Genomic DNA, 60948 nt, shown 5'->3' with positions numbered 1-60948 from the left:
TAACAACAGAGATGCAGTCTGTAGAGTTAATCAGCAGCTCTAGTCAGGGTGTGCTAAACTGAAGTAGTGAGTCTTCAGCCTGAGAGTGAAGGGGCATCTCTTATAGTAGCAGGCAGACCATTCCACAGTTTAGGGGCCCTGTAACTAAAAGCTCGACCTCATACTGTTATTTTATTAATCCTTGGAATCCTAAGCAGACCGGCATCTTGAGATCTTAATGTGCGCTCTGGTTTGTAAGTCATGATAAGTTCAGACAAGTAAGCCGGACCTTGGCCATTTAATGCTTTATATGTTAAAAGGAGGATTTTGAAATCTGGCCTAAACTTAACCGGGAGCCAGTGTAAAGATTTAAGAACTGGAGTTATGTGTTCATATTTTCTTGTTCTTGTGATAATTCTTGCAGCAGCATTTTGGATTAACTGGAGGCTGTATAGAGAACAGTTTGAACAGCCAGTGAACACCGCATTGCAGTAGTCAATCCTACTAGAGATAAATGCATGAATTAATTTCTCAGTGTCCTGTCTATTTAGAAAAACTCTTAATTTTCTGACATTTTTAGAATAGTTTTGTAATTTGTGTTTTAAATGAAACGCTAGAGTCAAAGATAACACTGAAATTGCAGGGTTTTGTTTTAGTAAAACTAATGGGGACTTCAACTGAGAGATATTATTGCAATCAGGATCATCCTCTCCAATAATTAACATCTCTGTTTTGTCAGTGCTGTGAAAGAAAAATGAACTGCTTGCAAGATACAAAGGGTTAAAAGCTGACAGTAATGAAAACAGTAATGGTCCCAGTACTGAGGCCTGCGGGACTCCATATTCACCTTCAGAGTATAAGGATGTTGTTCTGTCAAGCACATTTCTGAACGTACTGTAGTTGATTTGATAAATAAGAACTAAACTAGGGAAGGACAGTGTCTGTGAGCTCAACATCATTTCCCAGTCTGAGTAGTAAAATAAGAGTGGTCAATGGTATCAAATTCTGCACATAAATCTAACAAAATAATTACAATGGAATTTCCTTCATCAGAGGATATCAGAATGTCGTTTATAATATGTGTTAGTGCCGTTTCTCTACCATGATGGGTGCAGAAGCCACACTGGAATTTTTCAAATAAATTGTGATGTGTAAGGGACACTGTAGCTGACAGTCCACTACTTTTCCAATCATTTCACAGAGGATGGTGTGGTAGAAATCAGACATGTTTAATTAAAGAAAGAAACTTATCCTCTACTAATACAAGCTTGATAAAACCTTTTTGAATCAGTAATCAGGCGGGAGAAAACGTGTTTATCGTGTCTTTAATTACTCTCCGTCAAATGCTGAAGAGGAGTCTACTACAGAATGATCAGAATGGTCAAAATAAAAAAGGCAGAGGTCCATTTTTGTAAACAACTGAATTTGCATAACACTGCTGATCAATGCATACACATCACCTGACTTTGACTCGGATTGGTTATTTATTGTCGGTAATTGTTCTCTCAGAGAGGGTAAATTTGAAACGGGTCTGTATTAAAGACCAGTAATGGCGCACTGCACGAATACACTTGACTTATAGTTTTGATGCCCTTTCTCTGTACGCTTTCCATTTGTTTGCTCAGAGGTTGATGCGCTTGCTGCTTCCTGAGCAGCTCTTCTTTTCTCCACCCTAGCAGCCCGCTTCTTCTCTTCTTTCGTCGGCACTTTGTCACATTAAAACTGATTAAGTCTGTGTCGTTTTCCATAATTTTTCACTTAAACTGGCACTTAAGTCTTCAATCTACCTCAAGACCGATTTAAGATATGAAGCGGTAGGGGAAGTGACAGCAAAGGTGGTAGGAATGAGAACGGCGCCCGTACGCATGTGCTGCCCTGCTGCCGAGAGTTGATTCTACAATAAAATAAAAAGAGGAACAACCTTGGAGTTCAATCCATCACCCCGATAGCGGACAGTAGATGTCACGTAGTAAATGTGTTCAGGTCAATCGTTCAAACGGTTTGCAAGCTACAGGTGATTTAAAATCCTGGACAGACAAACGGACAGCCCCAGTAGCGTATTATAGAAGAAGACCTGTAGGTCTAAAGTCTAAGACCTTAGCCACAGGAAAGGCAACTGCCCACATTCCTGTTTTACCAGAGACAGTCATTCAGATGTGGATGTGTGCTGCCATTTCAGGCCTTTCACAGATATAATATATACACATATACATGTTTTTTCCAAGAAGTTGAATCAGCATTAAATCTCAACCCAAGTACTATTTTTCTGTTAACGATTGTGTGTTTTGTATTTCTGTCACCTACCTTAGGCCGTGTTTCTGCTCTGTGGAAGGAATAGGCCATTAGCAAACATTCCAACATAAAACATCCCACATTTCAGACTCACGTTTTCCTGCTGTACCTTTCTCCGTAAGCAATGGTACCCAATGGACTGCCCACTCTGAGCTTGGCCAGCTACACGCTGCAGGTATCTTTTTGCAGGTTTCCAGGTATATCGCACTCCAGTATCTCTTCTGGCATTGGGTGAGGAGAATCCCATGATCTCTTTGACAATCTGCTCTTCCTTTCTGTAGGTTCATCTGGCACTGGGGACTTTTACTGCTGCCGTACGTTGATTTGTCCATGCAGTTGGAGGTTCTTGAGATGTGTGATGATGAGGGTCCTGCTCCATGTTCCCTCTTCTAGATTTGGGAGCCCTTGAACCCCACACCGTCGATAACGTAACCGGATGAATTGGCAGATGGGGCCAAATCAAGCCAAGTAAGGGGATGGTGCAAAAAGTGAACAAGTGTTTCTATTAAAAAAAAAAAAACCAAAAACAGTGTCCAAAGTGCAGTGCATCAAAGTTCCATAAATAAATAATCCATTAAAACCCCAAGTGGAGGTTAAAATCCCATATAAATAAATCCATTAAACGTTGCTAAAAACAACAGGCTGGAAGCAGTTCCCTTTTTAAAAACCCAGTGCCTTCTTCCTTCTACTTGGTGGCTCCCCTGCTTCTTCCATCTGGATTTGCAACAGGGGAGTCGCCCTACCAGCAGCTAACCTTCACCTGGTCCGGTAGCCTTTCATCCCCTGGCTACGTATCGCTCCTGCTGGGTTCCCCAGTGACCACCCTGACTCCCGCGACGAGTCAACCACCTTCTGTGACACTCCAGGCTCCTGAGATCGCTCAGCTGAAGCAACCGCTTCCTGCTGCCCCCACGAGTGTCGGCCATACACTCCCAAGAGAGCCTGCTTTTGCTCACTCACTCCCACACTTTTTTTTCTTCCTGCTTTCCTCTTCTCTCCACTAACCTCCATTCTTTTATTTTTCTCCCGTCCGCACTCACGCTCCTCCTATTTATAATGGGGATGTGGCAATCAGCAGCTGCCTGCATCAATTATGGACACGGGCGACTCCTACACCTCTGCACTTCAGTGCGGAAATGGCCACACCCGCATCGTGCTCTGGAACCGCACCAGCCACATGACCACGACCCATCCTTAAGCCGTGAGTGTGGTGATTATTAAGAAACTGGCCTTTCCTTCTGAGCCGCGGACCCGCTATATCACAAGATGTCCTTGTCCTTCAGGACAGTGATGAACACTGATATAACCTATGCTGGTGGTGCCCTCGATTGTCTACGCTGCACATGAGTCAACTCAATGGCCTTTATCTACAGTTCCAACTTCAGGCTTACTCACAGTCGTCATCTGTACTCACGAAAGGAATAATGTCCTCGCTCTCTACCTCACTGCCTAATCGATCCCTCTGCTACCACCAAATGCGATACACCACGCGCAGGCTACCCTTTGGAAATCTTAGTAGTTAATGGACCAAACCTGATCAGATTGATAGACAAGACACTGACAATACATGCTGGGCAAACCAATGGTGCAGTTTATTTACAGAATATCGTTTTTTAAATAAACACAGTCTTTCACAACTGACACACACAATCAAAACTACAAAGGGCAAAGAAATAGTGAACATTTACATAATGAAGAAAAAAGATACACAAAACTAAAGCAGTCAGTCTTCCCCCTACACACACAGTTCAGGAAGATCCTTAAAGAATAAAGCAAAATAATGTGTGTATATGCAAATCTGCACCACCACCAAAAATATACACATACATCCAACTAAGAGACACATACAAAAAAAATATATAATAACTTACAATAAAAATTAAAATTCACAAGCCAATTCCTTAAGTTACCAAAAATTAGATGTGCTCTCCAAACCTCATTCCTGTGGTCAACTAACAAACCTGGATGGCCGGAAACTGGTTTTATAAGGCCGTCGAGACCTTCCATTCAGTCACTGACCGCTGTTCACATATCACGGCAGTTGCAGGCACATTCACGCCACACAGCAATGCAAGTCGAGGGGAACCAGATATTTAATTCAATATCCTGCTGCGGGTATGCGGGTGAATTTTACGAGCAATGAGCAACCATGTCGAGCTCAAGTATTCTGTCACCTTTCACAATGGTAAGCAACTTTCATACTTTTCATATGAGTAGGGGTTACCGCTTTACCATTAAGCTACACTCCTTAGAAGCTACAGAATCCCATTTACTTTAAGTAATTAAGTAGATTTTTTCTCTACTTATACAAATCAGCACCTCTTTCTAACAGTGATGGTTGGCTGCAAGGCACCAGCGCGTGGATCCAAGCAAAGTGGGAATTTATGCAGGCCTTCACTTGTCCGACTAGGCCTTGTAGTGGAATTCTATCAAAATGGTGGCATGCGGTTGTGGCAGCACTTCCATGCACGATAAACAAGCTAAAAAGGTTAAGTGTCTTGTTTTGATCTATATTTCCTTCTAATTAAACTTTAAAACACAAAGTTACCTTTCTTTGTAAATGACAATCCTTGTGGTATGCATTACCACAGGGTCTTGAGTTATTGCAGCATTATTTAATCCTTTACCATTCTTTGAAGGGATTTTAATCACTGTGGACGTATTTACTTTAATAATTCAAAAACAGAGATCTTCAGTTTGCAGTGGTTCTCTTACTCAATTTAGACGTATGGTGTACTTTTCTGGATTCCAACAATTTTGCAAGAATCCGCCACATCCATTTATTTGAAAATTCTGGATTTTTTGCAAAAAGGTGGCAGTACATGATCTTGTCTTTATCTTCCACTGACCACTGGACCATGTTCAGGTCTCTTCATTTCTTGCTTATCTTGCATGTTTGGGGCCTAATCGGTATCATTGTCTATCTGGACTGTCACAACATTTGAGATCTTCTACTCACCAGCAGATATTCTACTATCACTATTACTATCATTTACCCCTACCCAAGGGCTAAACAATAGAATGGGCACCTTTTTATCTAAAGATATGAGTGCCCAAAATTAATGACTTTTTTGGATCCTCTTTATACTTGATGAGATTGGGAATGGGGCCTTATACAATGAAGCCCACCACACAAAGGTACTTATCAAGATATGGGTAGTTGGGAGAGCTCCATTTTATTTCTTCTTCACCTGACAACTTACTCTTTTAAAGCTTCCTCCTTATCTCATGTGAATTGCAGAGTGTTTCTTAAAGCTGGTTATATGAGAAAATCGTTTGCCACATTCAGAACAGCAATATGGCTTCTCTCCAGTGTGGATTCTTTTGTGGCTTCGAAGAGTACTTCTGTCTGAGAATTGTTTTCCGCATTCAGGACAACAATAGGGCCTCTCTCCTGTGTGAGTTCTAAAGTGTATCTGAAGAAGACTCCTGCGACAGAATTGTTTGCCACATTCGTAACAGCAATACGGCTTTTCTCCAGTGTGAGTTCTAATGTGGGTCTGAAGACTACTCCTTAGCGAAAACTGTTTGCCACATTCATTACAGCAAAATGGCTTCAGTCCCGTGTGAATTCTTTTGTGGGTCTGCAGATGGGCATTTTGTGAAAACTGTTTGCCACACTCGAAACAACAATGTGGCTTCTCTCCCGTGTGAATTCTCTTATGAGTCTGAAGACTGCTCCTTAGTGAAAACCGTTTGCCACATTCCAAACAGCTGTATGGCTTCTCTCCGGTGTGAGTTCTGGTGTGTCTCTGAAGACTGCTCTTGTCAGAGAATTGTTTGCCACATTCACAAATGCAGAGATGTTTGCTTCCTGTGTAAAGTTTAAAAGAAAAAAAAAGAAAAGCTTATGTTTTTTTTTTAATCCATTGTCCTAATATTTACATTGCATTATAACAAACAAATGCTTCCAGAAATTACAAACAAACTTTGATACGTATAAGCAAGCATTAAACTTAAGATACACGTGGTGGAACATCCACCTTGTGAATTTTACCTTTCTGTGTTAATGTGAGAGAGTAAAGTGGTAATAGAGTTTATGCACATAAAGTGTTTTGGTATGCAGTGTACATTAAAAGAAATATATAGCATGTGTCTGAGAAACAGCCTGAAGAGACTGCTGAAATGGTTAGGTACAGAGACAAGAAAGTTCTAGGGGGTGGTTTACGAAAATGGCTGATGTCATGTACCCAGTAAGACTTGAAAGTTGTCATGTACACAGAAATTCCAAAAAAAGGGAAAGACCTGAACCTAAGAGAGATTGAGAAGGCCAAGTCTACTTGTGACTTTATGCTGCACAAAGATAATAAATCAAGGTAAATAACATTCAATCTGGCTTTTATATACAAAGTACAGTGATGACAAAAGTGTGACGTGCATTCTCTCTCTCTGATGTAGAACCCTCATCATCATCTAAGTTCACCTCGGTTATAGAAATTCTTTATGTGAAAACAGTAATGTCAGATCGGGGGGACCGTTTGGTGGGAGACGATTGAGGGAATAAAACTGAATTACAAGTACCATATATTTACACTGCCTGTTACAGACTTAAATCAAATGTATGTTTTTATTCTATAATAGTAAGAATAACAGCAGCTCACTACTCAAAACAGAGGTGTTCAGGATTGAACTGGCGACCTTTTGATTACCAGTCAGCAGTTCTTACTGCTGCGCCACCAAAGCAGTTGTAGTGAGGACATGTCAATGTCACACCCTGTTGTGATGCAAGATTTTGCATATAACTTGATACATATTTTGTATGTCTTTATTTGTAACTTAGGCAAAGCAGTGTAATTTAGTTTTACTTTAGTGAGAAGCATTCATGTTAACCCTCCCATTACGACTGAGTCTCTTTGAATTTTACGACAGAGTTGCGAGGATGTGCCTTAAACCAGTTTGGTGAGTGTTTCTCTGCTAAAGTCTTTCAACCACCATGAGAAAGCCAGGCCACATAACTGCCAAGCTTTATCTTAACATATGGTCTTGGGGGGTGGCAGGTGTTAAGATGTTCTATTCCCCCATTGGTCTGAAGTATGGCAGTTTGGAATTGGCTTGGATCAGAAGCTTTTAAGTACCATGACGTCCTATTGGCTCTAGGGGTTGGACAGAGAATCTATAAATTTACTTGTTTAACCTCACACTCTCTATCTTACTAACATTTGATGAAGACCATCACACCATGAACTAAAAAAGACAACACAATGAAGAGCAAAGCTTGGCAGCCAACTAATGTTTTAACTAGCTAACTTGTTAACTAACAAGTCTGTATGCCACCTGAAACTACACATCACCATTTAATCAGGTTGTATGGTTGCCAATATTCAAATGTACTTTGCATATTGTTATTATTTATGAATATTACCTATAATACATTGTTTAAATTGTAATTTAACCCCTGCTTGTCTTTTACTATACCTAATTGCCTGAGGTTATAGATGTAGAAGGAAAGGCAGGGAGAAGTTATATACTATAATACCTTATAAACAGTGGTAAGTCTGTGAGATCTGATGCATTCTGACAAAGGCTACATATTAATACAATTTGGGAAAGTAGAGCATAGTATATTACTCCACCAAGACAAAACACACCCTAATGCGTGTTCTTTTTCTGCAGTTATGTTCTTGAATAAAAGCGCACTTCTTTTGTTATACTTGTAACTTTAGTGAAAGGGTTTATTTCATATTTGAACTTCAGGCTTCACACATTATACACTTGATGTCTACATTTTGTCAATTTTTACTAAAACATGAAAAACATTTGTTTTGACAATGTGTTTGCATAGATTGTTGTAGGCACGGAACACACACGGAATGCATGTATTCCAAATCACGATCTATTATTTACACCCTACAACTCCCAGCCACTCACATGCAGGTAAACAGACATGAGCTGAGAGAACTTTCTGCCCTTTCTGTGTTGGTGGGGAGGATGGGATAGCAGGCTGCTTGATGATTGTGTTGATCGACACATTTACAATACACTAGCCGCTGACGGAGAGGTGCAAAGGAATTTAAGGTGGGCCAGGAGTTTTTTTGTAGGCTTTGGTGATTATAGTGTTAAATAATCAATTCATTGATATTTGAGGACGGCTTTGTTTCAATTCCTGCACTTCATTTTGAACTATGAGCAGGCCAAAGACTGCTGTGGAGATTAGGGTCAGACTGTTTGGGGTGAGGCCTACCTTTAGGAAGGCTACTGAAGGCCCTGGCATGGGTATGTGGGTTATTTTAAGGCTTTTCAACTCTTTTTGCCAAGTTTGTATTACCAGTTCACAATACAGTAGAGTCCCGCTAATCCGAAAATCCGCCTAATCTGAACAGGACTATGGAAAAAAATAATTTTTATAAAATTTCTGAACTGGGAAAAGTAAAGAAAACAAGTTTTTTCAAGTTATGTCGTACATTTAAGAAACTTGTAATTTTTCAATTTCGCTGTCTAACTAAAAATCCAAAATACAGCCTTAAAATTGAAACAAGTTCGAATTTACTCACACATGTAGAATCCATGTTCTGTACAGCATTTACACAAAACGTAAAAAGCAAACCATTATCTAAGAGATAAAGTCAGTGATCTTCTTCTGACGCAACGAACTAAAACGGCTTGAAGAAGCAATGTTTCGCCAACGCCACATAAACATAATATCTGTTGAGGTTGCATCGGCGTGTTGGTCAACGTAGCGCAAAGCAAGATCAAGGGCACTGGCTGCGGCAGTGTGTGGAACAACATCAGTCGGCACGTCCCCTTCCTCCTCACTGTCGTCTGCGTCGAGATCAGCTGACTCATCTGCGTTGTAAACTTGCTGGGGCGAGTAGGAAGAAATGATGCATTTGAACTCCTCAAGGTATTCAACCGCTGCTTCGTTGTCCGCTGACAATTTCTCCCCAGTTATTGTAAGCTGCCTGATTCCGTGTCTTTTCTTCCATCGGACTAAGATACCACAAATAGCCGTAAATGATACGTCACCGTCCATGAGCTTGTTCAATTGAAGCGCCTTTTCTTGAATCAGAGGGCCAGTGATAGGGATTCCTTTCTGTCTTTCTTGTGTAAACCATAAGAAAAGTGCTTTGTCCAATTTTTCGTAAGAAGACACTGTCGTCTTGCTACGTTTTTCAATCGTTTTTTCACTTGTGGTAGTGCAAAACTGCTCAATTTTACCTCTGTTCTTTTTCCAATTGGAAATTGTTGCTTTCCTGACACCAAATTCCTTCGATAACTGAGTGGCACTTTCACCTTTGTCAAGTCTTTTCAACACTTCCAGTTTTTCTTTTAATGTACACGAGTTATGTTTACGTTTGCTTGCCATGATGATTAACAGCAGGGACAAGTACAGAATGTAAAGAAACCACACTGCACACTACTCACAAAACACAGAGCAAGTGCGCGCACACGAACAATAACATTGCACAAAACACATCACTCAGCAGTAGCAGGTGGCACACTGACTCAGTGATTCATAGTTTGGGAATGGAAATCAAGAGGAATGCGTAGGTCTAGGCGGGGGGTCTAGGTCACTGCCCTTCCGCTACTACTCACGCACCGCCCGTCATATCGATTTTACCTCCGATTACAGTCACACTACAGTGCAGTTTAAATTGCAGTGTACTAGAATATGTAATTTCTTACCTTTAATTCTTGACACATCAGACGCTTAATACGCCTCATAAAATCAATATATGGCATTATATGACAAAACTCCGCCTAATCCGAAATTTCGCTAATCCGAACAGGGTTCAGTCCCAGTTAGTTCGGATTAGCGGGACTCTACTGTACTCTGGAGGTAAAATAGCACTACCAACACCTCATGGTAGATGAAGCATCATGGGTTGGAACAGTTTTGCTTCTTCACAGCCTGGACTGCTAGCTATTATTAAAGGAACATTTAATATAAAAATGCTATCAAGAAGTACAGCAGAGAAGATAAATAGAAATTGAGTCATTAAAACGGACAACAATGCAAATACTGTGGCCTGATCTGAAGACAGACAGATAGATGGATACTTTATTAATCGCAAGGGGAAATTCACATACTTCAGCAGCAGCTTACTGATAAAAAAACAATATTAAAGAGTGATAAAAATGCAGGTATAACATTATACAAAGTTATTGTCTGTTAACGTTTAAGGGGTGGAATTGAAGAGTGGTATAGTGTGGGGAAGGAACGATCTCCTTAGTCTGTCAGTGGAGCAGGACAGTGACAGCAGTCTGTCACTGAAGCTGCTCCTCTGACTGGAGATGATACTGTTTAGTGGATGCAGTGAATTCTCCACGATTGACAGGAGCCTGCTCAGTGCCCGTCGCCCTGCCACAGATGTCAAACTGTCCAGCTCCAGATGATATCATAGTCCAGATGATCAGGAAAAAAAAATCCCAGAGATAAAGGAATTTAAAAGGTTTGAGAGGAGGAATGGACTAAAATTCAAGGGTGATCAAAAACTGCAGGAAAGTTTTGGTGGAGGTCATTGGAGCTAAAGAAAGTTCAACACGATACTAACGACATAGGGTTACAGAGTGGATGGTGAATGTGTAAATAAAGTATTCAGAACTGACAAGAAGTCCAATGGTCTGTGAGTTATTAGCTTAAGACAACCGTGGTTATCTGTTTTTGGGGCTCAATTAATTGTTAGAAGGAAGTAATGTGGAAATCCAAGGATCTCCAAAGGGTTCCCAAACATTATCTTGTAATAATACTTTTGTGTAACACTCTCCATCAATAACAGACTTAGAGCATTTGTATAAAGGTACAAATATAAGAACAGCAAATTCTAAGCCTTCCATCTTCATAGATACACTGTCGAGCTATATTAAACACAACATAAATCACAGCAGTTTCACTCCATTTCTAACTTTCTCATAAGGAACATAAGACCACCCTTTCAGGCCCATCACCCCCTTAACTTTGAATCTTACACAGACTTGCACTTACTTTTTGTAGATTTACTTTTAGATGGTGGCTGATCTTCCAGTGTTCTCACCGTAAAATTCTCCTCTGTCCCGTTTGTTTCAAAATGTAAAGATTCAGACTTCACGCTGACAGAAGGCCCAGGAGAGTGACAGTGTGTGCTCAGAGAAGAGACCATCCCAGTCAAGGCTCCATCTTGACACACATATTGATGGTCCTCTTCCTTGACACTCTCCAGACTTGTATGGATACTCGTCTCAATACTGACAAACTTCTCTTCAGCCTCTTCTTTGACACACACTAACCCCAGCTCACAGTCCTCCTCTTTAATGCAGAGATGCTCCTGGTCAGGGTGGACAGAGTCCCAGTCACAGTCCTCCTCCTTAATACTTACGGTCCTTATCTCGATGATATTAATGTCAGCCTCACACATCTCCTCTTTCACATCCATCTAGACGTTACAGTGAGTGTAAGCTTTTTCCTTCTGTCGGTGGAAAGAACAGGGTTTTGTTAAACAGCACTGTCTAACACTCACAATTTAGCCTCTGACAGAATGCTTGAAATTAATTGCACTGATTAAGAACCTAAGACAGTTTTCCTAATTGTACTTGCTGAGCGTCTGAAATGCACTCTCACTTTCAGAACACACTTTGTTAGCCACATATCACATCCGTGACAAACGTCTTCTCAAGCAGTTGAAAATAAGAAATGAATGCAACATTAAGATAAATTAAAAATAAAACTGCTTGAGCTGTATTTGCATCCTGCTGCATTCTAAAGCTTTCCCGACTGTAAAATGAAATGAGAGTTGCAATGTACAGACCAATGACAAAAAATAATTGTCTTTCTCAAAGGGCAATATTTGAAAATAAATTGCTGGGACATACACCATATGGACAAAAGTATTTGGATCCACCTCGTAATTAGTGAATTCTCTTATTTCAATCAGACCCATTGCCACTAGTATATAAAATCAAGCACCTGGCCATGCAGTTTCCATTTAAAAACATTAATAAAACAAAACGGGTCATTCTGAAGACCTCAGTGACTTCAAGCTTGGTACTGTGATAGGACGCCATCTTCGCAATAAGACAGTTTCATGAAATTTCAGTCCTGATGGATACTCCGTGGTCAACTGTAAGTGGTATTATTGGAAAGTGGAAGCGTTTAGGAACAACAGCAACTCAGCCATCAAGCGGAAGACCGCGTAAAGTCCCAGTGTGGGGTCAACAGCTGCTAAGGTGCATGGTGTGTAAAAGTTGCCAACACTCTGCCGATTCCATAGCTGGAGAGTTCCAAACTTCCACTGGCATTAATGTAAGCACAAAAAACATGGGGCGGGAGCTTCGTGGAATGGGCTTATATGACTGAGCATCTGCATGCAAGCCTCACATCACCAAATCCAATGCCAAGCATCAGATTGAGCGGTGTGAAGTGCACTGCCACTGGACCGTGGAGCAGTGGAAATTACTTTGGTGGAGTGACAAATCACACTTCTCTGTTGAATGAGTCTGGGTTTGGCCAATTGAGTTTGTGCCAACTGTGAAGTTTGGTGGAGGAGGGATAATGGTGTGGGGCTGTTCTTCAGGGTTTGGGCTCGGACCCTTAATTCCAATGAAGGGCAATCTTAATGCTTCAGAGTACTAAGATGTTTTGGACAACGCTATGCTTCATACAGTTTGGGGAAGGCCCTCTTCTATTCCAGCATGACTGTGACCCAGTGTACAAAGCAAGGTCCATAATGACATGGCTGGATGAGTTCAGTGTGGAAGAACTTGACTGACCTGCACAGAGTCCTGACCTCAACCCCATTGAACACCTGTGGGATGAACTGGAATGCAGACTGCGAACTAGGCCTTCTCGTCCAACATCATAAATGCTCTACAGAATGAATAGGCACAAATGCCCACAGGAACACTCCACCATCTTGTTAAAAGCCTTCCAAGGAGAATGGAAGCTGTTATAGCTGCAAAGGGGGACCAAATCTATTTTAAAGTCTATGTATTCAAAAGCAATGCCAATATAGTCCTCCTTGGTGTAATGGTCAGGTGTCCCAATACTTTTGTCTATATAGTGTATTTGTGTATAATCTGCTTTTATTGGAATGAACTTGCTGTTTGCCAAACACCTTTTTATTTCTGTCACCCATTTTGACTTTATAATCTTGAGTGTATTGTCTTTTCCAGCCTCATTCAGACCTAAACACATTTGACTTTCATTTTACAGCACCTTCTAGTTAACACTAGAATTACCAAAACCTAAGAAAAAAACTTGTAAATCTGTCCCACCTTAAATCCCTTTGCTCCTCTCTGTCAGCGTCTTTTGTCTTGTAAATGTGTCGATAGGCAGCAAGCTATCACATCCCCCACTGCCGCACAAGATTTTCTCAGCTCAAGTCTGTTTACCTGCGTGTCAGTTGTTTAGAGTTGTATAGACTCGAGTAAATACTGTATCGTTATTTGGAACACATGCATTTCACGTGTGTTCCGTGTCTACAACAATCTATGTAAACACATTCTTAAAACAGAAACGTTTGTCATGTTTTAGTAATAATTGACAAAATGTAGACATGAAGCATATAATGTGTGAAGCCTGTAGTCCAAATACCAAATAAACACTTTCACAAAAGGTGCAAGTATAACAAAACAAGTGCACTTTTATTCAAGACAATAATTGCAGAAAAAGAACCTGCGTTTGGGTGAGGCATTGACACATCTTTAACATGACTGCTTTGGTGGTGTAACGGTAAGAACTGCCGACTGGTAATAAAAGGGTCACGAGTTCGATCCCGCACGATTTTTTTTTTTGATAAGTGAACTGCTCTTTTTCTTACTATTTTCGAAGAAAAACACACATTTGATTTGAGTCTGTAATAGCCAGTGTAAATGTATGGTACTTGTAAAGGTTAGCATTGTATTTTTTTTATTCAGTTTTATTCTTCCAGTTACGTTCACACTCCCCCTGATCTGATACTGCTGTTTTCACATAAAGACATGCTATAGCAGAGGTGAACTAAGATGATGTCGAGGGTTCTAAATCAGAGAAAGAATGCAGGTCACACTTTTGCCGTCGCTGTACTTTGTATATAAAATCCAGATCGAATGTTATTTACCTTGATTTATTTACTTACTTCCTACAGTGTAAAGTCACAAGTAGACTGCAGAGTTTCCCATGTACATATACAAAGTATAGCGACGGCAAAAATGCAACGTGCATTCTTTCTCTGATGTAGAACCCTCATCATAATCTGAGTTCACCTCTGCTATAGCACGTCTTTATGTGAAAACAGCAGTGTCAGATCGGGGGTGTATGGGGGTGAGGAATGTGAATGTAACTGGGAGAATAAAACTGAATACATTTACATCGGCTGTTACAGACTCAAATTAAATGTATGTTTTTATTCTAAAATAGTAAGAATAAGAGCAGCTCACTTCTCATAGCTGAGTTGTGCAGGATTGAACTTGTGACTTTTTAATTACCAGTAAGCAGCTTTTACTGTTATGCCACCAGAGCAGTCGTGTTAAAGACATGTCAATGTCGCACACCAACGCGGGTTATTTTTCTGCAGTTATATTCTTGAATAAAAGCACACTTGTTCTATTTGTACCTTTTGTGAAAGTGTTTATTTGATATTTGGATTACAAGCTTCACACATTATACGCTTCATGTCTACATTTTGTCAATTATTACTAAACCATGAAAAACATTTCTTTTTTACAATGTGTTTACATAGATTGTAGACATAAAACACCCATAAAATGCATGTGTTCCAAATAACGATATAGTATTTATAAAAGGTGTCATTTTGCTTGATTTCTCACTCTATACAACTCCAAGCAACTGACAAGCAGGTAAACAGACTTGAGCTGAGAAAACTTTGTGCAGCAGTGGGGGGATGTAATAGTAGGCTGCTTGCTACTTATCGACACAATTACAAGACAAAAGACGCTGATGGAGAGGTGCGAAGGGATTTAAGGTGAGACAGACTTACGAGTTTTTTCGTAGGCTTTGGTAATTCTACTGTTAACGTGTCAAATCAGACAGCATCTTGCACTGTTGTGGGTTAGCAGAATTCACTCCTGGGATGTAACATACAGTGTTGCTGGAGTCCCAGAATTGTGTTATTAGTTATATTTATACAAGTGGGGCCTCAGGGTTGTGTTAAGAAACAGACACCTATCAGGATCGGGAAGATGAAAGAAGAACTTAACTTTGCTGGCTTTTGACATGAAAAAACTCATCAGATGAAATAATGGGCTTGTTACCATAGCCTGATGAGCAATCTGTGAAGCTTACCTTTGATTTTTGACAAAAACCTTTGCCTGGAAACAAACTAAAACTGATCATAAAAATGCTGCCTAGTCACCCTGTAACCAGCTAGCCAAACAATGTTTGATTGTAGAAACAGATTCTATAAAAGCCCTCATTCACATTCAGAGTGTTTTTTTTTTGTTTTTTTTGTACAATTGTGAACGTTTCTTCTAATGACCCGACATTGAGCTCCTGTGACATTCTCCTTTGACCTTCCATTAGAGCAGGGGTCCTCAGTCACTGTCGTCCTGGAGGGCCGCAGTGGCTGCAGGTTTTTGCTCCAATCCAGTTGCTTAATAAAAACCACTAATTGCTCAAGTAACACTTCTGCTTCACTTTAGTGGTCTCGCTCATTACGATTTGGAACCCTTATTGCTTATTTTAGTCTTAAACAGCTGTATTCTTGGTTTTTAATTGCTCCTAATTAGCAATAACATGCAAATGACAAAAGAGACCAGCATTTCTCCATTTAGAATGTTATCATTTATTTATCATGCACTATTGGGTTTAATGAAATACTTGGAAAGAAAGTGAAGGACTGAGAATTACTCCTCCATTTTAGTCTTCAAGTTATTTGGATGATATCCTTAGAAATATGAGAATGACCTGACGTAGCAGAGATCAAGCACTAACAAGCCATGCAATTAAATTATTGGCAACAATTGCTTTCTACTTAAGCAACCGGGTTGGAACAAAAACCTGCAGCTTCTGCGGCCCCTCCAGGACTGTGATTGAGGACCCCTGCATTAGGGGGACAGAAACTAACAATGTTTAAAAGTAAAAGTGTTCTAATGTAGGCAGTTGGGTTTTAGTTTAAAATACTGTACTTAATGTAGTAGCTTAAAATACTATACACTAAATGAATTTCTAGAACAACTTAGTGTAAACAAAGTCCAGCCATCCTGTGTTGTCACGCATAAGCTGCTCAAGAAAACATTGCATTATTTTCAATAAGGAAAAAATCATAATGCATCCCCAACACATTCTTAATTTTCCTACAGAACAGACTACCAATGTTTTCTGCATATAATTAAGCATTTAAAACTTTGATTGATAAGTCTGTATATGATGAGGAGTCAATTATCCATTACTCTTTATCCCGTGAGGAAGTTTAGCTTTACAAAGAAGCTCAGGACAAACTGGCTAAGTAACCCTAATACTAATTCATTTTAGAATATTCACATATACCTAATAAGATATCCTGGGTACACCCTTGATGATGTAGTGAAATACAGCCAAACAAGCTGAAGAACGACTCGTACATATAATTATTCATATCATTATTAGAAATCTGGGTTGATGTGACAACCTCATACAGTCAAACTAAAAAGTATGTGAACCCCAAGGAATTCTCTCTATGTATGTCTAATTCCCATATAAAACATGGTCGTATCTTCATGTCAGTCACAATAATGAACAAACACAGTCTCCTATAACTAAAAATACACAGATTTTCCAATAATTGTTGACCATATTGAATAAATCATTCAAACTGTGAAACTAAAGGTTGGAAAAAGTAAGTGAACCCCAAGCGAATGACTTTTTAAAAAGCTCATTGAAGTCCGAATTTAGCACACCTGGAGTCCATTTAATGAAACGAGTTCAGAGGTGTGGCCTGGAATGACTTTGATTGATTAAAAATGCTATAAAGTTTGAGCTTTTAACAAGAAGCATATGCAGATGGGAATTATGCCTCGCACAAAGGAGCTGTCTGAAGAGCTACGATGGAGAATTGTTAATCTACCAAAGGCTGGAAAGGGTTACAAAGTCATCTCAGAGATTTTAGATATTCATCACTCTACTGTTAGGCAAGTTGTGTATAAATGGAGACAATTTGGTATTGTGGCTACTCTTCCTAGAAGAGATGACCCCAAGAGCACAACGCAAAGTCAACAATCAGGTAAAGAAGAACCCTAGACTGACAGGAAAGGACTTGAAGAAGTCATCAGAACTGGCTAACATCTCTGTTCATGAGTCAACTATACACAAAACATTTAACAAGAAAAGAGTTCATGGCAGGACACCAAGAAGGAAGCCACTGCTATCAAAAATGAACACTGATGAATGCCTGAAGTTTGCGGAAGAGCACTTGGACACTCCACACTGAGAAAATGTTTTGTGGAGTAATGAAACCAAAATTGAACTACTTAGGAGGAACAAGCAGAACTTCATTTGGCATAAAAAGGGCACTGCATATCAACATCAAAACATCATCCCTACAGTAAAGTATGGTGGAGGGAACATCATGATTTGGGCCTGCTTTGCTGCATCAGGGCCTGGACAGCTTGCCATCATTGAGGAGAAAATGAATTCACAAGTTTATCAACAAATTCTCCAGGATAATGTGAGGGTGTCTGTCCGTCAACTTATGCTCAGAAGAGGCTGGGTGATGCAACAGGATAACGTGCCCAAACATGGCAGCAAATCCACAGCACAATGGCTTCAGAAGAACAAACTCAGCCTTTTGGAGTGGCCCAGTCAGAGTCCAGGTCTCAATCCTATTGAATGACTTGAAGAGAGAGAGCCATACACAGAAGACAACCAAAGAATATGGAAGAGTTAAGGCAGTTCTGCAGGGAAGAATGGGCTCAAATTCCCCCCACACGATGTGCAGGTCTGATCTGCAGTTACAGGAAGCGCCTGGTTGAGGTCACTGCTGCCAAAGGAGGCTCAACCAGTTATTAAATCCCAAGGTTCATTTACTATTTCCACTACCACTGTGAACGTTGAATGCGTTTGTAAAACAAAGACTTGAGAGTAGAATTTTTTGTGTGTCATTGGCTTAAGCTCATTGTGTATATCAGTACCTGTGACTTAGATGAACAGCAGATCACTTTTTATGACCAATTCATACAGTAAACCAGATCATTCCAAAGGGGTCACATACTTTTTACTTTGACTGTATGGGTGCCATGTAGCATTCTCAACTGCCACACAGTTGTTATTGTTTTACTCTTTCGCCTCTGTAAGAACTTATTGAAAACTTCCATACTGCACCACTCCTGCACTCAGTGATGGTCGAACCCAATATGGAGCCCTAGGCTTTGGGTCCCCCTTGATATCCAGCATGTACACCTTTTAACATACCTAGAAGGTCAGAGTGCACAGTCACTCCTATGAAACATTGAGGAGCCACCCTCTCGGTGTCTGCAGCGCAGTCAGCACTATGAGACATTGCGTAGTTGGGGGGGTTCGGTGGTGGGGGATCCTACATTTTATTTAACTAAACGACGACACAGATCACCTAATGGGTTGACTGGCACTGTCCTTGTTGCGGCACTTCGCAGGTGAATGATAAAATTGATCAAATACAGGTGCTTTGTGGCACTCGCTGGTCATCAGTTGTCAGACCTAGCTTTATGGTGCTCGAGGCTTCATGAGGGACCAGACACGCCTTGCTATCCTCCCATTTAAGACAACCACTGTACTAATCTATTGGCCTGTAAAGCTTGTCTACGTCACTTGACCCCAATATATTTATATTTAAAATTAAATAAACTGCTCAAAAAAATTAAAGGAACACTTTTTAATGAGAGTATAGTCAATGACACTTCTGGGCTATTGATCTGCTCAGTTAAGTACCACAGGGGCTTGTTAATCAGTTTCAGCTGCTTTGGTGCACTAGAGGGGCCACAATGAGATGACCCCCCAAACAGGAATGAGTGGTTTAACAGGTGGAGGGAGGTCACTGACATTTTTCCTCCTCATCTGTTTTGTCTCTCGTTTTGCATTTGGCTGCGGTCAGTGTCACTACTGGTAGCATGAGGCCATACCTGGACCTTACAGAGCTGGCACAGGTAGTCCAACTTCTCCTGGATTGGCAGGCACATCAATATTTGCCTGTCATTGTCAGAAGGTTCGCCGTGTCTCCCAACACAGTCTCAAGGGCATGGAGGAGATTCCAGGAGACAGACAGGCAGTTACTCTAGGACAGCTGAACAGGGCCCCTCGTAGAAGGTCCTTAACCCATCAGCAGGACTCACCGGTATCTGGTCCTTTGGGCAAGGAGGAAAAAGATGGGCACTGCCAGAGCCAACAAAAAACTCCCAGCAGGCAGGCCACTGGTGTGAATGTCTCTGACCTAACAATCAGAAACAGACTTCATGAGGGTGGCCTGAGGGCCCAACTTCCTCTAGTGGGCACCGTGGGGCTCGATTGGCATTTACCATAGAATCCCAGAATTGGCAGGTGCACCGCCTACGGCGCCCTGTGCTTTTCACAGATGAGAGCACATGTGACAGACGTGAAAGGGTCTGCAGAAGCCGTGGAGAATGTTATGCTGCCTGTAACATCGTTCAGCATGACTGCTTTGCTGGTGGGTCATTGGTCGTATAGCTGTGAAGGCATATGCATGGGGGGGACACACAGACTTTTGCAGGCTAGACAACGGCACCGCAGGACTGCCATTAGGTATCGGGATGAAATCCTTGGACCCATTGTCAGACCCTATGCCGGTGCAGTGACTCCTGCGTTCCTTCTGGTGCACAACAATGCCCAGCCTCATGTGGCGAGAAGATGAAGGGTTTGATACCATTGACTGCCCCCCCCCACCCCCCGCTCAATCACGTGAACTCAATCCAACAGAACACCTCTGGGTGGGACATTATGTTTGGGTCCATCCGACGCCTCAGCCTGTCTAGAAGCTCAGTGATGCCCTGGGGCCTCATGTATAACGCCGTGCATAGAACTCGCACTATAACATGGCGTAAGCACAAAAGCCGAAATGTGTTTACGCACAGAAAAATCCAGATACAGGAATCTGTGCGTACTCCAACGTCCACGTTTTCCCGCTACATAAATCCCGATCAGCGTGAAAACTAACGCTCGTGCACGCGCTTTATGTAACGCCGTAACTCCTCCCAGGATTACGCCTCTTTGAATATGCAAATGAATATAAATCGCCCTTAAGCTCAGCCTTCTGTGAAAAGGCAATGGGAAAAGCACGGGGGAAAATATAAGAATTTCAGCGAATACCAAGTGGAGGCAAAGGAAAAACATACTATTTGTTCAAATAAACCGTAGTATAATCAACAAAAGGAAGTTGTTCTAGTGACATAGCGTGTTGGTGAAACTTGAAAGCTCACGTTCACAAAATCGCACAGTGCCAGAAATAAAAAAGAAGTCACATATCAATGTCGCCGTGAAAAGCCGAGTTGTAGCCCACCGTCTGAGTGTCATATGAAAGCTTATTAGGGTACAGAGAAAAAAACGGCACACAGTGGGGAAAAAGCACAAAATGTCAACTTCAATCTTGAAATTTCCACTTTAATCACGTAGTTTATTTTGTCATTAAAAGTAGAACATCATAAACTTTATCTTAAAATCGTTTAATTAACCAGTTTCTCAAATCACATCGTAATTAAAGTAGCACGTTAAATGCTTTGTTTTGTATTTGATCTTCTATGTGCTCTGTGTGTGAATCGCTACTTGCTTCTTAAACTGGCTCTCTTCCTCCAACTGGACACAGAATCCATTACATTTGTGATATTACAGCTCTCTGAATAACTAAAATACTGAGATGTATACGTGATGTCATTTTTATGATGATAGGAGTTAAAGTACGTTATTAAACATGTGTTTCACTTCGATGAAATAATTTATTGCACTCAGGGGCGGCTCTAGGCTTGTGGTGGCACTGGGCAGAGGAAGAATTGGTGGCTCCTTCGCCCGCCAATGTCAGTAAGGTAGCTTATGCACAGTGGATGGCCACGTATGTTGCAGACACTGCATAGCCGCCTCGTGCTCATGACACAAGCATTTAACTTTTGCCGAAATTTTTTGCTGCGTTTTTAGCTGTGTTGTTATTTTATCTTTCTGTTTTATATTCAATATATATTGGCGTAGCCGTCACTGCAGTCAGTGCTTTTCTTTCCCCAAGTAACCGATCGCCACACAATCAGCTCTGTAATAGACGTTAAGCCATCTGTAAGCTTAGCGCTGATTCTTCAAAACGTTTAAGGAACATTGAAATATCTTCGTAGTACATGTTTAATTATTCTATCCTTCACGACACTCCCAGTGAAGAATATAGATTATTTAAATGAAGTTAAAGTTTTATCTGTATAATTTAACAAACATATTTTGCTGCATTTCACCTTAAAAATGATATCGTCATCATATGTAAATACGCGCTTTATAAAGTGGCTCAGGTTGTGCGATATTATAACTGTAGTGCAAGTTTACAGTGAGGTGATTGTACTTATAAGTACAAACAGTTCTACAAGGAGCATTTGATTGAGTGCGTTTAAAGTTCTTGGGATGAAACTGTTTCTGAACCGCGAGGTCAGTACAGGAAAGGCTTTAAAACGTTTTGCAGTGGCTGAGGCAGCGTGTCCTTAATGCCGTATACCAATAATTCTCTTTCCAATCAGCTGCTGCTGCGATTCACACTCAGATACAGTGATATAAATGCTCTGAGTGGTGCAGTGAGAGAAATATGTAAAAAGATGATCCGCTGTGGCAACTCCTAACGGGAGCAGCTGAAAGAAGAAGAAGAAGTGAGAGTAACAACGCTAAAGCAGTTATGGTATTTGGAATACTATGGCTGTTCCCTGGACCATTATATTGTTACAAGTTAATTACAATCAGATGCATTACACTAATAAACAATATGCGGTTAGTTTCTGTGTATTTATAAAGCCGCGTCAGGAAAATAATGAGTAACCACACAGGAACAGTAGCATTGCTTTGACGCTGGGTGCCGCCAGTCTGCAAAACCGAGCGGAGAACTTGCATACGACAAGGCATGAGCTACCGTGGAAATGTGCGTGGCTTTACGCCAAGTTAGGTTTCATACATCGCGATTTGAACGTGGAAAAGTTCTTCCGCAACATTTCTGTGCGTACGCACCGTTTATACATGAGGCCCCTGGTCTAGATCTGGGAGGAGATCCCCAGGACACCATCCCTTGTTTCATTAGGATGTTGACAGGCATGCACACATACACTGGGGGGGATGGGGGGATTGGAACATACAAACTACGGAGTACGACTTGGAGTTGCTGCAATGAAACTTCGGCCAAGTGGACTAGCCTGTCTGCTCATCATTTTACCCTTTGATTTTTGGGGTGTCTGAGTTCAGCTCTCTCTCTCTGTAGGTTCGTCATTTTCATTTCCATCCTTTCGTTTCTAACACATCACCATATCAGTCCGGATCAGTAGACACACCCAGTAGGATTTGTTTTCCCATTGAGATCTGATGTGTTTTCAAAGTGTTCCTTTCATTATTTTTGAGCAGTAAATTATTGAAATTCTACACTTCAGTCAATTTCCTGTTCTTTTCACTCAGCATTTCTTAGTGTTAATTCTTACAAGTTAATGTAGTTGATGTACAGTACAATCTGTTGTATTGTATTGTCAAATCTTCCATGAGTGGAAGGAATTAGGTCAGAGTTGGTAAAAATATTCTGACTAAATGTGAATTATAATTTGTTAAACATTTCCAACTTCACATCTAATTATTTGATTAAACTGTTTGTTCTTCTAGACTTTTAATAACAATATACCTCCTTTTTTATTTTGTAAGTCTAGTCTTATATGTTTAATGTTACTCTGTGCTTGTAAGACACAACATCACTTATTCTTCTTTCGGCCGCTCCCATTAGGGGTTGCCACAGCAGATCATCTTCTTCCATATCTTTCTGTCTTTGTCATCTTCTCTGTTACACCCATCACCTGCATGTCCTCTCTCACCACATCCATAAACCTTCGCTTAGGCCTTCCTCTTTTCCTTTTCCCTGGCAGCTCTATCCTTAGCATCCGTCTCCCAAAATACCCAGCATCTCTCCTCTGCACACGCCCAAACCAACGCAATCTCACCTCTCTGACTTTGTCTCCCAACTAGAGCTCACCCTCTAATGTCCTCATTTCTAATCCTATCCATCCTCGTCACACCCAATGCAAATCTTAGCATCTTTAACTCTGCCACCTCCAGCTCTGTCTCCCGCTTTTTGGTCAGTGCCACCGTCTCCAACCCATATAACATAGCTGGTTTCACTAATGTCCTGTAGACCTTCACCTTTCACTACAGCAATGTCTCGCAACCTTTTACTGTGGTGACACACTTGTTGTAACCTAAAACATCCAAGGCACAGCACAACACCATGAGATCTATCTACCTACCTCTCTCATATGTGCACAACTGTCTGAAGGGGCAGCAGCTCTGAGATCAACATTCACAGACACAGCACTTAGTGAGCACTTTGCTGGCATCTTCAAGCTGCCCGACCCACTCTGATTCAGAGGCAACTTGTATGCCCACTATCCACTAGCCCTGTGAAGCTTGCTGGCAGCCACACACCCACGGTAGATGGACTACAGCGGGAAGGAGACGTGTCTGAAATGCCCCAAGTGCTGTGTCTACAAATTTATTGGTCACAGAACTACTTTTGTGCCAGCTTCTGTTCTCCTCAGACAGGCCTCGACTACTCGTGGAGCCTGTCCCTCTCAAGTTCAGACCCAGATGCGCTATACTATTATTTCCATGGTACACTGGCTGAAAACCACTGGGTTAGGAGGGCTGAAAGGTGTCCTGATGATTCATGTGGTCAGTGATAAAGCACCTTGTAAGCTTTCAATCAGCATAGCAAATACATGAGCCCAATTATAAACTGAGGCATTGGAGGTACCAGAAATTGAGGAATCAGAGTTGAACGTTTTGTATAACGACTTCACAGCCCTGATCAACACTAAAGTGGAAACATGGAAGTCCAAGATGGACCATTCTATTATGATCTGTAACTCACACCACAAAGAATTTTAAAGTGCTCTCTTGCAATGTCCCCCCACCCCCCATTTATGTTAATTTCTACTTTGTTTTGATGTATTTGAACAAATCTTTATCATGACACGTTCGGTATTTAGTGAGTGGTACAATCTATTCTTGCATTTTGCCTTGGGAGTTGTTGCTGCACTCTGCGCTGGCAGTCGGTGAGAAGTGCTGTGCAGGAACAAAGTTGTTAGGAGGTGACCATCAAGCTCTGTGGATAGGACTACTTGTGTTCTGTTTGGTGTGTTGTATTGATCACATTTTACTGATGCCCACTGCATGCCCAACCTACCTGGATTCAGGTTGTTATTTTTTCCTTGTCTTCTTGGGGAGTCACAGCTGTGGGGGCCTGTTAAAGCCCACTGAGACAGTCCTTATGTGATATACAAGAAACACATTGTTGTTATTGTGCATTTACACCGAATTATTTTTTATTAAGAGTGTGTAGCTTTGAAACCGATTTTGATTCAACTTGTATTTTATTGAACGTGTTGTAAATCTACCTAAAGCCTCTCCAGTTTGAAGACTCATGGAGGGTCCCATATAACAGAGGCAAAGGGCATCATGTGGGGATTTATAAATAAAACTGTCTAGAAAAATGGGGCTTGCTAATGGAGGACAGCAGATACTATGTATGAGCCCTAATGAATGTCCAAGGAGTTGCCTTTAAAGTATCTATAAAAGAACTTGGGCTCTGTTTTCATGAACTCAAAACTACGATTTGCGATTTCATCTTGTGGAAATTAACGTTGCACACAAAATCATAACTAATGTCTTTTTTTTTTTCTCAACGGAGATCTAGACTCCTATTAAATTCCAGATCCTCCCAATATTGGGACCTTGGTGTGGCGTAGGCCCTGTGGGCCTCAGCCGTTTGGCTGGAGGTTTGCTCCCCTCTTTGTCCAGTCCACCGGGTGTAACCATAAGAAGAGAAGCGAGACTAGCAAAGAACAAGCCACGGGAGGAATACAAAAATAAATAAAAAAGGAATACGGTCGCTTTGAAGTACAAATTGGACTCGATAAGCAGCGGTGAACAAACTCAAAAACAACGACGCGCCGGCCACAGGGGCACTCGCTCGAGCAAAGTCCGGTGGTGGACTGACGGACACGAACGTGGCGCTCGCCTCTTATTCAAGTCGCGTGCAGCAAATGAAACCTCAGACATCCATAAAATGTCGTCTCTCAGACACCCCCAAGCACTTACCCAGTGATAAGATTAATTTTTTTTCCTACACTCGTTCGTATTCCTACCACTCTAGACAGCAGCCATTCCTACACAAACCTGAAGCAAACACAGACGGGACTCGACAACATAACGTGAAGCGAGTCGCAGCCAGAATTTAAGCCAAGCAGAGTCATTAAGCGAATTAAAAACAATCGACATGAACAAAGTGAAAGCCTCAAACTCGATTTACTTACCTTCCGTGCCTTTCAGTGATGTGCTACTTTTTAAAGCCGACCTACTCAGCATTCGGCTTCTGATTACTACACACCGACTTCACCAGGTGTCGCGTTCGGTGACGTCACCGGTCACGAAACCTAAAACACGTCATCAAGAGCGACGACAAACAAAGAATATCTAAACGTGCAGTCAGCTGGAGGCATTAAAGAAGACAGCATGTTTGAGTAGTTCGGCTTTCTCATAACACCCGGAGGCAGAAGTAAGTGATCCGAGAGCGAAAGGAGGGTTTGATCTTTCGCTTCAGTCGCTGTCACGTGATTTGAATCACACGCAAGTGGAGTCTTAAAGGGAATTTCTCAGTGTCGCTTGTGACTTGCCATTTATTGTCTTCAGTTTGCAATTCACTGTATCTTACGCTGGCAATTCCCATTCTTATCTCTAAGCGCCCCGATTCGCATTCATGTAATGTCGGATATTCTCTGGGTATCGCAGAGTGTCTTCAGCTGGAGAAGGAGTCGACTTGATGTAAAAGTTGTATTTTTTACTTAGGAGAGTAATAACTTACGTAAGACATACTTCAGACCAAGCGCAATATTTGTACTTAAAAATAAATCTTCATTTTCTTCATCCTTTCCCACTTCTGTGTGGGGTCGATGTGCCTGATCAACCTTCTCCACGCAGTTCAGGTCCTGTACCTAATCGCCAGTAATGCCCTTCTCCTTCAGATCTTCTTTTACTTTTATCAATCAACCACCTTTTCTTTGGCCTCCCTTGCTTTCTGTTCCCCTGTACCTCCATTCTCATCACTCTTTTGATTTGTTGATATACTTTATTAATCCCTCAGAGAATATTGTCTTTTTCACATGACCTTTGGAGGTTTTGCTCACATCTTCATTGTCCTCTCCTCATATTCATGTCATCCCCTCAAATCCATACCGCTTCAACCTATTTTCCTGTACTTTCTTAGCTATCTCTCCCACTTTTGTTGTTCCCCTGATTGTCTCATTTCTTATTCTGTCCTTTTTTGTAACTGCACACCATCATCTCAACATTCTGATTTCTGCCACATCTAACTTCTCCTGCATTCCCTTTACTGCTCATATCTCAGCTCCATACATCATTGCTGGTCTTACCGTTTACTGTCTTAAAAACCTGACATTTAACCTTCTTAATTCTTCGACCACATGCTATTCTTGGTATCTTCTTCCAAATGTTCCATCCACATTGCACTTTGTAAGTTATCCCTGCATCTAATTCTCACTCCTGGGCTACCAATTAACTTAGATATTTAAATGTATTCACTCTTTTCAGTGGCTCTCCCTGCAGGCTAACTTCTTAATCCTGATCATCATTACACCTCATATATTCTGCCTTCTTCCTGTTTATCTTCAGCCCTCTATCTTCCAAAGTTCTTCTCTATTCTTCCATTTTCCTCCTTTCTGGTGTTACACAACACAAAGTCATCAGCACAAAGCCTGCACCAGAGGTATTGATCTTTAATCCCTCAAGTCAACACATCCATAAAGCAGATCAAAGACATGAGGACTTCAAGAAAATCCTCAGTGCAGACCTCTAACTGGGACATTGTCTGTTGCTTTTAACCCAAGTCTTCACTCGCTCGTACATATCCTGGACAATCCTCACATACTTCTCTGGGCCTTCTTTCTCTCTCATGTACCTCCAGACCTTTTAACGTGGCATTATATCATAAGCCTTCTCCAAATCAGTAAACACCATATGCAAACCTTTCTGTTATTCTCAATGCTTCTCTATCTGCTGTCAGAATGCAAAGACTGCAGCACTTGTTCCTCTCCCTGGCATAAAACCAATTTGCTCCTCCCCTGTGGTGGTCTCTTCCCTAAGCCTTCTCTCGAGAACCCTTTCCCAAATTCTCTTAATGTGTGACATCAGCTTTATTCCTCTATTTATTTCTCTCCTGTTAATAGATCTTCTTCGTTAGATCCCATGCCACATCTGCTTCCTCTTCTCCCTAACTCTTCCACATTTCCACTGGTATTTCATCTGGCCATGTTCCTTTTCATGTCTTCATTCTTTTCAGTGCCTCAATTACTTGCTCCATCCTTATTCTTTGTACTTGTCCTTCATTTTGGACTCCATCTCCAAATACTACCCTTGAATTTTCTTCATTCACCAGCTTTTCAAAGTACCTCTCCCAGCTACTCTTAATCCAATCATGCTCATTGAAGACCACACCTTGCTCATCTTACATCTGCATTATCTGAATAAAATCTTGCTCACAGTCTTTTCCCTAGCCTTTGCTACTCTAAAATCCTTCTCTGTGCCTCTTTTGTCTCCAATTTTTCATACCCCTCCTCCAAAGCTTGTGTCTTGTCTCTTATTACTCTCCCCTTTGCCTCCTTGTTTGTCTGCCTATACATTTCTCCATCTTCCTCTCTCGTTGATCGGTACCATGTCTTCTATGCCTCCTTCCTAGTCTTTATCACATACTGCGTTGATGTGTGCCATCACCTTGTCTCTTTGTCCCCAGGTGGGCTCTTTTCTGTTGTCCTACCCTACACCTCTTCACTTGCTCTTAATACAACTTTGCTATTTTTCTTCTTAGAGAGTCAAGGCTGGCGGGCTGTCAAAAGGCAGGGCCTGTTAAAGCCCATTGAGGCCCTTCTTGTGTGACTTTGGGCTATACAAAAATAAATTGTATTTTTCTCCAGGCTGGATATCATGGCCGGCCTCTACACTGGTACTGTGAGTGCTGTGCAGAGTGGAGGCAGAACCTCTGTGTTTCTGATAAAAAACAAGATCCAGGCCTTTAATGACCTCTTGGGCACAGTCATCAGAAGACTCTTCCTATGAAGTCAGTAGATGGATTGGGAGAGCATGGGGGGTCATGCAGATGACCACGGGTCCCTATAGGACTGAGCTTCTAAGCTCCATTCCCGTGGTCACTGCCACGGGGCGCCCCAATGCCTGAGGAGTCCTGGCTCTCAGCACTTCCGCCACACCCAGAAGTGCTGGGAGGAAGAAAACCAGGGACACCCGGAGTGCTTCCGGGTGTGCAGCCGGTGCTTCCGCCACACCGGGGAGTGCTGGCGTAAGCTAATTGGGAGGCACATAAAGCACATCCGGGTGTGTATAAAAGGGGCCACCTCCCTCCATTCGATGGCTGGAGTCGGGAGTGCAGAGGACGAAGTCTTTGTTGGAGAGGAGGGGAGGCGGACCTGAAGAGGCAAAGGCATTGTGAGGCCTGGACTTTGGGGGAGTTTTGGGGTTGTGTGTGCACTGTGAAAATAGTGACTGTGAATAAACGTGTGTTGGGTGATTTAAAACCATGTGTGCCTGTCTGTGTCCAGGCTGCTTTCCACAACACAAATAAACAATTCTATAAACAAAGAACATAAATAACAACATCACAATTAAAGATTGTGATATATGAATTAAAAATAAATGAAAAAGACTTTTAAACATAAGCCATGGGATAACCCCTGACTAATCCATAACAAGAAAGATAACACTTTATTTTGGGTTCTGCAAAAATGCCTCTGTTACTGGGAGAATCCAGAAATGCTCTTTAACAAGGAACTGTTCTGTGCCTTCTTCAGTATTTGTATATTTTGGGTAGTTTCAAAGAGCAGTGAGAATTGCTTGAAAGAATTTTTCTTTTTTTTTGCCTAAAATGAGAGGGCTGCAATTACTGTATTGTTTGGTGCCAGCAGGACCTTTCTTCCTCAATATGATTAACTGATTTGTGGTAAACATCTGAGAAGGACCTGCTTTTCAGGAGGCCACAGACTGTCAGATAAGCCGACTGTGTAATTGTCCCTGTGAGCAGTGAGGGGGTGTATAGACATATCACTGAGAGAACACTTCTCTGCTGCTGAATCCTATCATCCTAGACATGTTCCCTATAATGGCACCTGTACTGCATTCAGTGACAATAAAGTTGAATCAAATCTGATCTAATGCTATGGTGAATCTTTTGGGGGTTTGTTTCTGTTATAATATATCTGAAAAATCCTTCTATAATTATGCATATTAATGAATCAGACACTGGATATGATTTCTCAGGGTAACATTTCAGGTTTCAAGGCATATACAGTATCCCCCTGATTCCTCTCTCTGTGTATTCCTTTGCAGCAAATGTGACTGTTCTCAACTCCAGTTCTAGGAAAATCTTCTAGGATATTTTTTTAGACACACTTTGTCCCATTTGGATTAGCTGTGATCTCTGACTCGCTTCAGATTTTCAATTTATAAAAAGGATACATTTTCACATACAAGGAGAAGGTAAGTAATTCTGTCTTCCATAATGCATGTCTATGAATTTATAATATTCTTTATTTTGCAATTATTAGAACTTTATCCTGTGCTGTTACTGGATATAATTTTCTTTGCTCTTGGTGAATTGTCAATGATCATAAAATCTGACTTAGTTTTTCCCTGGTATCCTTGTAATTAATGCTTAAATGGTACAGAAAATGGTGTAGAAAAGTGCAAAGTGCTACATGTCGGCAAAAAGAACATCAGTTATAAATACAAGATGGTAAACCCTGTCATACAGGAAGAGACTTCTGAAAAGGATCTAGGGGTTGTCACACAGGCATGCATAGGAAGAAGCTGAATGGACCAAATTAAGGTAATTCCACACCAGGCCAGGGGGTGGTGGGGTGCACTAAACACTCCACTGTTGTTTTTGCAGACCAAATATGGGAAATTCTGCCTGAGGCAACCCTGATGACACTACTTCCGGTTCTGGGCCCAAAGATGATGTCACTTCCGGCTCCCTGCATTTAAAGACCGGATAGCATCAGTATACCTCAGTTCAATCTTTGACTCTGTTGTGGGGTATATTTCCATTAAACTTTGCTCAAGACAAAACAACAGATGATCAAAATTCAGGACACATCAAATCATATCCTCACTTGTACCTCACTTTTAAAACAGCTGTTCCAACAAAGAAAGGAAGACAGGCTATTGATTAGTTTATAACCTGGTCATCTGGGACAACAACTATCTAAACTGGTTTACAGCGGGGGAAAGGAAGACATGCCGATACCTCAGGCAACATCAAAATAATTTTATTGTTTGGGAAAACGGACAGTGAATTCATTCATCATTGTAGCCGCTTTTGCGTAAGGTGAAGTCAGGCACGGGTAAGACGCGTGTCGAAGAAATCTCTCAGTCCAAAAGTTCGTTTTAAAAATATTTAGTGAAAGTTAAAGGCAAATAATCCATACAAGAATAAAAAGAAAAATAGTTACAAAGAATAAAGGCAAAAAAAAAGGGAAAATGTATCTTCTATAAACTTAGTTTTTCCTATGAAGCTTTGGTTACTTCTGTACTTAAAGGTTATTTATTTCTTCTTCTGTATGCTTTAAACATATGGTTCAAAACTTAGACCTTTTAATTTACGAGTTACTTTACACTCAAAAGACCCTTAGGCCGTTGGCACTTAGATATGCGCCAGGCTCAGTGACGTGCATAAGCACGAACGCGAGCATAAAAAGAATTCTTTCAAGGACACGGTTAAAAAACCGTATGCCTTCTATACCTTACACAAGGCAAGGCAAAACACTTACTACAGAACATTGTTTACTCAAAAACTGTTAAGAAATGACAGGAAAATACCAACTCAATTCTATTCACGGGGGTTTTAGGAACCTCCCATATTTTATGCATTATCATCTAATAAATATTCATACATTTTATAGAACTAGGAAAATGGCTCTTACAATCATATTGACAGCCAGAAAATCAGAATATCTAACAATCACATCTTGTAAAACCCCCCGGTAGAATTTTATAATAAATATACCTCATCTGAAGAGTGACATAGGAGGGAGGAAGAAGAAGGGACGAAGATGTCAGGAGAAGGGAACAGAGCGATGTTAGAAGAGGGCGCCGGCAACTTATGTCCATTTCCTTCTGATCGTCAGAAAAGTATCTCATGAACAACGAAGAGTGCGAGATCACAAGCTGCCTTGTCATCTTTACTTATTCGTAAGCTTTTTCTAAAGACTATGTATATCCAGTCTTTACTATCAGTCCTATTTTCTATTATTCTTTGTTCTACTGGTATTATTATTCCTGTAAGAAATAGCATGTTGCTTTTAACTTTCTATACTTTGTCTTCATGTCTAGAGTGATTGAAGTAATAAGGTAGATTTCTTTGAGCACCTGGTGCAGGCGGAAGTTTGCCATACGCTCTGTGCTACTAGGTTTATTAAGGCCGAGGGTGAGAGCTCCATGCAAAAGTAGGGAACAGGACATAAAGTAAGGCATTCCTGGCTGATAAATGGCTATAGTCAAGGATGCTGAGCCTTTGTATGTTTAAATGTGTTCTTGTAGACCAAAAGTAATATTTAGGTCTGAGATATCATTAAAACATTGTATGTTGTTCATGCCGATAATAAGTAAGTCTCTTGAAGTGCTGAGAGAGGGACAGGCTGTGTTATTCCTAGGGCACTTGTGTGGTTTAAAGTGCTAGAGGTTAACCAGCTGTGTGTGTGTCATTCATAGGGCACTGTTGAGTTTCTGTGTGTATGCGTATATCTATGTATGTGTGTGATAATCTTAAAGTGCAACAGTAGACCAACTCGGTAATGAACTTGATGAGCACACTTACCCCTAGGTAAAGGGTAAGTAGAGGGATGTACCATGATAATACAAACTCCAAACAATACAATTCAGTGTGACTTTTCATACCCTTTTGTAGTCAGAGATAATATACGGGTGGCTGCCCCAAACTTTTTTGTGTGTCGGGGCTGATTATTTCATGGGGTTTATGTTGACATTTTCATTGACTAAACAATGCACAGAAGCAATTAAAAAGGCAAATAAAATGTTAGGTTAAAATATAAAAACTATTGAAATTAAGTCATGTGGCATTATGATTAGACTATTTAATGCACTGGTAAGATCACATCTGCAGTGTGACAGACTCAGAGATTTAAATCTGTTTAGTGTTGATCAGTGGAGACTGCATGCAGGGACCTAATACAGGTCTTCAGAATCCTGAAAGACATTGATAAAGTAGATCCAGCAACATTCTTGCAGCTTAAGGATGAATCACATCATACTCAAGGACATCAGTGAGAATCTAAGGGGATTTACATTTAAAACTCAAGCCAGGAAGTAGTTCTTTATGCAAAGAGTTGTGGGACTGAAATAAACTACTGAGACATAAAGCAAAATCCTGGACAACCTTTAAGAAAAATCTGGATGAGATGTTGGGACAGCTTGTTGAAGCAGAAACCTTGAGAACCTTTAGGGAGAATCTGCATGAGATATTGGGACAGCATAGCTATTAGCCAAACAAATGGGCTTGATGGACTGAATGGCCTCCTCTCCTTTTTCAGATTTCTTATGTTCTGTGAACACATCCTGCAACTGCGCCTCTGAGGTTTGCAATCATAATATTCATCATTGGTGAGTATTCTTTAACAGCTAGGTTTTGAATTAAATGAAGCACATTTTGAGTAAAGCTGTTAAACCTCCAAGGTTTATTATTCCAAATTATTATGTAATATTCACTAATGTAGCTAATTAGCCCCTAAGGTTTTACTATGAAGAACAAGAATGTTAGACAGCACTTAACCTCTGTGGTTACATAAAAATAAAAGACTTCTGGTTGCAGTCAGATTGCCTCCTAGGGGTATAAAACCTAAGGCTTTGCAAACAATTGTAAGTCAAGTTAACTCAGGTATTACAGTAACTTATAACTAACTCATCTCATGAAGACTGAATTGGTCTTTTAGCCTAAAAGTAATCATTTGGAGTCAAATTAATGATCTACACTTTTATTCTGTCGTTGGTTAGGAGACGCACGGCTGTGCTACAGTTTGATGAGTTGAAACTTAACATCTTGTCCAAACTCACGAGCAGGTAAACCACAGCAGAGAAACTCTTTGTTATGTGTGGGAAAAGCACACCTTGGGATAAAATCTTGTGTCCATGCGATCTCCTTAACTTTTTGTTTGCTTCCGTTGCTCATTTGTGAAGTTTTGCTCTAAGCTGGTGTGAGCGCTGAAGTCGGAAACAACGGAAGAACTTAAACCCAATTAAAGTAAAAATAATTTCTTTATTCTTAATTCTTGGTGAGTAGAGAGAATGTGAGACTGCCTCTTTCCAACTCAGTCGACTGATTTGGGTTTTAGCAGAATCTCTAAAGTAAACCCGTTCTCTCTTTTATATCCTAGAAAAGGAAAAAAACCCCTAGCAGTTCATTCTGAGGTTATACATAGCTTAAGGTTAAATCTTAATTTATGACATACTGGAATGTCCTAAAACATGAAACAAACAGCCATTTGCATTCCCAAGGAATACACCCTTCTAATTATGCACACTTAGAATCAATTTAAATATTCGTATAGTCCATTAAGATCTTACATTCTTCACTGGGTCCTCTGATAGTATCAGAGGTCAGCCTTTCCTATAAATGATAAAAGTTAGTCCCTTAATGCTGTGCACACAGCCCAACTCCTTTTCTGCATAAATGAGGAATAAATCATATAGCTCTCTGCAGCATGATCAACTCAAAACATAGTCCTTGATATCTGTGAGTTAAATAATAATGTTTTCTCCTCCTCACTGGATACCGTAACACTGTGATATTTTGTGTTCCTCTTGTGATGGGTTTGACGAACACACTGCTAGCTATTTCACAATTACCCAGAAGCCTGACAATAAAGCAAACTGCAGCAAGACTTGTGGCATGTGAGAGCCATCAAATGACAAGATGCAAGGTGGCGATGATAAGTTTTAATATGTTGGTCTCATTAAATTCACGACAGGCCTATCGTGATTCAGTGTTTTGTTGGTTAGCAGCATGTTTGTGATGTTAAGTTAAAACCATTGAAGGAGTCACCACTATCGTCATACTGGGCCACAGTGTAAAATGTAACGTGGTGGAGGAAACAGTACCTGTTTTTTTTTTTACCTCTATAATCTCAATGTTAGCTCTCCTTCAGGTTGAACCTCAGACAAGAATAAGATCTCAATAAGCTATGACAAGAACAGCTGCAGATCATTCAATCAATCATTATTTATTTGTTTTTTTTTAGCAGGAGATGGCCTGATATCCTATCCAGATACCATGATGTGAGTTACAGAGCATGCAATGCAACTACCAGCAAAGTAACATTGTACAGAAAAAAAGAAAGCAAAACAGAAAAACCAAAAGGTTTCCAATTCAATCAACACAGAAGGCAAAAAATACAGAAAAATATATTGAAGCTGATGATTCACTGGTCTTCTAAATATTGAAATACATTTAAACAGCCTTGAGGGTACATCTCAGCAAGTGAGCATTTAGCAAAATGGAAAGGGAAAAAGAAGAAGGCTCAGATAAAATCATCATCGTGTGAGATTTCTCATTTAAATGTGGCACTACATTCATCATTAAACAGATGCACGTCTTCATTAAAAGCTTCATTGAGTTTGCACTGTAGATCCTTAAGACAAATATACTGTATTTCTATTTGGTTGTTTTCAGCGGTCCACAGGTGGCTTGGCTTATTAATTCGATTTTTTGAACTTCTCTCCTCGAATGACTCCAACAATGACATACGTTTTTGGTGCATCTTTTTGCAAATTCTCCCATTTTTTCATTTTCACAATGACTCCAATTTCCTCTGTTTAGTTTAGCAAATTGAGGTACAACGTTAGGGTAAAAGTTGCTTCCTTGCTGTCTTCATCTTTATGATGCACACTTGAACTTAGGTGACCTTTATCATAGAAATACTTTCATAATCTTCTCATACTGCCTGACTTTCGTTTAATTTTTTAGTAGGAACTTTTGGCTCTTCCATCATATTTTTGTCTCCCTTTTGGTCTGCAAGCTTAAAGTATCATAAAAGTGATAAAATTACAAATGATTGTAAATGCACACGCATGACGTCTGTATGCTTACACATATAAAGAGTATAATGGCCATTAAGTACATATCTTTAACAGGGAAGAAGAAGGCAGGCCTCTGAGACACATTTACCACAGACAGAGAGAACCAACAATACATCCCACAGATGAGGAAAGGGTTCTGAAAAGGGAGCAGACTTTAAACGTTCATAAGACCTTCTGCAATTGAGGTGGAGTCAAGATTAGCTTGATATGCACTGTACCTTCATTACATCTAAACACGACAGAGAAGTCCAAGGTGCACCCTACTGGTGTGTCAGGTCCTTGTTGGTCTAACAAGAGTGTAGGACCACCTCTTACCCAGAATGCAAATGAAAGACGAACCCAGAGATGAATCTGAGAAGAGGGTACAAATTGGAAATCACTGCTAGAACTGCAGGGGTAATTGCAGAGTAAGAGTGATGGTGTGAGGGAGTTGATTGGTTCTCTTTCTAGAGTTTCAGACTGGCAAGCAGAATGTGAAGGTCAAAAGCTAAAAAGATTTAGTTCAGTCTAATCTCAAGAGAAAACAAAATGCTAAATACAAAATCTCTATATATAATCTTCATTTGGGTCTTGATCTTTGTTTGTCCGCAAATGAATTAGAAGCAGAAGCACTAGATGGCAGTAGAGAGACAGCTAAAACATAGGCATTGCATTAAGAATCTCCTCCAGGCTTATACTAGTGACGACTGTAGTACTCCAGTCACACCTCAAAACACAGACATTCAAACTAAACAAACTGTTGTGCTTTAAATTAACTAAAGAGATCTTCATTTAGATCTTGATCTTTGTTTGTCCGCGAATTCCACGCATGTGTAGACCACCTTCCAGTTTAGTACATTGTTGTTACCCACGGATGTCAACAATGTGCCGGAATAACGAAAGTGGTGTTGGACAGTGTTACGCTGATTAGCTCCTGAGGCCTGGTTAGAGAATGAGATTGCTAAAGATAAAAGGTACGTGCCAACGTAACATATGAATGAAAGAAAGACAGTGGGTAAAATGAATGACAACGTAACAGCACGTTCTGGAAATTATTATTGTTACGTTGTAGCCGGCGAGTGCTGCGTGTCTCACAGTTGTACCGTGGCTTGCTCACATGTCAGTGAAGTGATCCCAATTTATGCTTTAAAGAGCCTATGTGTCCCCCTTTTATCACCATTGATCCGTGTATATTACCTTACTCTTTGGATTGCCAAAAAGCAACCTGCGAGATTGGTGAAAGATTGAGAAGACATCGTGAGAGGAAACGATAGCGTTGTAAAAACGAGATGGACTGTGAACGGACAGAAGCAGAAATGCTCCTACACCACCACATAATTACTATTCGGACAGTGATTCTGAATAGACCCTTCCTATCGAATCAATGATCAAGGGTTTACCTTTGTAATTTTGTTTCCCTTATAAATAATCATAATGCTGTGCGACGAAGGGCCCAGTTCACGACTGGCAGCCGCGTTTAAACAGGGAGCCCTTCACAGACAACTTTAACATGCGCAACGTAGTTGGGCACACACGGCTAGTATAATATAAAAAAAGAATTAATTGACATTACCTTAATAAAGAAACTGCTGCTAGTCAAAATTCAATGTGAAAACTCTTTTTCCACAAAGTGATGACAAGCACTAATCCAAAAACTAAAAGTCTGAAGTCAAAACAGATTAGAAAAACCATACAATTGCTAAAACCAAATGCCTACCTCAGAGAAGCCAAAGACCATTTTTGGAATGAGCCACTAATGCCACAGCTAAGTGACCAGAAGGCAGTGTTGGTTTGGAACATTCATCAAATTCACCAATAAAAAGTCAGTCTAATCTATCATCTAAGCTAAAAAAAAGCCTAAAATTTGTTGCTGAAAATTCGCAGCACTTGTATCTATTATCCACCAAATGGTTTGTATTTTTCAAATCCACAATCTCAGATAACTAGAACAGAGCAGACCTTTATACCGCCGCATCATATGCAGTTCATCTCTGGTCTTTTTCTCAAATCAATGCTAAAGTAACCTTGACTTAAAACCCGGGGGTAACCACAACACAAAAAGATGTGAATAAATTTCAACTATGTTAGAAAGACTTTCAATCAAAAATAAATGTCACTTCAATCACCAGTAGCCACACCACACCTGCACTTCAGAAGAGGTAACCCACCTGTTTGGGCTTGGATGGAGACCATCTAGGTAAAGGTTGGATTGCTGCTGGAAGAGTGTGTTGGTGAGGCCAGCAGAGGGCGCTTACCCTGTGGTGTGAGTGTGGATTCTAATGCCCAGTGCAGTGATGGGGACCCTGTGCTGTAAAAATGGCTTCATTCTTCGGAGGTACTCACTATCTGTGGTCATAAAGATCCCTGGGCATCCTTGATAAAGAGAAGGGTGTATCCTAATATCCTAGCTAAAATGCCCCTCATGGGTTTTGTCATTTCTGGCCCCCTAATCACCCCCTGTCTGTCTCTTTCACCACTTCACCACCTAATAGCTCATTTGTGACAAGTGTTCTGGCGCAAAAATGGCTGCCGTCGCATCATCCATGTGGATGCTACACATTAGTGGTGGTTGAAGTGGTTCCACACTCACTGTGTAAAGTGCTTTGAGTAGTGAGTTGTGAGAAAAGTGCTATATAAATTCAAATTATATTTATTATTATTATTATTATTTATATTCAGCAGGTTATGCAGCCTGAACCATAACCACAGTTCTTAATAATGAGAAAAAAATGTAAACAAAATCTAATCATAACCACAGAAAAAAGCTTTGGGTAATGTAATGTGTTTGACCGAGAAAGAATGGAACTGAGTAAAACATGACATGGGAGGTGAAGTCAAAAATGCAGTCAAGAATCCAAACTATCAGGCCAAAACTGCTCATCAAAACAAATTGTTGTGCAAAATCTAAAGGCATAAAACAATTTGTAACCAATCTAACACATGGTTCCTTAACAAGATGTGCTTTTTAATATTTTTTCATTTTATTATTTATGTATTTTTTTGACATAAATTCATTCAAGGATTAGGATACCCAGCAGTGCTTTCCACTATCTGTTATAGTTTTATGGTGCAGTGACATCACAAATGGCACCAATGTTGTAACAGGAACCTATGTGGCAACTATCGGCAACATGGCAGCAGCCACAAGAAAAATGAACAAAATTACATCACTGAAACAAAAAATAACAAAAAATAAAATAAAATGCTAATACTGAACATAAAATTCTAAAACATGAGATAGCACCAACCAGTGACTTAAACAGCCTTCAGGTAACTTCAGTCCCATTGAACGCAGAACCGGACAGCTGCAATCTCACTGGAGGGCTGATCACCAAATTAGTTAGGAAATTTGCTTTGTTAACCACATTCTAAAGATAACAAACTAAATTAAAACATTAAGCAAACATTAATAAAGGCAGTTGAAAAGTATAAGACAAATTTACAATGAAGAAAGAACAAATAAAGGGAAGAAGTGAAAGACTAGTCACAAAACTAAAAGCAGGGGCAAGACCCTTGTGAAATGCCAGCACTGCCAGGCAGTTGGTCCTCTCCTATGAAGGTGAGCCTGTTCAAAGAGAAATAAGGCAAAGGTGGTCCTACACTGAAAACAGAAATACAAATGAAGGTCATGTGGTGATTTTGGCTACTGAGCTAAAAGAGGAGACCACGAGCCCCAAAATAAATTACTGGAAAATGGTCTAAATTGTTTGATTTCAACATACTTTGTATAAGTTTAATAAATTGGTCACCACCAATGCAGGAGGAATTAGACAAGGTGAGGCTGACCAAGAATAAAGTCCAAAACCCAAAATACAGAGATACCAGGCAAAAATGACAAGTGCAAATAGGGAAAGGGCAAAGAGCAAAGTAAAGGCCAAAATTCAAGAATATTGTATTGTATTAAAAATTCTACAATGAGAGATTAAAGCCCAAACCAACCTTCCATCCATCCATCCTCTTCCACTTATCTGAGGTCGGGTGGCGGGGGCAGCAGCTTGAGCAGAGAGGCCCAGACTTCCCTCTCCCCGGCCACTTCTTCCAGCTCTTCCGGGAGAATCCCAAGGCGTTCCCAGGCCAGCCGGGAGACATAGTCCCTCCAGCGTGTCCTGGGTCTTCCCCGGGGCCTCCTCCCGGTTGGGCGTGCCCGGAACACCTCACCAGGGAGGCGTCCAGGAGGCATCCTGATCAGATGCCCGAGCCACCTCATCTGACTCCTCTCGATGCGGAGGAGCAGCGGCTCTACTCTGAGCCCCTCCTGGATGACTGAGCTTCTCATCCTATCTTTAAGGGAAAGCCCAGACACCCTGCGGAGGAAACTCATTTCAGCCGCTTGTATTCGCGATCTCGTTCTTTCGGTCACTACCCATAGCTCATGACCATAAGTGAGGGTAGGAGCGTAGATCGACTGGTAAATTGAGAGCTTTGCCTTACGGCTCAGCTCCTTTTTCACCAAGACAGACCGATGCAGAGCCCGCATCACTGCGGACGCCGCACTGATCCGCCTGTCGATCTCACGCTCCATTCTTCCCTCACTCGTGAACAAGACCCCGAGATACTTGAACTCCTCCACTTGGGGCAGGATCTCTCCCCCAACCCTGAGAGGGCACTCCACCCTTTTCCGACTGAGGACCATGGTCTCGGATTTGGAGGTGCTGATTCTCATCCCAGCCGCTTCACACTCAGCTGCGAACCGATCCAGAGAGCTGAAGATCACGGCCTGATGAAGCAAACAGGACAACATCATCTGCAAAAAGCAGTGACCCAATCCTTAGTTCACCAAACCGGACCCCTTCAACACCCTGGCTGCGCCTAGAAATTCTGTCCATAAAAGTTATGAACAGAATCGGTGACAAAGGGCAGCCCTGGCGGAGTCCAACTCTCACTGGAAACGGGCTCGACTTACTGCCGGCAATGCGGACCAAGCTCTGACACCGGTTGTACAGAGACCGAACAGCTCTTATCAGGGGGTCCGGTACCCCATACTCCCGGAGCACCCCCCACAGGATTCCCTGAGGGACACGGTCAAATGCCTTTTCCAAGTCCACAAAACACATGTAGACTGGTCGGGCAAACTCCCATGCACCCAAACCAGCTAATCCAAACATTTGGATTCAAAAGAAAGGAGCAAATGAAAAAGTAGAAGTTTAACAATTGTCCCTACAGTTAGCTTAGGGCTTGTAAAACCCTAAAATAAAGCTTCCCCTGGCAGCCCTTCAAGCAATTTTTCTGTCAGTTCCTTCATGTTTTTATATTTATTTGAGCATTGTTTCCAGAGTTTAAAAGAGTACAGAAACTGTTTATTAATTTTAAAAGGTTTACACAAGGCTGAAAATGAATTATTTTCTCCCACGGTGTTCCTTTAGGGCTCCCTAGTTGGAATAAGTTCTTTTGTAATTGCGGCATTTGAAGTAACCCGAAACTATATAGATATAATGTAAAAACAGGCGATGTCCCTCTTATAGTGATACGGCGGTAAAAATCACATAAGAGAAAATAACTGAGCTTTCTTTAATGACAATTTACGCGGCATAACAGACGAGGAAGCCATGACAACACTTTGTGTATAGTTTGTCATTTTTGTCGCTGTGCTGAAAGGATTTTCAAGACGGATGAGATAATCTTCCATCCGTCCATCGGCTTCAAAGTGTTTGGCTGCTGTCCAAGTCTTTTATACTGGTTCCTCCACGTGCAGGCCCTTACTTAGGTAAATAGTCCATTTCCAAACAAGGAAAGTAGATTTTGTGCTGACTGTTAACAGAGGACAAAATAGTATACACCTGTCTTTAGGCTGACTATACATTCCTCCAGCTGTCTTTGTCTATCTTGTCCTATGCATGGCCAAGCACTTCTTAATGCTGATAGCCCGTGTGTGCTAACTTTTGCCTGGCCTATACATGTGAGTGGATTTATAAAATAATTTTTTGTACAGAGCACAGTGACATTAAACTTAAATTCTTATTACACACGGCACTGTGTTATTTTCTTACAGGTGCTACCACTTTTGTTGATTGGTTGAAATTTCACCACTTCACCGCCTAATAGCTCATTTGTAACAAGTGTACTGGTGCAAATGTGTGATGACATCAATGTGTGATGTCATCAGTGCAACTGTATAAAGGTAAGTGTGTGTACATTACTACGATTCTCTGAGATTTCAGATTCTTCTTAGGATATTCTGGTTACAGATGCTTCTTTGTCCTTTGACTTCATTTAAGATCTGTGCAATTTGGCTCTGATTGTGTGTCCGACTGCATCCTGACTTTATTCTTTGATTCATGTCCTGAACTTTATTTGTTACAGTTTTGGAATGGGAGGAAAGAGGAATAGCCTGTCTGTTCCAATTCCACAGTAAAGCTATTGAAGCACAACTTGCTGAAAAACATAATGCTAGCCATGAGAGAAAGGCGTCAGAACACACAGTGCATCACATCTGGCTTGCAACACATTCGCGTCAGAGGAACACCTTCACAGGTATTCAGTACCCTGCTGGAGTGAGAGGGGGTGCTGTTGTTAGTAGCCTCATCTTTTATCTCCTCTTAAGCAGATACGAGAATACAACCTTGATTGTATGTAACTCTGCCCCTTTGAGCCATAGGGCTATAAAAGTCCGATGCCTCCTGATTTCGCCATCTCATTTGGACCCAAACTTGGTGAAAGGACAGGGTTTCCTATGACTGAGCTTCTCTCAAACCTCACAACGGTGCCAGGAATGCTGCTTTATATTATTTCTATCTTTGAGTTTTATTATTAGAGAATTAAAAACAGCGACCTCCCTTGTTGGCACCCCAGCACTTTTGGGATTCTCCCTGCAATTATTCTCTCATCCACAGGCTGCATACCCACAGACTGGCCAGAGTGTGAATGTTGACCCCTGTCCATCAGTGAAAGCACCTACAATGGACATGTGTCAGAATTGGACCATAAATAATGAAATATGGTGGCCTTTGTGGTCTTGACCTTTAGCTTGTTGTTTTAGCTTTGTGACATTTCCTGATTCTCCTCTCATATAAAACTCTCATTACCCAGGGCAGACAGTGCACTGTCAGCCTCAGCCTTTGGGTATCTGGAGGCCCCGTCCACTTGGGCTCAACTTGAAGATGTGAGCGCAGCAAGCAAACTTAAACTATACAGTTAAAAGGCATACAGAAAATTACAAAATGACTAACAAAAAGGCATATAATATCCATCCATCCATTATCCAACCCGTTATATCCTAACTACAGGGTCATGGGAGTCTGCTGGAGCCAATCCCAGCCAACACAGGGCTCAAGGCAGGAAACAAACCCCGGGCAGGGTGCCAGCCCACCGCAGGGCACACACACCCACACCACACTAGGGACAATTTAGAATCGCCAATGCACCTAACCTGATTGTCTTTACACCGTGGGAGGAAACACATATATATGTATACTAGCAAAATACCCGCGCTTCGCAGCGGAGAAGTAGTGTGTTAAAGAAGTAATGAAAAAGAAAAGGAAACATTTTAATAATAACGTAACATGATTGTCAATGTAATTGTTTTGTCGCTGTTGTGAGTGATGAGTGTTGCTGTTATATATATATATATATATATATATATATATATATATATACACACACACACACACATATAAACATATATATATATACATATCCATACATATATACATATACACATATAGACATATATATACACACACACATATATACATACATATATACATACACATACATACACACATACACATATATATATATATACATATAGATATATATACATATCTACATATACACACACACATATATATATATATATACACACACACATACACTCATTGGGGTGCGAGCAACTGTTGCTGGGGGTGGCAGAATCCATGAAGGAAGAAAAATGAAAAACATTATTTGTACAAAATCTTAATTTATCTATCCATTCCTAAATAATTAAATGGGCAGGCTATTTCTTATCAGTGCAATACGCTGCTTGTTAAAACAGATGACTCCCGCTCTTACGTGTAAGTCTGTGTGGATATTATGAACTATCGTATCTGTTCAAGTTCTATTTAAATTTTACATAGAAGGAATTTTTATTTAGTCAACAGAATATTATTCCGGAATAAATCAACTCAAACCTTAAATAACTTATAATATTTTGCTCTCCATAAAATATATCCTGTCTAAATTATACAAGTTAGAAATAAAGTAAACGTTAAAAGAACAAACATTCAAATTTCTTTACTCTTATGTAATTTTATATAAAAAATAAACTTAGATTTTAAATATCCCAAAAGATTTTGCTCTCCATAAAAATATATCCTGTCAAAATTATACAAATTCAAATATGAACATGCTGCATAACAAAACCTGGAAATATAAATAAAATGTGTTCCCTTCAGCAATAACAAATCAAATCATTCAGTTGTCTTTGCTCAGATGTCATTTTAGAGCTGGACGCCTGGCATCTTTTTTGGCCACAGGTTCGTTTCTGTTTGTTGTGAGGTTCTGTGTTGTGGAGATTCTCAGGATGGATTGCAGGTGCTCATCAGTGAGGCGACTCCTGTGTGCTGTTTTGTTAGTCTTTATCACTGAGAAGAGCTTCTCACACAGATATGTGCTACCAAACATGCACAAGGTTCGAGCCGCATGTAGACAGAGCTGGAGCATTTGTGCGAGAATGGAGTGAATAAACTGTGTGGGCCCTGCAGTATCGTACTTTGCCTTCAGTGTGCCATTACACTGCAGCTCAATCACCTCCATCTTTTATCAGCAAAGTGCGTATTTGGTAACACCGTTGTGCCGATTTGGTTCAAGATTACTTGGCAACAGGGAAAGTGGGGCAAGTTCCACTGGTGCATTTGTGTCTCCCATAAAAGCAGCTTCACTTGAAATTACTTTGTGATTTTGCACGGGTAAAAACGCTTGCTGAAGTGTCAGCTTCATCTTTAACTCTTCTGCTCTTGTATCTTGTGCATTGCATTCAAGTCTTTCAGGTTATCCTGATGTTTTGTCTCATAGTGCCGTCTTAGATTAAATTCTGTAATTACAGCCACTGTGAAGGATGGCCGGCCATTTATCCCGGCCAATACCCCCAAGCCGCCAGGTGGAGCCCTCCTTGCAGCATGGAGGTCCCCAGAAGACCAGCAGAATATTCTGACCTCAGAATAGGTGAGGGTTAGTATCCAATTCTAACTATCATGTTACTTATGTTTTAGTGCTAATGACTAACAACAGCGATGCAGTCTGTACAGTTAATCAGCAGCTCTAGTCAGGGTGTGCTAAACTGTCATGAGTCTTCAGCCGGGATTTGAAAGCTGAGACTGAAGGGGTATTTCTTATTAAAGCAGGCAGTAGTGCTGGGAGGTATAACAGTTCATACCGAAAACCTTTTTTTAATTTCTGTTATGATATGGATTTTTCTTATACCGCAACACCTTTTTAAATAGCCTAAACAATGTTTGGAAAGTGGAGCAGCCAGAAATTGTTTAAGGGGGGACCTTTTTCACTGCTACACCGCTAAACACGTATGCAACGGAGTACATGTGTTAGTGTAGGTATTGAGTGGTGAAAATGGACAGAGAACATTCCAAAAGTAAAGCTGTAGCAGACAATAAAGTTGAACATGATGAAACAGAAGAACATTTGCCCAAAAAAGGAGCCATGTCTGTTGTTTGGAGATTCTTTGGCTTTAAAAGGTTGGATGTGGACCAAAGAACTATTTACTGCAAATGCTGTCGAGCTAAAGTTGTCGCCGGAGGCAGTAACACGAGCAATTTGCTGCAACACCTTAGTCGCAAACATGCTTTGGAGTACCATGAATGTATGGAACTAAGATTGGCACCCTGCACGTCCTCAGATAAAACTGAAAAAGTTAGAGGACACTCGAGTCAGATGTCACTTGTAGACGCGTTTGCTAGCGGTACTGTCTACAACAAAACAACAAAATCGAGGTAACCAACACTATTACAATCCATATAGCTAACGTGGGCGGCACGGTGGCGCAGTGGTAGCGCTGCTGCCTCGCAGTTAGGAGGCCCGGGTCCTCCCTGCGTGGAGTTTGCATGTTCTCCCCGTGTCTGTGTGGGTTTCCTCCGGCGCTCCGGTTTCCTCCCACAATCCAAAGACATGCAGGTTAGGTGGATTGGCGATTCTAAATTGGCCCTAGTGTGTGCTTGGTGTGTGGGTGTGTTTGTGTGTGTCCTGCGGTGGGTTGACGCCCTGCCCAGGATTGGTTTCTGTGTTGGCTGGGATTGGCTCCAGCAGACCCCCGTGACCCTGTATTCGGATTCAGCTGGTTGGACAATGGATGGATAGCTAACGTGTCAGTGGACTGTGATTCTTAACATTAACAGAAAGTGTAGTTGGTTTAAAATTTTTTTTTACTATTTATTCCTTTTCTAAGACATGTTCAGTGCAATACAAGTTTTGACAAGCACCTCTGGATATTTGACTAAGTCTAAATGCCTCTTAGGGTGTTTGCAAAATTTGTTCAATAAAAAGGTTCTATATTTTGATTGCAACTGTCATGTGATTCCTTTTTTTCATTAGTGCCACCCCCTTGAAAACTGTCACTTTGTGCCACCTTGTAAACCTGTTTTAATACTTAATAGAATAGGTTATTCTTAGCCAGTCTACTGCAGTGATTACAGTAAAAAAATGTGATTAAAATCCACTCATACATGGGGAAAAAAACCCCTAGAATACTGTGAAACCGAAATAATTTTGAAAAATACCATGATATTGAATTTTGGTCATACTGCCCAGCACTAGCAGGCAGACCATTCCACAGTGGAGGGATCCTGTAACTGAAAGCTCGACCTCCCACTGTTATTTTATCAATCCTTGGAATCTTAAGCAGACCAGCATCTTGAGATTTTAATGTGTGCTCTGGTTTGTGAGTCATGATAAGTTCAGACAAGTAAGCTGGACCGTGGCCATTTAAGGAATGGTAAGAAATGCCACAAGACGAAATAAAGGTTTAGGGCATCCACCCGTATATTGTTTCCCGGCTGCTAAAATTGCAAAGACTTAACAGAGATATGCATTATTTTGATGGACCATATCCACGATAAGTGTCTTCTGGTGTTGTGAGCACATGCGTGTTCTTCCACCCTCATGTGGCCGACTTTCAATTCTAAACAAAATACCATTTAGTTATAAGTATACTTTATATATATACACATCTATGTTTTCAGTAAAAGTTTTCAAACACAGTAACATGGAGAAATTATTTTTCATTGTCCCCTTACTGAGACAAGTACACTTTTTCCCTGTTTTCTTCTCTGAAGGTCCGGATTATAGTAGCCACTGAGAACCTGCTTAAGTTTGGTTGCACACGTTGCCCTGCCTCCCTCATAGTCATGCCATGCACCAGGACTTGGTCTTAGTCCTTGCCCACCACCTCTGACACGGACTCCTCTTCCTCTTCTATTGTATTGCTCCATTGTTGGATCCACTCATGCCATTTGCATTTCACTAGGCTTATATACTGTTTACTAATTGGGTTCACTGATTGGACACATGTGTTTTCAATTTTGAGAGGTATTGTGTAAATGATGAAAACAGTGTGTTAGCTGTGTTCAACTTCTGTAGCCTGTGCACCATTCTGGGTACAAGTGCACCACACTGCTAAAAATGTTTTGTGTTTGAGAATGTGTTTAGAGTTTTGGGAAATGGGAGATTCAGATTTGCAAATTGTGTCCTAACCAGATGAATAGTGTTTAAGATTTTGACAGCTGTGGGATTGATTTGATGAAAGAGTTTTGGTAGTTGACAGTTTAGTTTTTACAATGGGATTTAGTGTTTTAGCAATTCAGAAAAACTGTAAGATGGAAGAAACCTGATTTGGACAACTTTGTAATATGCACTTTAAATGACACGCTAGAGTCAAATAGAGCTCCTAGATTGCGGGCTGATTCAGTAAAATTAATGGCAATTCCAATTCAGTTAAATGATGACAAAATATTGTTGCGATCAGCATCATTCCCTCCAATAATTAACATCTCTGTTTTATCTGTGTTTAAAGACAAGTAGTTCTTATTCATCCACTCCTTTAATTCACTAAGACAACTAATTAAAGACAACATCGGAGAAACTTTATTTGGTTTAAAAGAAAGGTTATAACTGAGTGTCATCTGCATATAAGTGAAAATTAGCATGCTGTTTTCTAATGATAGATCTCAGTGGAAGCATATAAAGTGAAAACAGTAAAGGTCCCAGTACTGAGCCCTGCGGGACACCATATCTCACTTCTGTGTGTACTAATGGGTCTAATACTGTCAGCACACTTCTGTACATATTGGAATCAATTTGATAAATAAGAGCTAAACCAGGCAAGGATACTGTCTGTGAGCCCAACATCATTTTCTAGCCTGTGCAGTAAAATAGAATGGTCGATGGTGTCAAACGCTGTCCTTAAGTCTAACAACATAATTACAGTAGAGTTTCCTTCATCAGAGGATATCAGAATGTCGTTTACAACACGTGTTAGTGCCATTTCTGTACTATGACCAGTGTGGACCCAGACTGGAATTTCTCAAATAATTTGTGATGCGTAAGCTGTGACTGAAGCTGATTAGCAATTACTTCTTCAAGTATTTTAGAGAGAAAGGGTAAATTTGAAATGGGTCTTGTGGAAATGAGGGGGTGCTCCAGCCACCCCAAACCTGACATAGACAGGCAGAGGCACAGGTGCAGCATACAACACACTTTTATTTCTTGCGGGAAACACATTTCCCTCGCCTCCCACACCATAGTACAGTACAAATCAGGAAATCAAGAAAGCCATTCCTTTCCTTTCCTCTTTTCCCTCTCTGACTCTGGCTCCTTTTATAGGACATCTAGAAGGACACCACGTGTCCAACGAGCTTCTTCCCTCAGAACTTCTGGGTGTGGAGGAAGTGCTGCCTAACAGGGCTTAGCAAATGTCCAGGCACCCCCTGGGGGTGACCACAGGCCCCAGCAGGGTTGAGCTTCTATGTTCCAAACCTGTGGCCCTCCTGCAAGCCAGGGGGGCTGCCCTCCAGCATTCTAACGGAGGATGTCCTGAATAAACTCTCCCTCCTGGTCCTTCCACTATCGAGGCATCCTGATCAGGTAAGGGCCCCAGCTGTTCGACACAATCTATAATTTTTAACTATGTGTGGGTCTAGGTCTGACTTTTTAAGTAATGGTTTAATGACCGACACTTTTAGTGCATCAGGTACTGTACCATGAAATAATTAACTTTTAATAATGTTAAGAATAGGCGCTGCAAGAACATCCACTGTGTTTTTCACTAGTTTTGATGGCACTGGATCTAGGAGAACAAGTAGTAGGTTTCATTTTACAAATTAAAGTTAAGACTTCCTGTTCTGTTACAGGATTAAAATATCTAAAGTGCTGAATGCAATGTGCGGCAGGGTCTGCCAAGCTAGTATGCAGTTTGCACTGTGATGCTGAGATCTGGGATCTTATATTTTAATTTTTTCATTAAAGAAGTTTATAAAGTCTATACTATTGTTAGTAGTCTGCTTGTTGGTGTTTTGCACTGTAGATTTGAAATTCCATTTCTTAAATTAGCCACTGTTCTAAACAGTACCCAAGGATTTTTATTATTGTTGTCTATTGTTTAGAATAGTAGTGTGAGCAAGCTTTAAAGAGAGCTTTTTTATATTTTTAAAACTCTCTGTCCATGAAATTTGAAAGACCTGCAGCTTTGTCGTTCTCCATCTTCTTTCCAGTTTTCAACACTCTAATTTAAGAGTTCGAGTGTTCTTGTAGAAACCTTATCCTTGTATTTTACTATATTTCATTATTATGGTACCTGTACTGTGTTCAGTGACAATAAAGTTGAATCAATCCTAATCTAGTGCTATGGTGAATCTTTTGGGGTTATTTTTAGGACAGATGCAGTGGGGAAAATAAGTTTTGAATGCATCACCGTTTTTCTCAGTAAATATATTTCTAATGGGGCTACTTAGATGAAATTTTACCAGATGTCAGTAACAACCCAAGTAATTCACACACACAAAGGAATAAAAAGAAATGTCCTTAAATTAAGTTATGAGTAATAAAGTGGAATGACACAGAGAATAAGTATTGAACACACTTACTGAAATTTATTTAATACTTAGTAGGAAAGCCTTTGCTGGTAATGACAGCTTCAAGATGCGTCCTGTATGTCGCATTGCATGCTCAGGTTTGATTTGAGACCATTCTTCTACACAATCTGTCTTAAAATTTTGAAGGTTTCCAGGGGTCTCTTCTATGAACTCTGATCTTCAGTTCTTGACATAGATTTTCCATTGGATTTAAGTCAGCTGAATGACTGGGCCATTCTCGCAGCTTCTTTATTTTCTTTATTTCTCTGAAACCAGCTGAGAGTTTCCTTGGCTGTGTGTTTGGGATCCTTGTCTTGCTGAAATGTCCCCCCTCGTTTCCTCTTCTTCAGCATCCTGGTGAATGTCCCGGTACATTTCTCTATTCATCCTTCCTTCAATTCTATGAAGTCTGTCAGTATTTTGATGTGTTTTTGGGGTGATATGCATTGCCATTTCTCCTCCAAACATGGTGTGTGCAATTACATCCGAAGAGTTCAGTTTTGTTCTTCTCTGACCAGACTCTATTCTCCCAGTATTTATTTGGCTTGTCCAAATGTTGTGCAGCAAAGTTTTTACACGAGCTTCAATGTGCTTTTTCCTCAGCAGTGGAGTCTTGTGCGGTAAGCGTGCATCGAGGCCATGGTGATGGAATGCATTACTTCTTGTTTTCTTTGTAACAACTGGACCTGCTAATTTCAGGTCTTTCTGAAGCTCTTAGACAGTGGTCCTTGGCTCTTGGATGACTCTTCAGATTATTCTTTTGACTCCTCTTTTAGAGATCTTGCGAAGGGCACCTGGTTGTGGCCAGTTTATGGTGAAATGATGTTTTTTCCACTTCTGGATTATGGGTTGATGGGTTCTCTTTCTGGAGTTTGGCTGGCCAAAGGCCAAAACTAAAATTGCTAAGTTAAAAAAAAGGTTCAATCAAATCTCAAGTAAGAAAGAAAGAAAGAAAGAAAGAATTTGTGGTAAAGAACTTAATGAAGAAACTGCATCAAAATTCAATATGAAAACTCGCTTTCCACAAAGTGATGACAAGAGCTAATTCAAAAACCAAAAGTCAAAAAACCATACTATTGCTAATACCAAATGTCCACCTCAGGGAAGCCAAAGACCATTTTTAGAATGACCCACTAATACCACAGCTGAGTGACCAGAAGGCAGCGTTGGTTTATTTTTAGAAGCAGGAGATGGAACATTCATCAAATTCACCAAGAAAAAGTCAACTAAGTCAAAAACAAAGCCCAAAATTCATTGCTAAAAATTTGTAGCACTCGTATCTATTATGCACCAAATGGTTAGTATTTTTCAAATCTGCAGTCTCGGATAACTAGAAAGTGCACAGAGCTGACTTTTATACCATTGCAATGGAGACTTCACATGATATCTATAGATTTAGAGAAGGCATACTATACAGTTCCCCAGCAAGAAATGTGGAGATGTATGAGAGAGAAGGGAGTACCAGAAGTATGTTAGGATAGTTATGGATATGTATGAGAGGGGCTCTACATAAGTGAGAAGTAGTCTAGGAGTAACACATGGTTCCGCAGTTAAGGTTGGGTTACATCAAGAATCATCATTAAGCACATATATTTTTACTCTAGATATAGATGTTATTGCTTGGGTCATAGGAGATAAAGCCCTATGGTGCATGCTGTTAGCATTGTGCAATGTGTCACTACTAAGAATATAACTGGAGCATTGGCTAAGAGCAATGGAGGATACAGGTTTTCAGATTAGTAGGGCAAAGGCAGAACATTTAAGATTTAAGGGGCAAGAACATAATGGAAAAGTTAATGTCTTGGGAGAAAGGTGTTAAAGGGTGGGAAAGTTCAGATACCTTGAACCAACAAGAACATCAGATGAAGAGTTAGCTTTAGAAATAAACCACAGAAAACAATCAGGTTGAAAAAAAATTGGAAAAAGGTGTCTGAGTGTTATGTCACCAAAGAATTGGTACAAGAGTGAAAAGTAAAGTGTACAAAACAGTGGTCAGTCCAGTATTGCTGTATGGATCAGAAACCTGGACAGTTAACAAGGGGCATGAAAGGAAATGGGATACTACAGAAATGAGGATGTTGATATGAAGGTGTGGAAGAACAAAGCTTGATAAGACCAGGAATCTTAGCAGATAAAGCTGGCGAAACCACAAAGCAAATACAGGAAAGAAAGTTAAAGTGGTGGAATGGAATGTCATAAAAGGATAGATGAACAATGTGGGGAGAAGAATTATGGATATGTAGGTGTTCGAATGGAAGAGAAGAGGACGGCCAAAAAGAAAGTGGATGGACTGTGTGGAGAGAGAAAGTGGTGTCAGGCATGAAAGTGTAGAACAGACGAGGATGACATATAGCGACCCAACGTGAAATTGGGAAAAGCTTTCATACAGGGTTCTCAAACTCCAGTTCTGGAGGGACCCTTTCCTTAATGAGTGACCTGTTTTTGCTGCTAATGAACTCCTTTTACATTCATTGTAATTGACTTGCTCTTGAAGACTCAGACCCCTTGTTTCTTTTTTCCTTAATTAGCTGCCAAACAATAATGAGAGCCAAAACATGAGCCAAAACAACTGGTGTCCATCATACAATATGTGAAAATAAAGAACAATGAAGGTCTCAGGAATGGTGATCTGCTCAGGTCCACAAAACATTTTACCAGTGGTGTTAGAAAAGAGAAAATCACAATTTCAGAAATGTCTGATATTGCACAATGAGAACAGCAACAAGCCACGGAATTAAAGAACGGGATAATGAACAACAAGAATCGGAGCCTAATTAAGCAACTGGTTGGAGTGAAAATGGTTGGAGTTTGAGGCCCTGACTTAGTTGGTCTTCTGTTGGCTCCCTCACTTCACGCTTCATTTCTGTTTGGGTGCCATTTAAGGAAAGAAATGAAGCAATTCAGAGGAAGGATAAGGAAAGAAATTCAGGGGAGCAAATCTTAAAAAAACAAGTCAATTAAATTGAATGAAAAATGAGTTAATTAGCAGCAAAAACAGAGCACTCATTAAAAAAAATGGTTAGAATGAAAACCTGCAGCCACTGCAGCCCTCCAGGACTGGAGTTTGAGAACCCTGCTTTAGAAGAAGAAGAATCTATTTTCCATATTCATCACATGCACTCCATTAGATAAGGCTTAAACAATTGCTTTCATTGCTGTCACTTTGAGTGCTTTATTTTTATATGAATGCTCCGACTTACCTGAGGTTCAAGATACCATCTAACATCTGGATGCTTTCCAACCCTCTAATATTTGTATGCAGAATCAATTTGGATGTGGTGTTCCCGGTCATATATTGTAGCAAAATGAATTCTATTGTTGTAGGTCTTGCAAATCCGAGCAGCTTTAGGTGGAACGAGGCCCATAGGTTCAGCTGCTTTGTGGAAAGATTGTTGCATGTAAATGTTTCACCTCTCATGACCTCAAAGTTTCCCTGAATGGTTAAACACCCAAGGATCACTAGGACTTGTCAAGCAACAGCATGGTCTCTCTTCTATCAGGGAGCTGGAAAAGAAGAAGAAGAAGAAGAACACCAAGAATCAGAATTACAGGTAAAAATCCCTCTTGTGAGGACATTGGATTACTTTGAAATTTCTGTCTTGAAGAAAATTGCAAAGTATTTATCATATGAATGGAAATCTCTGTGGTCCATCAGATTTGTTTTTGTTTTGGTACTGTTTCTTTTAAAAAGTGTGGGCTGAGTTCAAAATACAGTATACCTTGTAATGAATAAAATAATCAAAACCCATAATTTAATGTGATGTCATTTAAAACACACATTACAAAATTATCCAAAACATGTTTTTTCTATCTTAAAAATGTTATACAGGATACTGAGAAATTAATTGTTGCATGTATTTCTAGTAGGATTGACATCTGCATTGTGGTATTCAATGGCTGTTCAAATTTTTCTTTATGCAGTTTTCAGTTAATTCAAAATGCTACTGCAAAAATTATTACAAGAAAATGTGAATATGTAACTCCAGTTCTCAAGTTGTTACACTGGCTCCCAGTTAAGTTTAGGGCAGATTTCAAAAAACACCTTTTAACATATAAAGCCTTAAATGGCCTAGGCCCTGCTCACTTAAACTGATCATTACTGATAAAGCAGAGCACAAATTAAGATCTCAAGATCTCGGCCTGGTTAGGATTTCAAGGATTAATAAAATAACAGTGACAGGTCAAGCTTTTAGTTGCAGGGCCCTGAAGTTATGGCCTGATCTGCCTGCTACTATGAGAGATGCCCCTTCAGTCTCAGTATTTAAATCCCGGCTGAAGACTCACATCTTTAGTTTATGATACCCTGCCTAGAGCTGTGGATTACCTGGGAAAACTGCATCTTTGTTTTTAATTATTTGTACAAAAATAAAAGTCATATAATATTTATAAATTCCTACTAGCCCTCCTCTATTCTGTTTCACCTCTCAGTATCTGAATGTGGCACTTGGTGCCACTGCTCTGATGCCAGGCTGCTTTCCCGCTATGGAGAAATCATCACGGATAAAGGAGCACTGGAATCGTTGGATGAAAAAGATTCTCTCATCAGATTGGACAGCCAGCACAAATTCTGCTATAGAAAACTGACAAAGGAGATAGGTGACTAGTTGGCTGAGGTCTCCTGAAATGTGACTTTATTTGAATTTCTCTTTAACATTTTTATTATCCTCAGTAAGGAGCGCTATACACCAGTAAGAATACAGATATCTAGTTTCTTGAGAAAGCCGGGAGATGTGAGCAAAAGCCAAAGAAAAGAAAATAAAAATAAACCAAAATCCAGATGAGAAGCAAAGTTCAAAATCAAATAACAACTAATAAATTGAAAACCTGTCAATACAGGAAGAGTAAACACACAATAAGTCAAAAATGAAAATAAAGGATTTTATCCGTAGATCGGATAAGGCTTATAGTGAAGTCTCATAGTGAAGGCTGAGCTTTTATGCTGGTGAAGTCAAGGTCACAAACCCGGAGACCAAGCCCCTAGAAATGTGGGACATGACCCTGACAACAGTACCGGATATGGCTTCTCTTAAAGGAAAAGGCTACAAAACATACTGTACATTTTCAGCCTAAATTTTGAGAAAAAGTTGTATATGTGGGTTTGCTGTACATATAATTTTTTTTTCAGCCACTACATTACTTCTGGGTCTTACTGTCACACCCCAGTCTACATTTGTCAGCTCCATCATGTGAAAGCATTCAGAAAGCATTTGATAAGGTGACACATGAGAGGTGGGCATCAAACTAAAAGAAGTGGCAGTTCAGGGTGATGTTTGTAGATGGGTGCAGAATTGGCTCAGACACAGGAAGCAGAGGGTGATGGTGCGAGGAACCTCATCAGAACTGGCCAACGTTAAGAGTGGTGAGCAGCAGGGGTCAGTGCTGGGGCCACTGCCGTATTTAATATATTAAAATTATTTGGATAGGAATATAAACAAACAGAAGTGTGATATCTCTGTCTTTGATTGGAGTAAATTAACTAAACTAAAGAATGCTACAACTCTCAAAGCAAAAAAGCCCCTGAACTCAGCTTCATGTTTAGCTTTACTGACATTTTCTTACTTGTTACACTTTACAATCCCCCTGTTCTGCTGTTCTATATCCCCATCTTACTTTTACATTTTGAATTTCTCTTTAAAATCAAAGATGACACAAAAGCACCTCCTTCAGTCCACATTTATAGCTTATCCAGACATACAATTTCTCACACTGGAATAGACACTGTGACAGTAGGGGTCGCTGTTAACCCATAGACAACACCTCCAGACTCAGGGTAAAAGTCCCAGAAATAATTTTAATTTCTCCACTAATGCGCACAAAGCACCTCCACCTCCACAATACACAATAATAATCAATAATCAATACAATAAATCCTCCTTTCCACCCAGCAGCTCTGTTGCACTTCCTCCCAACTCCGGCCCCGCTTGCTGGGTTTCCCACAGTCCTTTAAATAGTCATTGACCCGGAAGCGCTCTTGTCCTTCAGCCTACGTGATCCAATGTCACTTCCAGGTCAGATGAAGATTCATATTTTTCTTTAGCCCTGAGGTACTTCTGTCCTTCCGTCCCCATGACTTGGGAGTACTTCCGGGTTATAATAGAAACAATCTTCGTGTCTCCCTACAGCGTCCCCTGGCAGCCCCCACAGTATCCAGCAGGGCTGTGAAGTCGAACTCCATTGTCCATGATGCCCTGTGGGAATTCGAGGCACCTCCATGTTGCAGGGAGGACTCCATCTGGCGGTGTGGATGTATTGGCCAGGATAAACTGCCGGCCATCTCTCACAACACATATATTTTGATTTGCTCATATTTTAAAAATAATTCTGTCAAATGTATGTTCTTTTCTGTGACTGAAAAATTTTTCCTTGTTAAAATTTTCTTCACTTATTTTCTTGACAATTATTCATTTATTTATTTATCCACCCATCCATCCATCCATCCATCCATCAAACAATACAAAATCATTCAATTTAATTAGTGCTAAACTGGAAACAATTTCTTTAGCTCATTTTTCTTCTCTTCTCTTGCCTTAATTTTTGTTCTAAATTCAAAATGGAGCAGAGAAGTAGAGTCCCGGTATTTCTTCAGTCTTTAAAACATTGATTTTATTGTTTTTGTGCTCACAAATCAGCAGATGAGGTTTTAAAAGACCAACTTAGCATGCAGTTAATGTGAAAAAGTGCCTGACAGACTAGTAGATGCATTTGTTTTAAGGTACAATTTGTGGTATCGTTACTTGTGGTTGGAGAATACACATTGAAAAAATATGAAAGCAGCCTCTTAACAGCAAATTTTATGTCCAAAACAACATCAATTCTGGGATTGATCATTGTGGGATAAGAACAGCCATTCCAGCCAGGGAGGAGTGTGGTTTATTACCTGGATGGGAGCCCCAAGAAGAAAGATTGATGAATTGGCTGGCTGGGTGAAAAGATAGCTTCGTGCCTAGCCAGTATAAAATAACGGATGGACCAGCTGAAGCTGGAACTTGGGAGTGGCTCCATCCCTCATGCACTAGGTGGCAGTGGTCCTTCTTTGAGAACCCAGTTAGGACACCCGCAGTGGTGCTAGAGAGATGGAGTCTGGAAGCGAGGCCTTGTAGGGGTCCCTTTGGGATCAATACAGGATTGTACAAAAGTCTGAGCACTTTTTCTTTTACGTCGTCACGCTCACAGGTTATGTGTGAGTATGTGCATGTGTATGTGATAAGCGGAAAACGCTGTACTGCATGTACCCACATTTATTTAATTGTTTGTTGACTTTGTGTGCGTCTGTTTGATGTAAGTTACGCTTTGCTGTTTATTTTATGTGAAATAATTTTCTATACGTAATGATAAAGCTCGTAACGTTGTTCTACCAACATGTTCAGACAACTCTTTATGTCAAAGTGTGTTCAGTTTAACATTCAAAACTGTATAAGTACATTCAGAAATGTTACTTCTTTATCTATACTAATAAAAGGCAAAGCCCTCACTGACTCACTGACTGACTGACTGACTGACTCATCACTAATTCTCCAACTTCCCATATAGGTAGAAGGCTGAAATTTGGCAGGTTCATTCCTTACAGCTTCCTTACAAAAGTTGGGCAGGTTTAACTGGAAGCTATTTTTCTGCATATACTGTAATGGAGTTGAGCTCGAAAGCCGTGGGGGGCGGAGTTTTGTGTGACATCATCACGCCTCCCATGTAATCATGCAGTACGTAGAAAACCAGGAAGAGCTCCAGAAACCGCTGAAGAAAACATACATTATATAATTAAGAAGGCAGCGAAACAATTAGAAGCGAGCGAGTGACATATACAACCATATTCAGCGGCTCACATGAACAAAAAGTAACAGTTCCAAAGACTGCTGAACAAAAACCGAATTACACTGCTACGCTCAAGTAGACAAACCAGACGCTGTGGTGCAATAGTAGAGGCATCGCCTTTAGTGCCAGGGTTCGATTCCTGAGAGGGGATGCACTGAGTATGTACACGCGCTTTCCGATTCATTTTAGCCATGCATCCCCTTGGTTTGAGACGTATGAAAAAATATGCGGTTAACGCAGAAAGACAGATCACCAATTGAAGCTTTATGAATAATGGATACTTTATTTGCGATCAATGATTGTTTTGGTAAAGCCATACTCCGTGTATTCATTAGATGAACGGTAAAAAAGTAAGAACCAAACACTTACCGCGTTAATCAAGTCTAGCCCTTATCAAGCGGGGTCATTTTTGCTAAATCGCTTGTAATTCGACCTCTCCAAATTAGAATCTTTGCTGTTATTGAAGTATCTGGAGTATAAACACGTTTGGTCTCTTTGTAAAGGTAACATTCTCTAGTTTCACCCTTAGTAGTCAGAATCACTGTAGGTGTGACTGATCAAAAGTTATGCACATTAGAACTCACAGAAAAAATGAATTTTTTTGTTCTCGCCTAAGTTTTTTATGAAAATAAAGGAAAATAAAGCTGCAGTAGGTAGGTGGGGACAGAAACACACTATGTACCAACAGAATAACTTGTTGACTACTCACATTTCAAATTTGAAAAGAATACCTGTAAAAATGACATTTTTACACCAGTTTTTATGTGGGCATGTCCAGGGGCTTTTTAGAGGGACATTTATCCACATTTTGGAACGTATGTTAAAAGTGTAATAACTTTTGAATGCTTCAACCCACAGATATCAATGAGGGCTCTACTGAAAGCTTACACCTAAAGGAATCTATATCTACACACAGTGTCACTCTATTAGTTATAAAAATAATAAAAACAATAAAAAATACACATTTCTATGTAAAAATAGTCAATACAAGTCTTATGGGCCAAAAATATATTTATATTTTTTTTTTTACTTTTTTTATAAAATGCACACAAACTATATATATATTTCTTTTACAAACTGTTACAACACAGCTCAGCATTTTTCCATGTGCCACTTGATGGCAGCAATCACTAGCAAGCAGAAAGCACAAGGCGTGGCACGTCGCTCTCTGCCATTAGGCGTCCCTGTGCGGTTGAATACTTTCGCAGCATACATGCATCTATTATTTAATCGAGCGTTTATTTACGTTTAAACTTCTACTTTTATTCATATTTAAAATGCGAAAAAACTTGGCGAAATCACAATAAACAACCACGCACCAACTCTGCAGACTGGCTCAAATGCCACCTTCACGCAGCTCCGATCGTTTTGTTTACAAGTTAGTATGGCAAGTTACATATCAAAATGCTCGGCTGCTCATTGGCTGTAAGTTTTGAGTGTCAGTCACAGTGTCCAATCAAACTGGTAGATTCTACCAGAGTTCAGAGCTATACGTCATCCTTCAAGCTTTCTGTGACACTCGTTGGCTATATGAGATGCCAGTCAACTCCAGACCCGTCGTAATTGGCCAACTTAGGTGTCGATCAGAAGCTAACACTTCCGTGTTTCATGTGGTAGCATGGTTATCGCCGACAGAAACAAATTACGTCTGATATGAGCAATATAAGTGAAAAAAAATTACGTAGGTGGTCTCAAGTTATGAAACGTTTTCTGGAGTTTTTGTCCCTTTGAGAATATATCGTGTGTTTTGGACCTAAATCATTTTACTGGATTATATTCGCTGGAGCCTTACGGACACAATGGGATCAATACTGCTCGGAAATATTGATGTTTGACTTGCAGGGGGTCTTCAAAGGTAGGGAAAGGCAACTCTTAAAAGTATGTACTTCTCTGTAAAAAAAGGCTTTAGTGTCAGTGCTGTGGTTGTTGTGTGTCAAAATGGTTTATATCATCGGTAAGACGAGACTTTGAAGTTTCATTTGATGGGTAGGGTGTCGAGATGCATGGCAAGATGGGCATGCACACATTACTGTAACGTTTTTAAAACGCTGTTATGTCCCGGGACCGGCACGTGTGCGCGTTAAGAGGTCATGATGCTGCAAGTTATTGTGAAGCTAGCTCACACGATGCCAAAGACAAAAGGTGATTCTGAACATAGAGCCTTTATAAACCGATGGGAGGCTGAGTATATGTTTACTAAACCCGTGTGTCTCATTTGTGGAGCTAATGTGGCTGTAATTACAGAATTTAATCTAAGACGGCACTATGAGACAAAACATCAAGATAACCTGAAAGACCTGAATGCAATGCACAAGATACAGAAAGCAGAAGAGTTAAAGAAGAATCTGACACTTCAGCAGATGTTTTTACCCGTGCAAAATCACAAAGTGATTTCAAGTGAAGCTACTTTTATGGGAGACACAAATGCACCAGTGCAACTTGCCCCACTTTCCCTGTTGCCAAGTAATGTTGAACCAAGTCGGCTGTTGGTGTTCCCAAATACGCACTTTGCTGATAAACTGAGCGCACTGAGCACTGAGTTCGCACGGCGCTTTGGTGGCTTTGAAGAACAAAAAAAAGAATTTTGAGTTGTTTCGCAACCCATTTGCTGTCGATGTGGAAACTGCACCTGTGCACATTCAGATGGAGGTGATTGAGCTGCAGTGTAATGGCACACTGAAGGCAAAGTACGATACTGCAGGGCCCGCACAGTTTATTCACTCCATTCTCGCACAAATGCTCCAGCGCCGTCTACATGCGGCTCGAACCTTGTGCATGTTTGGTAGCACATATCTGTGTGAGAAGCTCTTCTCAGTGATAAAGACTAACAAAACAGCACACAGGAGTCACCTCACTGATGAGCACCTGCAATCCATCCTGAGAATCTCCACAACACAGAACCTCACAGCAAACAGAAACGAACCTGTGGCCAAAAAAAGATGCCAGGCGTCCAGCTCTAAAATGACATCTGAGCAAAGACAACTGAATGATTTGATTTGTTATTGCTGAAAGGAACACATTTTATTTATATTTCTAGGTTTTGTTATGCACCATGTTCATATTTGAATTTGTATAATTTTGACAGGATATATTTTTATGGAGAGCAAAATCTTTTGGGATGTTTAAAATTTAAAAGTTTATTTTTTGTATAAAATTACATAAGAGTAAAGAAATTTGAATGTTTGTTCTTTTAACGTTTACTTTATTTCTAACTTGTATAATTTAGACAGGATATATTTTTATGGAGAGCAAAATATTATAAGTTATTTAAGGTTTGAGTTGATTTATTCCGGAATAATATTCTGTCGATTAAATAAAAATTCCTTCTATTTAAAATTTAAATAGAACTTGAACAGAAACGATAGTTCAAAATATCCACACAGACTTACACGTAAGAGCGGGAGTCATCCGTTTTAACAAACAGCGTATTGCACTGATACGAAATAGCCTGCCCATTTAATTATTTAATTATTTTCCTTCATGGATTCCGCCACCCCCAGCAACAGTTGCTCACACCCCAAAGACTATATATATGTGTGTATATATACTGCTCAAAAGAATTAGAGGAACACTTTTTAA

At 40.4% G+C, this 60948-nt stretch overlaps 1 protein-coding gene and 1 long non-coding RNA gene across 2 annotated transcripts; one reads left to right on the top strand and one right to left on the bottom strand.

The window, feature by feature from the left end:
• Positions 1-3841: 3841 nt before the first annotated feature.
• On the bottom strand, positions 3842-25769 carry LOC120533450 (zinc finger protein 239-like). Its single transcript, XM_039760356.1, has 3 exons — positions 25669-25769; positions 11195-11654; positions 3842-6085 (listed from the first exon to the last, which is right to left on the bottom strand). The coding sequence occupies exons 2-3, from the start codon at positions 11619-11621 to the stop codon at positions 5493-5495; spliced, it is 1020 nt and encodes a 339-aa protein (XP_039616290.1). The 5' UTR covers positions 11622-11654; positions 25669-25769; the 3' UTR covers positions 3842-5492.
• Positions 25770-25813: 44 nt separating this feature from the next.
• Positions 25814-34775, top strand: LOC120533481. Its single transcript, XR_005634500.1, has 4 exons — positions 25814-25910; positions 29765-29914; positions 32986-33055; positions 34690-34775. It is a non-coding gene; the product is annotated as an uncharacterized LOC120533481 (long non-coding RNA).
• Positions 34776-60948: the final 26173 nt, after the last annotated feature.

The sequence above is a fragment of the Polypterus senegalus genome, chromosome 8, assembly GCF_016835505.1.
Source record: "Polypterus senegalus isolate Bchr_013 chromosome 8, ASM1683550v1, whole genome shotgun sequence".
Classification (NCBI taxonomy): Eukaryota; Metazoa; Chordata; class Cladistia; order Polypteriformes; family Polypteridae; genus Polypterus; species Polypterus senegalus.
Note: the sequence above shows the minus strand (reverse complement) of the source record. Positions and strands in the feature narration are given on the sequence as shown.

What these genes read in the sequence shown, in the direction of transcription:
- LOC120533450 (XM_039760356.1), bottom strand. Translation starts at nt 11,621, where the DNA reads ATGGATGTGAAAGAGGAGATGTGTGAGGCTGACATTAATATCATCGAG. An exon ending in TAAAAGTAAATCTACAAAAA is followed by an intron (nt 6,086 to 11,194) that starts GTAAGTGCAAGT and finishes AACTTTACACAG; the next exon opens with GAAGCAAACATCTCTGCATT.